Source organism: Plecotus auritus (genome assembly GCF_963455305.1).
Source record: "Plecotus auritus genome assembly, chromosome: 2".
Lineage (NCBI taxonomy): Eukaryota > Metazoa > Chordata > Mammalia > Chiroptera > Vespertilionidae > Plecotus > Plecotus auritus.
The window spans coordinates 158,101,978-158,174,066 of record NC_137771.1 but is presented as its reverse complement, the minus strand read 5'-3'; positions in this window follow the sequence as shown (position 1 = coordinate 158,174,066).

The following is a 72,089-nucleotide window of genomic DNA, read 5'->3' as shown; positions in this document are numbered from 1 at the left end:
TTTCTTCTGTATTTCCAACCCATTCCTCCACTGTCTTTCTCTTTTTTCTGGCTTGAAATTTCCAATTAAAGTTACCTCGTTGGACAACTAGAAGAAATATGCAAGAAACCTTTAAAATGTATATCATCAGTAACTTTACTCCTTTACTCTCCTTCCATTGGAACAGAGGTGTGGATGAGTTGATCAGATTAGCTCATTGATGCTCTAGAATAGTAGTCACCAACTGGTGGTCCGTGGACCACTGGTGGTCCTTGAGGTTCGAAAGGTTGGCAACTGCTGCTCTAGAAAGTTCACAAACAGCAGATGAGATCCAGGAAGAAGCATGTACAAATAGACAAATAAATGGAAATAAGGGTGTTGGGGAAAAAAGCGCAAATCCACTGTAAGTTTTCTTTCACTGAGAAACCACATGAAGTCTTAAGCCTGCAAAAGAGAAGATAAATTATAACTGAAGCCTGAGTTTAGTCTCCCAGAAGGGTAAGCCCAAAGAGAGGCAAAAGAGCCAAACTTTTTCCCTGATTATTTAGAACTAGAGGCCTGGTGCATGAAATTCGTGCACTTGGGAGGGCATCCCTCAGCCCGGCCTGTGCCCTCTTGAAGTCCGGGAGCCCTCAGGGGATGTTCGACTGCCATGGAGGCAGGAGGGGCTCCCGCCACCACCGCTACGCTTGCCAGCCATAAGCCCGGCTTCTGGCTGAGTGGTGCTCCCCCTTTGGGAGTGCACTGACCACCAGGGGACAGCTCCTACATTGAGCTATCTGCCCCCTGGTGGTCAGTGCCCATCATAGCAACCGGTCATTCTGCTGTTTGGTCAATTTGCATATTAGCCTTTTATTATATAGGATAGAATGTATTCTTCATACACATTGTTCAGATTCCTCCCATGGTATTGTCAACCAGGAGTTAGTCCTATAATTACGCTTTTGAAGCCTATATTTTCCTGAAAGTACTATTACACACTGGGGCCAAATTGGGCATCACTTCCTGATTAGTACCATTCTGTGATGCTGCTTGTGGGAGAACCTTCACAGTGCATGGCTTTGGGTGCCCAGGAATAGTCAGTACTTCACTGCATTGTCATGAGAAGTCCTAAAGACTAAGGGCCACCACCTGGAAAGTGTGGCCCCTGTCTGTGGACAGTAAGGTTTTTGTGTTGATACTTCAACAGACAGATGGAAATGCCAAATGTACAAAAAAACTATTCAGAATTTCCTACTATTTTAACTTGAAAACAAGTAACAATACATTGTATTTTCAACTCAAAAATCAGGCAAATCAAGTGGACATGGTCTGATTTTGCAAGTCTTTCTCCAAGATATGGCATATTTTTGGAGCACTGCAGGGTAGAGTAAACAAAGAAAACATATTTAAAGTTGCAGATGTTATTTCTAAATTGTTTGTAAGTAACAGGAAACCACAGGATGATATTTAACTACTCTGTAGGTAGCAGGCAATTTGCATTTTTAATATCAGCATAATGAGTTTAAGATGCACATTGATCCCATTTTATTTTATATGGAATGCAACAAAGCATGTTAATGGGTAACCTAAAAGTATATAAATCAGGGAAAATGTAAAATGTAATAAAATACAGAGCTGTCATAATAATTGTGCTTGTTTGAAACATCCCACCCAAGTTATCCACAAAGACTATGCAATTAATTCCAAATGTAATTACAGTGAGTGAAGAAATGAAGATTTTTCTATTTTCAATTTTCCATGAGATACAGTGGAGGATTTGTTCTGGAATGATGCCCCACAGTAAAATCTTATATGATTGATAGTACTTTAATTAAAAATAAGAAGCTATTTTATAGTCTTGTTAGTCTTCCTGTCTCAGAAATAGCTAATGGACTTTGGCCACGCTGGCCTTTCTTTGTCTTTCAATTGTTGTGCATTAATTTAATTTTTTCAGTCGTAACTCACTTAAATATTCAAAGAATCATTTTATCCCAGCTAGGCATGTGTAATTTACTCATTCGTCTCAATTTTGAGAGAAATACATCACATTATTTCAAATTATGTTTACTTTATGATTTTGTTTTTCCCTGTGGTTGCCAATTATTTTAAGAAGGGCAGAATAAGTATATGAGAATTGTGAGGATAAATGCTGTAATACAAACACAGCAGAGTCAATGTGAATGATTACAATTTATCTTTCGGTTTATAAATGCTGTTGTCCAGGTCAATTCAATTACTTTGAGTCTCCAGGCTATACCTAGTCAGGGACCACTTATTTTAGGATCTTACTGTGTCTTTACTCACACCCACACCACCAACACAACAACAAAAAGATGTAAAATGTAAAAATTAAGGGAACTTTTAAAACACGCTTGCTCCCTCTAATAACCAGAGCAATGCAAATTAAAAGTAATTGTGTATCATTTCATACACCTTCAATTGGTAAAACTTAAGATTCTGATAATATGGTAAGGGTAGGGGAAAGTAGCCTTCCTTGTAGGAGAGAAAATTGCTACCGAAATTTTAGAAAGCAAAACATCAGAACATAGTAGAGCCTATGACTCCCTCTGAATGTGCTCAGCACCCAGAGTGGAAGATATCTAGATATATTCTCTAGAAACATTCTTCCAAATGTGCAGAATGATCGTTTTAGTATTTTTAAAATAGACCAAAAAAAATGGAAAAAAAGCTACCTAATCATCCCTGAGTAGAGGAATGAATAAGAATATGGTTTTAACTGATAAAGTGGAATGCTGCATAGTAATTAAAATGAATCAACCAGAGATAAATGTAGCAAAAATATGTATATCTAAAAAATTAGGTTGAGTGATAAAAGGATATTTTACAGTGTGATGATGTGTATATAAATTAAAATATGTAAACGATGGTAAACTTATTTAAAAGATCTAAACTTGAGACTCATACACCCTATCAGAATAGTGGTTACCTTTGGGAAAGGAGGGAGAGAGAATAGGGAGTAGGTCATAGCTATATCTGTAATTTTTATTTTTTAATATATTTTATTGATTTTTTACAGAGAGGAAGGAAGAGTGATAGATAGTCAGAAACATCGATGAGAGAGAAACATCGATCAGCTGCCTCTTGCACACCTTCTACTGGGGATGTGCCCGCAACCAAGGTACATGCCCTTGACCGGAATCGAACCTGGGACCCTTCAGTCCACAGGCTGACGCTCTATCCACTGAGCCAAACCGGTTTTGGCTATATCTGTAATTTTTTTTGTCATTTATACAAAGAGTGATCTAGAAGAAATTTAGCAAAATGTTAATATTTAATATATCTGAATTTTTGATATATGATATTTATTATGTTCTGTTCTGTGCTTTTGTATATGTTTGAAATATTTCATATTCAAAATTTTAAAGTTAAATGTAAATTAACATATTGTCTCTTATTTTGTAACTATACAATATCATTTATAAGCAATTGGAGTTTATAAGCAAAATGCCATTGCACATGCTATCTGGCTTATGTGTTTTACATGTATTGACTCTTTCTGTCTTAATTTTTAAAGTTCATTTTTAGAGAGAGAGAGAGAGCGAGAGAGAGAGAGCAAAACATTGATTTCATGTCCCACTTATTTATGCATTTGTTAGTTGATTCTTGTATGTGCCCTGACCAGGAATTGAACCCACACCTTGGCATATTGGGATGACACTCTGGCCAACTGAGTTACCTGGCCAGGGCCTTTTACTGTCACTTAATCCACAGGTAACAGTTAGGTAAATACTATTATTATTTTCATTTTACATATGAGGAAATGGAAGCACAGCACAGGACTACAGATTTGGGCTACCATTTGTGTTCTTAACCACAACTCTTATTGTCTCTCAAATTTAATATAATTGTCATATGAAATATGGGATCTATGATATATGTGACTATACATATGTAGTCCCAGGACAAAGAATTTAGGCATACATCTTAAACATTGCTATAAATTAACTAGGAATAATAAAGCAGATAATGACATAATACAAAGTCTTTCAATGATGAGATCTAGTTTCTAATTCCATCTCCACTAATGTCCTGCTGAACAATTTGTGACAAGTCCTTTTATTATTTTAAACATTGGCTTTTCCACTTAAAAACACAATGGATCAAATCAGTCTGCCTCAAATGACTGCCATAAAGATAAAACAAGGGTATGTATTTGGAAACACATGGAATAATATATAATTATTTAGGATGCTATAGCATAAAGGTAGTTTATTTTGATATTTTAATATTAAATATTATTTATTTTTCACACAAAATCTGTGAAATTGTACAGTACACACTGCTCTGAATCTCTGTAAAAAATGTATGCTCTTATGCACAAATCAGTATCATTTAATATACAACAGTGTATGAAATTCCAATATGGATTTTTCTTTCAGTCAGAGACACTGCTCCTGTGGCCTTTGCCTCAAACTCTACAGAACCAAGTTTACTTATAGCTTCTATTTTGTGACTTTTGCTTCACTGTGTTCAACAGATTCCATGATTTCTGACTTGAAGATGCAAGGTCTAGCTCCCTCTGAGCACAGTCAGGGTGGTCTCAGAAAACACAACACATAATATCCACCTCTTTCCATGTGAATGAAGCTCAGAATTAACCCAGAGTCCATTATTGCTAGCATTACGTTGAAGTTGAAATCACTGGAAATTGCCAGGGAATTTAAAGAAAATGTGTCAGTGAATCAGGAAATAGTAGATTTGGGTCTCACAACAGAAATGAGGTAGCAACATGTGGAACTCCATGTGAATCCAGAATGGACAAAATCTTATAAGAAATAATGCTAGGAAAACTAAACTAAACTAAATTAATTGAGGTATAAAGTCACTGCCTGGATCTTGAGCATTCTGTCATGATTTGTTCTTTTTATTTTTAACTTCTTTTTTATAAGTGACCTTAAATTTTTCTCTCTTAATGTTATTTTTTTACTTCCTCTGTCCCTTCGCCTTATTTCCTGTATTTTTAAGATGAACTTAAGATGGAAAATTCTAGAATCCTCAGTCTTTAGGCTTCATTTGGAGTTAGTGATGTTTGCTGTACAACCACTTTGAAACTATGAAGCCCAGCACTTTCTCTGCACTTAATAGACTTGCAGAAACGACATCTTCTTACAAACCAAGCAGGGGTGTCTCTGCTTAACAGGGTTCATGTAAAAATAAAAATGTAGGGGGTGATATAGCTAGAATGAGAATCTATTACAGTAGCAGCTACTAGATAAATAAGAGCTATAAAAGGATGTAAATAAAGTTAGCATTATTCTAGAAAAAGATAATTAAGAATAGGGTAAGCCAGATGTGCTCTTTGAGATTGAGATTAAAGCAGAGAAGATCTGATTGAATCACACTTTTCAACTGACTTTGAGGAGAGCAATTTGAACAGGAGATAAATCAGTTTCAAACAGAAGAGTGCCTTGCTCTCTCTCTGAAACCTCTGGCACAAAGAGGCAAGTTCATCTTGAGGCTGGGAAAGGAGTTTCAAGCATAGAGGCGAGTTTGTTAAACAGGAGAGAGATAAAAAGTGACTTTTAGCAGATGGAACTTGTGCCAAACGTGATGAATAGCACGTGACTGTGTTTACATCTTACCAAATCTGCATGCAGTTTTCATTCTAAGCTGCCCTAATAAAAATTATTATGCATCATAAAATGTATTAGAACTTATTCTGAACTCTGAATTATTTTTGAATATTTGCTTCTGGGTGATATTCCAAGTAAAAACTCTGAACTATGTACCTGCTATTTTGTATTCTGTAGAACAGTGATGCCCCAAACTGATTACCTGTGTTATGTAGGGACTTAACAAAAATAGGTGAATGCATAAATGTGTATGTATGTATGGATGGATGGATGGATGGATGGATGGATGGATGGATGGATGGATGGGTGGATGGATGGGTGGATGGATAGATTTTTAGATCCCTCTCCAGATTTATCAAATTGGAAGTCCTAGGAGGAGAGCCCTGGAATTAACGCATGTAAAAATTTGTAAGACCGTTCTGACACTTGACCAAGTTGGAGACTCATATGGCATTGTACTGGGGATTGTTAGGGAAGAATATTAAGCAAAAATGAAGAGAGGGGATTGAGATTTCTAGGGGCTTCGTCTCTAGAGAAATGGCCCTTTCTTTGTTGCCCTGTGGTAGCAGCAGTGAATTCCAAGGAGACACTCCCATGGGAATTACTCTGGTGGAAACTTCTGTTGGATGTTGCTATAGGGTCCTGGTTCCATCTTTTGGCAGTCAGATGAGATGAAGAGAAGCAAAAGTCTAGAAAGCTAAAATGTTTCATTTTCACTGATATGCTATTATCTTGACCCCTAAAACGTGTTAAGGACAATGTTTTGGAGTCCACTAAAGGGGTGGGGGTAGGAATTACAAGACTGGCACAATAAAGGCATGATAAGAGTGTGCCCAAGGATCACACTTTTGCTAAGGTGTGACCATTGTAAGGGTACATTTCAAAGGATAACCAGCAGGTGACCTTTCTAAAAATAGTGGGGAAAGATGCAGGCCCAAAGCAGTGCTCACATGCTTGAAGACAGGTAACGGCTGTGACTCTACCCTAATCTCCATGGCAGCCCCTTCACTCTTTCTAGCTTCTGATGTCACAAATAAAGCATCTTTCCTGATTGGCCTGAGATGTGCTTATCTGAGTCTTATTATATTTCTAGTTTGCTCTATTTACTTCAAAAGTATCCTCACAATGTAAATAATACCCCACATGCAACATAACATCTCACTTCATCATCTCTCTTCACCCCTTGTTAAAAACATGAAGAGTATAGTTATGCAAAGACAGCCATCGAAATTCTTAAGCCCAACCATCACAAAGGCAGTCAAAACAAAGGTGGTCATTTTCCTTTTCTGAACAGTGCATGTTAGGATGGTGTAGTAAAAAAGATATATCCTTTCCACAACAAGAGACACTTCACTTTAAATGCCTCCTGTTGCTTTGTAATGTTATGACAAATTACTAGCCCTCTCTAAACCTTAACTATAAATTGAAGATAATTTCTACTTTACAGAGCTATTGTTAGAATTAAATGGGATATGAATATAAAGTATTTTCCATGTAGGCATTACTCAGTAAGAATTAAATATCTTTCCTCCTTCTACCTACATTTATAGACATCAGAGAAACATTTATTTTTTTTTCTTTTTGATGAGCTCCACAAATATCCAACACACTCTAAGTCTTATAATTAGGGGTACATAATGAGGGAGCCATGGGCAACTAGGAGTTCCATATATGGACCTTTAATTTTTGATTATTGTAGGCATGTACATTTTGGGGACAAGAATTTCATGACTCTCTTGTTTCTGAAATGACCTTTGACCTACATACCCATCTAAAATGTTGGGAGTCACTGTTTTATCTAATAAATAATACTAATTCCCATCTTTAAGTTGGAAATCCTCTCTGTAAGCTTCCATGATTCTACCTTCAAATTTTTGTGAGCATATTTTATCAAGACATATTTCACAGAGTAAATTTGAGATCAAATGAGATAATATATATATATATATATATATATATATATATATAATATTTTCTTGAACTGTAAAACTCTATGTAAATATTGTTAATACTAGTCGCCTGGTGCATGAAATTTGTGCACTGCGAAGGTGGGGGGGTTCCCTCAGTCCGGCCTGTGCTCTCTTGCAATCCAGAACCCCTTGGGTGATGTCTGACCACTGGTTTAGGCCCAAATCTGCAGGGATCCCTCTCGCAATCTAGGACCACTGGCTCTTAATCACTCACCTGCCTGCTGCCTGATCACCCCCAACTACTCTCCCCTGCTGGGCTGATCTCACCCCCAACTGCCTTCCCCTGCTGGCCTGGTTGCCCCCAACTGCCCTCCCTTGCCAGCCTGATCTCGCCCCCAATGGCCCTCCCCTGCCAGCTTGATTGCCCCAATAGCCCTACCCTGCTGGCCTGATCTTGTCCCCAGCTGCTCTCCCCTGCTGGCCTGATTGTCCCTAACTGCCTCTGCCTGCCTGATCTTGTCCCCAACTGCCCTCCCCTGCCGGCCTGATCACCCCTAACAGCCTCTGCCTTGGTCCCCACCACCATGGCTTTGTCCGGAAGGAAGTCGGATGTCCGGAAGATGGCCAGTTGACCCGGTATAATTAGCATATTACCCTTTTAGTAGTATAGATAGATTATATAGGATAGGATTACTTAAATGGGGCGGGTGGAGCCTTTTTCATCAGGAGATGTTCTTGGCAAACAAAAATACCTAATCCCTATATCTGGACTGATAGTCAGCCATATGCACTATACTGCCAAACCAGTCATTAAAAAAATGGAATTGCTTTCTTACACCTTACACCAAAGAGCTGTTGCCCTTAAAACGCCTCCTCAGCCCCCACCTTAGGTTCTGCCTTTGCAGTTCACCCAGATTAGGTTCTGATTGGTTGGTTTCTATGCCAGTCAGCATCAAAAGCTCCACCTCCTAGGCAGCCATTGGCTCCTGGCACTTCACCCAGATTTGGTTCTGATTGGTTGGTTTCTATGCCAGTCAGCATCAACCCAGTACTGACTTCTGGTTGGTCAAGCCTTCGGTTATTTTGGATGTTATGGACCCTGGGTTTTTATATATTAGGATTAGCAGCAATGTGTACTGTATTCTTGCCTTTGTGGCTGTGGGATATCTCCTCCTGATTTGTTATGATAAAAATCATCATAACGATTACAACATTAATCACAATTAGATTGCAATCTTATCACAATGCTCACAGCTGAGCAAGTTAATTGAAAACTTGATAGAAACTAATTGTAGCTATTTATAATTTTTTCTTGGGCACCACTTCCTATGAATTTAGAACTACAATATTTTCATGTGTGAACAAATCTTTGATGGCATCAAATTTAACCTCTTTGTTTTTAGATGAGGAAATCAAGGCCTGGTTCCCTCTATGGCTACGGAAAACTGACTTGCCCATAACCATGTAGTTAGTTTGTTGAAAATTAGGATAAACGAATGTTTCCTTGAATTTTGTTTCTTTGTAATAGGCTGTTTCCTTGAATTTTTGATTGGTTTAAATAGTATTTGAATGATCTTTCCAATTTTTTAAAGGAAACAATGTTTTAAAAAAGTTTTATTTAAAGTATTTATTGTGGTAGATAAGGAAGAAAATTAATATTGTCAAGAAAAAAATGCATATATCTTCCATGGAGTATCTGCCCTTAAAGTGTATTTCAATTGGGATGACCCAGAAATCTGCCTCAATTGTACAATGTGTTTTCCCTGGTGAGTAGCAACATACAGCTCAAATTTTGGTATTTTAATATTGGAACCTCATAATAAGGATCCCATTTAGGTTAGCGTAAATAGAAGGCTATATTGAAAAATAAAGAAGCAAATATCAGACAGGCCCAGGGGAGTCGACTTTTGAGAACCAAGAGGCTTTCAGGACTAAAACTTGGCTTCCTATGTGTTCTGATCTTCAAGTCAAGAGAAAATATCAACATTTTCTGTTTCTCATCCTTGTACACGTGGTCAAAAATAAAGGAGTCAAATATGACCCTAAATTAACTTCCCATTCAAACACCCAGACTGTTGTATTGGGATCTCTGTGGCTCTTTATTCATGCTAGAGAGACACAGTCTAATCATTGAGCAGCTAGTGGAGCCCTAGGCTGCAGGACCCAACTCTGGTCTTTCCAATGGCAGAGGGAACTATTATTTTGTTCTATCAGTCAGCTAATCCCAATTTTAGTAGAGTGGATACAATGTTCAGTTACCAGAGAAGAAAGAGTTACCTCTAAAAGGAAATTTAAAACTAACTTAAAACACCAGAATAAACGAGTGGCTCTGAAAATTTTAAGGTTCATTTTTTTCCCCAGAATTATGTGTTGTGGGCATATATTTTGATACACAATCTAGCTATGGGAAAGACTTTTAAAACTAGATATGATAAATTCTGTATCATCTAGGATATCTGATTGCCATAATTCCAGCACCAGGAGATATAGAAGTTTCTGTTTCCCTGGATAAAAGCAATGACCTAAAAAATTTCTGATGATTCTTATTGGCTGTGAGGGAGTTCAGTACGTTTTTCTCTTTCCCCACCTTCCCCCAGTTTAATACAGAACTGATATAAACCACTCCCATCATTATTTCAGTGTATCTTCTAGTTTTTGTCACTAACTTCCACCTCCAATACTGCTCTTGAGTTAAGGTCATAGTATTTCAATAAGTACAAAAAAAAAACCCAACAAAAACCCAGGGAATTTGGGGTTATTCATATGAATTATTTTCTGAAAAGTTGTAGATCTTCTTGTGTTTTATCATATTTATATGGTGTCATTTTTATCAATTCAGATAATGTCTTCAGAAATGCCATCAATTAGTACATATCTTGAGCTATTACCATATATATATTTATATATGCAAATTCTAAAATATGATCATGACAACTCTGCAACTGTTTAGCATAAACTAAATATAGAAAAGCCATAATAATCCAATACCTACTGATGGCCTTTCTGTTATTATTTTTTGAACTAATGGTTACAGTATTCCATATCTCTATTATAATCTAAATGCTCCAGATTTTACTCTCCCCTTCTTCCTCTGCAGAATGAAATATAAAAGAGATAAAAATAATTCTAAAAACTAATTAGCAAAACAGATTTCTTACTGTGTGGTTTATATCTATCTTAATAGAAATAATTAACAGTATTTAATTCTGTAGCTGAAACTGATGACTAGGAAGCTCAGGTAAGGAATTTATTTTTTGTAATAAATATTTTTATTGATTTCAGAGAAGAAGGGAGAGGGAGAGAGAGATAGAAACATCAATGAGAAAGAAACATTAATTGACTGCGTCCTGCATGCCCCCTACTGGGGATGGAGCCCCAACCCAGGCATGTGCCCTGACCAGGAGGCAAACCATGACCTCCTGGTTCATAGGTCAATGCTCAGCCACTGAACCACACGGCCTGGGAGGAATTTATTTTTCTTACAGCAAGACTGAGGATTGTTTCAGTTTGGTGGCGGAGGGTTTTAAGAGAGCAAAGAGAAAATAGTCCAGAATCTAGTATGGACTTCCAGAAAATATTTTTAAAAGTGACCAAGACAGGACAAGGAGGGACTACAGATTTGATTTTATTGATGAAAGGAGGAAAGAGTCAAATTTTAAATATACTGTGAAAAAGAACTATAAAATTTATTTCAAATGATGTGGTAAATAATACAGAGTCAAAGAAGATTCTTAGATTCCAGGTGGTAAAACTGATGATAAAATATCAATGTCTACTGAAATGCAACATTTCTACACATAGTTCTTCAGTATCTATAAGGAGCAAGCATTATATCTGGTACTGTGAGGGATACAAGATGGAATCAAATGGGGAGATTTCCATTAACTTGTCAATAGTCTAAAAGAAGGTACAAGACATTTATAGATTTGGAATGAATGACTGAATGTGGAAGTACATTAAAAAATTATATGGAAGTTCAGAAACAATACTTCAAAATGGAAAATCAAATATATATTTTTTATGAATGAGGTAACATTAGCCTTGAGTCTTGAATTTGGAGAGGTTTGAATATGCAAAAAAGTAGAACTAGACTGGGAGAATATTACAGAAAACACACAGAGACATAAATGAATGTGTGTATGTGCGCACACACACACACATGCACACAGAGTCATATTTATCTGCATATTGAAAGGCCAGCCAGTGTATATTACAGTGAGAAATAAACAACTTGAGGTAAGAGGCTACCTTATTATCATTTTTTCTGGTACCTAAGGCTCAGAATATTGAATGTTGCCAAGATGGGTAGCATGGCCAAGGGAGATGAAGTAATTTGACCAATAAGTATTAAAGAATGAAAAATAACATAAATATATTTTATGTGCTAAAATGTATATGTATATATTGCAGGGAGATATGTTTTTATATATTTTTAAAAAGCTAACTGTTACAGTTTTTTTGCTTCTAAGGAATGACACAAACCATACAACTGGGGAAATATTTTCATCCTTTTTATTTCAGAATGTCACAGGGGTCCAAAAAAAACCCAAAAAGACAGAATGAAATGTCTATTTTCTGTCTATTTTTCTAGGCTACTTAAATTTAAGATCCAGAGTAGATATATTTATGTTTATAAGAGCATATAAATAAACCCTTGGAGATAAAACTAGGCTTACTAGGAAAAGAATTTGAAAAATAGGGAAAGAATCACATTTTGAGCTGGTATTTGATGAATAAAATGCTACTGAAGAGATCCATGAGTGGTGAACCCTGAAGAACTTAAAAATAGGGAGGTTTAATAATCAATTTTAATTATGTACATTATTGAACTTTGAACTTCCTTCCTGACCCCAACTTTTAACAGTCTTCTATACACATAATTACACTGGATGAGGAGAATTAGAGAAATCTAGGAAAAGATGTGTTCCACAACTGAGTCAGAAAGAAGATAGAAAAGAGATTAACTTTAGTTTAAAGAAGAGACTGAAATTAGAAAGTAAAAGGAAGCAGCAGCTCAGAGACAGATGAGAAACTAAATCCCTAGAAAGTCACAAAAATCACAAAATTGTGGATCAGGAAAATTGAGTAATTTTATTCAAATTTCAAAGAAGAATGTGAGCTCAGTTTCATATACTTATCTTATTTAACACTTGTGATTATGTGACAAAGGTGGAGTTATAAATCTCAATCTCTTGAGTCTCAGTTTAACATTCTTTCTATTATTCGAGTAGAGGAAGGTGGAACAAAAGAACCTGGAAATATTGGGGATTTGGGAGACTATAGTGGATATGTAATGTGTCCCATTTTTAAGCTACCTTGGTCCAACAAATGGAGACACCCAATGTTTTATTAAAAAAAGGGGGGATGGGAAGTAGAAGTACTCAATAGTAGTGCAAGCAATACGTAGTGTATTTCTTTTGGTAGAGAATTTAAAGCAACAATACTATTAACTGAAATTATTATGCACCAGTAAATAGAAACCATGTTCAAGATTAAGTCCTCCTCCCTGCTGAGGCTAATTCTGCCATGCCCAGCTTTGGTGTGCCACTGAAGATATCCATTCCAGAAAGGCATGCAATCCACTTGCCTGTCTGCAAGGTTAAACTAAACCCACATCATGGACTGAAATCTACATGAAGCTGGATGGCTCTGATCAGAGCCCAGTAAGCATCTCACTCACTAGAGCCAGGCAGCGTCACACAGTGACAACATCCATGTTACATATCTCCATTGTTCTTTGGAGGCTGGCTGTGTCTGTTCCCTGCACTGCACTCCATTCTGTTCTACTAACCTTCTGGGTTCTCATACTCCAATTTCATTCCTACACAACATTAGCCAATTAGAAAAAAAAAATCACCTCAGTCTAAAACGTAAGCTCCATATGAATAGGAATAGTGCATGTTTGATTTTTCTTCTCTTTTTAAAAGTTTTGTAAAAATTACATACAGTGAAATGCTCAGGTCTTTTATGTACAGTGTGATATTTTGAGTGTCTTTCCCCATTACTTTCGAGTGTTTTCCCCATTACTATCTTTTACTTTATTTTTATTGTTTACACTATTACAGATATCCCCATTTATCTCCCTCTTGCCCACCTGTTCCACCCCTTCGCCCCTCCCCATTGCTTTTTTTATTGAGCAATTCGGCTTTTTAATAATAAGTTTTAGGAATTATTTATATATTCTGGACACATAGACTTTGTAACCATAACCCCCTTCTAGGTTCATCTGTCCTCCCACAAGTTGAAACCACTTTAGTAGCCTTACTCTGCCCTTCAATCATCAACCACTGAGGCTTTGGCTTTCTTTTAAAATTCTAGCTATTCTAATATTCTCTGCTAATGAAGGAATTTCCTTGGGGTAAAGAGCATATAAACATGGATCTCTTACTTTCTTTCAAGGTTCAAATTCTCCAGTTTCTGTCCATTTTTGGTCACTCTCCTATGCTTTTAAATAAGTTATTATTATTATTTTTTTAGCCAGCCTTGGTAATAATTATCAGTAGGAAGCTTTGCTCAACACATACCCATCCTTCATTAACTGGAACTGGGACATATTCCTGCTTTTTTACTGTCCTATTCCCAGATGCTTCAATGACTTCTTTTTTTAAGTAGTTTCAGAATTAAGTGGAAATTAACAAAAAAAATTAAAAAGTATAATGCTTTGAAAAGCAGAGTGCTATGGACTAAATTTTGTCCTCCCAAAATTTATATTTTAAAGCCCTAACCCACAATATGAGTGCATTTGGAGACAGGGCCTATAAGGCAGCAACTAAAGTTAAATGAGGTCAGAAAGTTGGGGCCTTGATTCAATAGGATTTTTTTTTTCCAAAAAAGAGACATTAAAGAGTCCCCCATCCTCTTTCAAATATCATGGAGGGCACAGAAAAAGGCAGGCATCTACAAGTCAGGAAGAGAGCTCTCACCAGGAACTGAATTGCCCAGCACCTTGATTTGGACTTTTCATCTAAAAAAATGTGAAAAATGAATTTTTATTGTTTAAGCCATTCAGTTTATGGTATGGCAGCTTGAGAGTACTTTTCTTTTTTTCTCCATCAAGTACACAGAGAAAATAAAGCCTAAATTAAACTATTAAACAAGACAAAATTAACTCATGGCACAACATCAAGTAGCTTAGAGTTTATAATTTAGTGTATTAGTTAACTCTTGCTATGTAGCAGATTACCCCCACACGTAGTAGCTCAAAACAGCAAACATATACTTTCTTAGTTTCAGGAATGCATGCAGGCTTAGCTGAGAGCCTCTGACTCACAGACTCTCAGGAGGTTGCCATCAGTGTGTCAGCTGGGATTGCAGTCTCATCTGGAGCCTCAACTGGGGAGAATCTGCTTCCAAGCTTAGTCATATCATGATTATTGGCTGAATTTCTGTTCCTGTCAGAATACTGGACTAAGGACCTCATTTCTTCTCTGACTGTTGACCGGTTCCTTACCAAGAAGTCCTCTCCATATATGCCCTTCCTGGGAGAGGATGAGAAGAGAGAGCAAGAGAGATGACTAAGGTGGGTGGAGATCACAGTGTTTTGTAAGTTAACCTTACAAGTGACATCTCCATTGTATGTGCTACATTATCTTCACTAGAAATGACAATAAATTTAATCCAAATGGAGGATTATACAAAAGCAGAAATACAGGAGGTAAAATTTGTTCAAGTTATCTTAGAAGGTATCTATAACACTCCCCCTTCAGGCAAAATAAAGACTCACTAAAATTTTAAATTTTAAAAATAAATGGACCTCCTATCTTATTTCAGGCACTGCTACACTCTAAGGGATGGAATGATAGATATGACACAATTCTTGTGTTCCAGGGGCTGGTGGTCTAGTTCCAGAGGGAGGACTGTATGGATGTGATCAGTGCCGTAAAGCTGTAGGAGTTGTGGGAACCGGAAAGACTTTGTAAGAATTGAGCAACATCACCTTCACCAAGGAGGTAAAGCCTGTGCTGTGTATTGAGGGATAGAGACCTGCCTGATAGAGGGGAGAGACAGTGCCTTCCAGCATGTACCTATGAGGACCTTTCAGGAACTATAGGCATTCTGAATGGCAGAGCCTGGGGTCCACACTGGGAGGGCTGGTGAGGAATGAGACTGTATGGAGGAGCCATATTGTGGAGGGCATATTGGGCTACACTAAGGACTTTGGATTCTATCCAGAATTGAAGAAGAAACACTGAAGTATGTGACCAGATATGCACAGTGCATTGAACACTCTGTTCCTTGCCATTAAACAAACCAACAAAAAGAGGAACAGGTAACGGTATTGACTATATTCTTTATGCTTTACTTTACATCCCTGTGACATGTATGGTGCCAGTTGGGTACTGGAAATATTGAGGGAAACACCATGTAAAGTATATAATTGTGTAGCCACTAAGATGTACACCTGAAACCAGTACAAAATAAAACTGGAAAGAAAAAAGAAGAGGAATATGTCTCCTTTCCAATTACACAACCTCTAAGACTCCGCTGTCAGAATGACTAGGTCATAATCCAGGTGGAAAGCTCTCTGAGAGTTCCTTTACTTTAAATCAAATCACACATCTCGATGACAATGTACCACATCTCAATGACATGTAATTTCTCACAAGCACTGCCTTTTATAAAGCAACTGGAAGAATATAATTCAAGTTCATTTCCAGAGAAGAATGAAAGAAAATAGTGGCGTTCCTGCATAATGTTAACCATGCTGCAGCTCAAACCATAGTTCCTTTATTTAGCTTGCAAAATTCAATGAATCTCTGAACACTTTAATTACTTTCCTCATCCCTTTCTTTCTCCATGGTGCAAACTCTATGCCATTCACTTGTTAAAGCCTCCTTTGAAACTTATTTCTCATTTTTGCCCACAGATCCATAGGCTTTCTATTTAGAAGTAAAAAGGAGCAATGAGGCATATAGTCAGTGATGCTTAAAATGGATGAGTCACCTCCAAGGAATGCCTGGGAGGTGTTGGAGGGTTCAGTCATGTACCACAGTCCATAGTCTCATAAAAATCCAAACAGCTCAGATTCTACTGAAGTATATAACTTCTGCTTGTCTAACATTCTTTTATTAGTGTCACATGTCAGAATTCTCAGAATCCAAGGGATTTACCAATATTTATTAAGCTTACACCATCATCAAAGGGCGATGATGACACTCTCTTTAGAGTGTTGTGTGTCCTCTGGTCCTATAGTGCTCAACTGAGCAATGAAGATTTACACAATTTGCATGTGTGAGGTCCTCATGTGCATTAAACATTGCTCCAATATTCTTCTGAAATACCCAGAACCACTGGGTAAAAACTACATAAAGTGAGATCTAGGTCACCCATTTGCATGGAGATTACAGTCTTTTATCAAAATAATAACATTTTCTTCATGAAATTTTAACTTCAGAACCAAGTAGGAAAGATGTGATTATTAGAAAATAGTTCTTTTGTTCTATATTACTATCATTTATAATTTTATCTACAAAAGATACTTTTTCCTTTTTAAGTTAGATTAATTTATAAGCAGTCCAGTAGAAAGTTCAGATATCAGAAGCCAAAAACAATCATTTTACTACCCAAATCTTCTTAGCTGGGATCACGTAGGGCTTTTAAATTATCATTTAATTATGACTGAGGAAAGGCATGCTTCTCAGATTAAAGGATCTGGCATAGCCTTTCAAAGAAGGTGATTGCCAAGGAAAAATAGTTAGCATATATTAGGCAAATTTGAGTGATGACAGACATAGAAACTGAGTGACACAGAAGGAAATGACAGGACCCCCAAATAGAGAAGATACTCTTTGGTCCACTGTGGATTATATTGTCAGGCTGGTTGATCATTGTATGTGCCCTGACCAGGATGGAACCCTAAACAGTGGGATTTTGGGAAGATGTTCTAACCAACTGAGCTACCCAGCCAGGGCCCTATTTCAGATAATCTAAGAGGATCTCTATTAATCCCTTACTACTCCTCCAGGGAATCTCCTTTATAGCTAGTCTACCCCACATTTGTGGATGATTCACTTTACCAGCAGATTCTGTATCCCCTTCCCATTTCATCATACCTATTCCATGAAACCTGGCTCACCTCAGCCTCAGCTAACTCTACAAAACTTCTCCTTTCTTCTTTGTCACTGTCTCTCCCACTCTTCAGCACCTATTTTCATGTTTCTTCTAAACTTGTTTCTCTAAGGAAGCAGTCAGCAGCATATTTATTCCTTTATATTCCCTGTCCTTCCCATTTGGATCTTCTAATCTCTGGGCTGACTCACTCTTTTCCTTCTCCTCAGTTTCTAAAATGCCAAGTACCTGTTCCCTGACCTCTAAATCCTCTAATTTCTTTCTCTATAAAACATGAGCATATTTACATTTTTATTAGTTTTGAACTGACTCTGGGTTTCTCTCAAATTATTTGTTTTCTTTTTATATCCCTTCCTCCCTCATACCCTCTTTTCTTTGCTTCCTTCTGGCTTTTGTGTCTCTATAGATGAAATAAAGTCTTGTTCATTTGATTCTGACAACCAAGATATCAGGTATGTTTTTTTTCTATTCTTTCCCAACTTCCTCCATCTCATGATCCCATGTAAAATCTTTTTACAGGTTTTACATGAAACTCAGTCGCATTCAGAATAAACTTTCCTGAGGATGAGAGGAGTTTAGGAGGGAAGAGGCATATTGTACAACCCAGTAGTCTTCATTTCCTAAATGTTCTCACCTCTCGTTAAATTTCTGTTCTCCTTAACCCTCCATCCAGAGATCTCTTGTTCAGCCCTGATCCCAACTTGTCAGAGTGATGTCTTTCTTCATCTTAAGCGAGGAACGGGGGCCCAGTGATTTAGCCATTAACCAAAGGGACTTCCTATTATTCACTAGATTTGGTGGGGAAATTACACACTCAGGAAAAACACTCCAAACAGTGGAGATACAAAAATGAAAATTCGGTGTTCTTGGGCCCCAGGGCCCTGGACTCCCTCCCATTAGGTAAATATTAAACTGGCTATCTTTTGGGGAATATTTCATGGGTATATAAATGTGGATGTTTACATGTCTTTTTTCGTAAAACACAAATTACAGCATATTATATTGCCTGTTCAGCTCAGCAGCATAAAGTTTTATTTATTGTTATTATAAATGCCATAAACTCACTACAATATTTCTTTTGTATTTTTCTTATAGAGGAAAAAAGGTTCCTATGGAAGGTAACCTCACAGGGGTGATAATAAATTTCTAGCTAGGCAGGTCATGGTGTGCAGCTATGACTCAGGCAGAGAACTTCTTTAGTAAAAGGTTTATCTTTGCCTTAAACAAGCCTTGTTTATTGTTCTCTTGCATCTAAGTTAACATACCTTTAAATGCCTCTTTTCAGAAACATAAGCAACCTCAAGAGAGCTTATAATCTTGTTAATTATCCTGTAAACCAATCTCTGGCCTTACTTTATTTAATGTTTATGTACTCTTCCTTATGTTCCCTCCTTAAATCTGAATGCATGGAGAAAACTGAAAACTGTCACTCTGGGGAGCATTTTTCTGAGTCCGTTGAGATCTTGCTTCTAGGCACACTCTCTGTTTGGCTCAAGGAAGTTGTTATAAAAATTCTCTACAGGTCTGGATATTCTTATATTGACATTCACTTTAGTTGATCTGAGTAATCTGCAATAGCAACCGTTTTGAAGTAGTTCATCAAATTACAGTATTGAATTTGTTTGGCACCAGGGAAAAACATACCATAGAATATGCCATGGTACTATTTTTTTAATCCTCTTAGATTATTTTCTTAATCCTCTTTAAGCATGAGGACATGCTTTAAGAGAAGAAGGGAGAGAGAAACATTGCTATGAGAAACATAAATTGGCTTCCACACTCGCCCCAACCAGGGATTGACCCTGCAACCCAGATATGTGCCCTGACCAGGAATCAAACATGCAACCTTTCAGTGCACAGAAAAATGCTCGACCAAAGGAGCCATTCTGGTCAGGCTTCCATTGAACCTTCCTCCGCACCCCCCCCCCCCCAATAAATCTTTACTGTTGAAAGTATTACATATGTCCCCTTTTTCCCCCATTGCCCTCTCCAACTCCCCTCCCCTGCAATCCTTCACCACCCTATTGTCTGTGTCCATGGGTTATGCATATACACATATGAGTTCATTGGTTGCTCTCTCTTCCCCACCCTGCACCCTCTCCTGCATTCCCTCTGTGGTTTGACAGTCTGTCAATGTTTCTATGTCTCTGGTCTATTTTTGTTCATCAGTTTATGTTGTTCATTAGATTCCACATATAAATGAGGTCATGTGATACCTATTTTTCTCTGACTGGCTTATTTTGCTTAGCATAATGCTCTCCAGTTCCATCCATGCTGTTGCAAATGGTTAACAGTTATTTCTTTTTTACAGCTACGTAGTATTCCATTGTGTACATGCACCACAGCTTTTTTATCCATTCATCGGCTGATGGGCACTTCAGCTGTTTCTAAATCTTAGCTATTGTAAATTGTGCTGCTATGAACATAGGGGTGCATATATTCTTTCTGATGGGTGTATCTGAATTCTTGGGATATGTTTCTAGAAGTGGAATCACCAGGTCAAATGGAAGTTCCATTTTCAACTTTTTGAGGAAACTCCAAACTGTTTTGCACAGAGGCTGCACCAGTCTGCATTCCCACCAGCAGTGTATGACGGTTCCCTTTTCTCCACATCTTTGCCAAACAGTTGTCATTTGTTGATTTGTTGATGATGGCCAATCTGACAAGTGTGAGGTGGTACCTCATTGTCATTTTGATTTGCATCTCTCAGATGATTAATGACTTTGAACATTTTTTCATATGATTTTGGCCTTCTGTATGTCCATTTTGGAGAAGTGTCTATTTAGGTCCTTTGCCCATTTTTTAATTGGACTGTTTATCTTCCTTTTGTTAAATGGGATGAGTTCTCTGTAAATTTTGGAGGTTAACCCCTTATCAAATGTATCATTAGCAAATATGTTCTCCATGAGGTGGGCTCTCTTGTTATTTTGTTGAAAGTTTATTTTGCTGTGCAGAAGCTTTTTATTTTTATGTAGTCCCATTTGTTTATTTTCTCCTTGGTTTCCATTGTCCTAGGAGATGTATCTGTAAAGATATTGCTACAAAAGATGTCTGAGATTTTGCTGCCAATGGTTTCTTCAAAGATTTTTATGGTTTCCCGTCTTATGTTTAAGTCCTTTATCCATTTTGAGTTTATTTTTGTGTATGGTGTAAGTTGGTGGTCTAATTTCATTTTTTTTTGCATGTATCTGTCCAATTTTCCCAACACCATTTATTGAAGATACTGCCTTGACTCCACTGCTCTTGCCTCCTTTGTCAAATATTTATTGGGCATAATGGCTTGGGTCAACTTCTGGGTTCTCTCTTCTGTCCCATTGGTCTATATGCCTGTTTTTGTGCCAGTATAATGCTGTTTGAGTACAGTGGCTTTGTAGTATAACTTGATATCTGGTATTGTGATCCCTCCAACTTTGTTCTTCTTTCTCAAGAATGCTGTGTCTATTTGGGGTCTTTTTTAATACCATATATATTTTTAGAATATTTGTTCTAGGTCTGTGAAATAAGCCATTGGCATTTTGATAGGGATTGCATTGAATCTGTAGATTGCTTTGGGTAGTATGGCCATTTTAATTCTGTCAATTCTACCAATCCATGAACATAGTAAATTCTTCTACTTGCAAATATCTTCCTCTATCTCTTTTTTCAGTGTCCTGTAGTTTTCTGAGTACAGGTCTTTTACCTCCTTGGTTAAATTTATTCCTAAGTATCTAAATTTTTTTGTTGCATTGGTAAATGGGGTTGTTTGTTTTGTTTCCCTTTCTGAGCGTTCATTATTGGTGTACAAAAATGCCACAGATTTCTGGGTATTAATTTTATATCCTGCTAAGTTGCTGAATTTGTTTATTAAATCTAGTAGTTTTTTTATGTAGTCTTTGGGGTTTTCTGTGTACAGTATCATGTCATCTGCAAATAGTGACAGTTTTATTTCCCCCGTTTCAATTTGGATGCCTTTTAATTCTTCTTCTTGTATGATCACTACAGCTGGCATTTCTAGTACTATATTGAACAGGAGTGGTCAAAGTGGGCATCCCTGTCTTGTTCTTGTTCTTGTTCTTACAAGAAATTATTTTAGCTTTTGTCCATTGAGTATGATGTTGACTGTAGGTTTGTCATATAAGGCTTGTATTATGTTGAAGTATGACCCCTCTATTCCCACTTTGTTGAGAGTTTTTATCAAAAAAGGGTGTTGGATTTTGTCGAATGCTTTTTCTGCATCTATTGATATGATCATGTGGTTTTTATCTTTCAGTTTGTTTATGTGATGTATCACATTTATTGGTTGTACCATCCTTGCATCTCTGGAATAAATCCCACTTGGTCATGGTGTATGATATTTCTAATGTATTGTTGGATCTGAATTGCTGGAATTTTGTTGAGGATTTTAGCATCTATGTTCAACAAGGATATTGGCCTGTAATTCTCTTTCTTTGTAGTGTCTTTATCAAGTTTGGTATTAGTGTAATACTGGCCTCATAGAAAGAGCTTGGAAGTGTTCCTTCTTGCTGCATTTTTTTGGAATACTTTGAGAAGGATAGGTTTTGGTTCTTCTTTGAATGTTTGGTAAAACTCCCCTGTGAAGCCATCTGGACCAGGGCTTTTGTTTGCTGGGAGTTTGTTTGTTTGTTTTATTACTGCTTTGATTTCATCAGTAGTTATGGGTCTATTCAGGTTTTCTGATTCTTGCTGATAAGTCTTGAAAGATTGTATTTTTCTAGGAATATGTCCATTTGATCAAGGTTGTCCAGTTTATTGGGGTAGAGTTGTTGATAGTATTTTTTTATGATCCTTTGTACCTACGTGGGGTCAGTTGTTATTTCACCTGTTTTGTTTCTGATTTTGTTTATTTGGGTCCTCTCTTTGTTTTTTGGTGAGTCTGGCAAGAGGTTCACCAATCTTGTTTATCCTTTCATAGAGGATAAACAAGATTGATGAATCTCTTGGTTTTATTGATCTTTTGTATTGTTTTTCTTTTCTTTTTGTCTCTTTGTCATTTATTTCTGCTCTGAGCTTTATTATTTCCTCTCTTTTACTTACTCTGGGCTTTTCTTGTAGCTCTCTTGCTAGTTCTTTAAGTTGTAGGGTTAGAATATTTATTACCAGTTTTTCTTGTTTTTTGAGGTAGGCCTATAGTGCAATGAACTTCCCTTTCAGGATTGTTTTCACTATGTCCCATAAATTTTGGACTGTTGTGCTTTCATTGTCATGTGTTTCCAGGATGCTTTTTATTTCTTCTTTGATCACTTTGGTAACCCACTCGTTGTTTAATAGCATGTTAGTTAGCCTCCATATGTTTGATTGTTTATGATTGTTTTTATTGTAGTTGATTTCTAATTTCATGGCATTGTGATCTGAGGAGTTGCTTGCTATAATTTCAATCTTCTTGACTTTGTTGAGACTAAGCCTATGTCCTAACATGTGGTCTCTTTGAAAATGTCCCATGTGCACTTGAGAAGAATGTATATTCTGTTACTTTGGGGTGAAATGTTCTGAAGATGTGAATTAGTTCCATCTAATCTAGTGAGTCATTTAGGATTGCTGTTTCTTTGCTGATTTTTTGACTTGAGGATTTATCCAGTGATTTCAATGGGGGTATTAAAGTCCCCTACTATCATTGTGTTGCTCTCTCCCTTGATATTGTCCAGAATTTTTTTAAATGTATTTGGATGTTCCTGCATTGGGTGCATATATGTTTAACAGAGTTATATCTTCTTGTTGTACTGATCCATTTAGAATTATGAAGTGGCCTTCCTTGTCTCTTGTTATGGCCTTTACTTTGAGGTTTATTTTGTTAGATATAAGTATTGCTACCCCAGCTTTTTCTTTTTTATTCCATCATTCTAATGCAGCCTTTCTTAACATTATACCCTAAATGAACACTCAGAATGATATTCAGGTCTTCGGGAAGTCCTATATCTCACAGTATATTTACATGATCAGTAAGTCGTAGATTTAAAAATTCAATAATAAATGCCAGTGTTCTATTGAATCAAAATGGCATTTGTAATTTGTTATACCTATTATAACCAACTTGTTAGCCTTTTCTTTTTGTATGGTTTTACCTCTCCACAAAGATGAGAAATGCTAATGCAAGTCAATATTGCAGGTGAAAGAAACTTCAAATTTTCTTCTCTTTAATAGAAGTTACACTAGAGACTACAAAAGAAAATTAACTTAATCTTGCAATTCTAGGGATTCTTAAGTTTTCATAGATTGAGAGATAAAAATAGAGGAAATAATTTAGGGGCCATGTTTCTCAAATTCAGCTACTTTCACAAACATATTCTTGTAGAGGGGGTTGCAAGTTTTTTATGATAATATTTTGAATTTATGTTTGAGTTTTGTTCATAATATAAACAATTTATTACACACACATACCCTTTCATGAGTAACTGAACAGTCTTTTCACATAACAGTATTGTCACATGATCACAGCATCTTCATGTGTATTTCCAATCCGTATAGCACCAAGTAAAGACCCACTGTATGTAAATTTTTATGTGGTGTTTCTCAAATTGGGCTCCCAGACTTTTCACAGAATTGTTGAACATTTCTTATGAGCTCTGTGAGTTGTCAAGGTTAAGAACACTGGTCAAAGCAGTGATTTTCAAGATAGGATGGGAATGTGTGACTGGGGAGACACACGTATTTTGAAAAAGCACATTCAGAATACCTATTGATTTTATAATACAAACTCTATAAAGTCAAACTCAACAAAATAATTTTCTCTCAGTAGCATAAATGTAACTATAGAGTCATGCTAGGGGGCCTTGAGAAACACTGGCTTAGAGGTAGAGGAATTCTAGGGGGAGTGGGGGGGCTCAGTGATGGAATTCGAAACTATAACTTATCACAGTCTTTTGGAACCCAAGGTGCCCAATCATTTAGACCTGTCATTTGTGGCAAGTAGGTCCTCTTTTAATAGTGAACCAAAAGAAGTAAAGCCTGTTTTTGCCAAGAAACCCATCCCCCATTTTTTGGTTTAGATATTTCAGAATTTTAAGTGAACACCAGTTTTAGCTGCCTAAAAGCAACCCCAGATCCACCCACCAGGAAGTGCTGCCATCATTTGCAATGCCATCCAGCTCTCAAGGGAGATGTGAGTTTAGGGTCTGTAATTCCTGTAGGCTCCAATTTACTTTAGCATATATATTAGATCTGTGCATCCACCTATATACTCTTTACTGATAAAGACTCGAGGTACCCTTCTGGCTCCTGTGATCTATTAAAAATAATCTTGAATCTTGTCTATGTCACTGGTGGCTATGATATCGACAAATTTGAAGGAAATTGGCTATGAAAATACATTTTCTGATAAGTGACATGATAAGATGCAAGTATAGGCTTAGAAATATCAAATTATACATATGAATTGATTACCTGATATTATTTACACATCTACATATCATAAAAGTATAATATTTGAAAATAAATTTTAAAAAGGAAATTTTACTTCTTTAATGTAAACCCCATGTTTTCTAAAATATTCTTCACATAGTTTTCTAAAATATTCTTAAGTAACGTAGCTTTTGTTTACCAAAACTAACCTTTTTTGAAGCATCATCCAGACTTTTGTCATTCCATCTCCAAGGATATTTGATACTAGCACTTTTCTGGTGTGAAAAATAGTGGTATGTTGTGATCACATTCAGAATTTTCTTTTTCCCTAAAAGAGACAAAAACCTGTAATGCAGTACTATCAGACCAAACACCAAGAGAGTTCTTCTAAGACACATATTATGTTTCAAAAAATGAAGACAAATATTTTGGCTTTTGCTTTTGGGTGATAGTATTTTATAATAGAAAATAATTATTTCGCTATTATTTTCAAATTTTACAAATTCTAACACATCAACTGACAAAATCTATTGACAACCTATTTAGAGAAGCTACTGGTTTTCAACTTATTACTCAAAACCTTTCCAACATCATGTGGCATGTCATCAATAAATTGATTCATTATACAAATTTTGATTAGAATCTTTTCAATTGCTTCATTGTGAGCTTTATCAGAATTATAATAGGGAAGGTCTAAAATTCTCCTTTTTTTCTTTATACCTCCTCATCAAAAATCACCACTTGGATCTTAAGACTATCACAAAATATTAATAAAGTATGACGTAGAAAGGCATAAAAATAACTGAGAAAACTGCAAAAAAATTAAAAGTCACCCCATTACAAATAATTTCTAATCTACACAATTCATATCATTAAGTGTTCAACAACAGAAGAGAGTCAAGTACTGCTGAGTGTATCATATGTCCTTTTTTACAATAATTTTATTTTCAAGTTTTATTATGCTAATATAGTTTGTTCATGCCCATAAGTCAGTTGGTGATGTGTAACATGAAATTGGGGAAGATCTCTTGGAACAGAGAGGCTACGGTCATCAACATAACATCATCCCCTTCATATATTGCAGAAAACAGTAATTGTCAACAGCCTTTTATGCTAAAAATGGAGAATGGAATCAATCAAATAAGCACAGGTCTACTGTTTGCTACCATATGGGATCAATAATGAAATGCATAACGGAATTTCTTGGTCACTGTCCACCACTGTGAGCACTAGCATTGCACAGTTTTCAAAGCTCAAAACACAGGCCTTTAAAAATAAAACATTATCTGTTGTACAACCCTACCAACATCTCATAGTACCCTACAGTTCTACAGAACCTATTTGAGAAACCTGCTGTAGGAAACCAGAGTTCTACAAAGCCTTTTCACTTTCCAGATTACCTGTTGCTACTCCAAAAGTTAGTGGTTTAAAACAGCAATTTATTATTATTTCTCACATTTCTCAAATGACTATATCAGCTGGGCAATTCTTACTTGGAATCTGTCATGTGATTGCAGTCAACATGTAGCTGGGCTGGAGTCATCTAAAGTTTTCTTCATTAACATATCTGGCATATGGCCTGCAATGGCTAAAACGTGTGGGTGTTGGCTGGCAAACTCTCTCTCTCCATGTGACCTCATGGCTAGGTTAAGCTTCCTCACTAAGCAAGTCCCTAAGGCCATCTAACATTCAACAGGAAAGGAATTGGCTCTAAGTATCATTGGGAGAAATAATCAATTCTGTGATCATCTTTATCCTACGATAATCTATTTTTTTTTAAACTCAGGTCACAGATGTGTAGAATTTATTTATGTTTTAAATTGAGTAGGAAACTTAGGCTTGGAGCAGTTAAATGACTTGCTACCAAGGTCCTTCAGTAAATTAATGACAGAGAAGTGAAAAGAATTATATATAAACTAGAGGCCCAGTGCACGAAATTCGTGCTCAGGGGATGTCTGACTGCCGGTTTAGGCCCAATCCTGAGGACATCCCTCTCACAATCCGGAACCACTGGCTCCTAACCGCTCACCTGCCTGCATGCCTGATCACCCTAACTGCCCTGCCAGCCAGCCTGATCACCCTAACTGCCCTGCCAGCCAGCCTGATCACCCCTAACCGCCTCTGCCTGCCAGCCTGATTGCCCCTAACTGCCCCCCCTGCTGGTCTGGTTGCCCCTCACTGCCCCCCTCTGCTGGCCTGGTCACCCCTCACTGCCCCCCTGCCAACTTGGTTGTCTCCAACTGCCCCCCTCTGCTGGCCTGGCCCCCCCTTGCTGCCCCCCACCAGCCTGGTTGTTGCCAACTGCCCCCCCTGCCAGCTTGGTAGCCCCTCACTACCCCCTTCTGCCAGCCTGGTCACCCCTCACGAGCCCCCCTGCTGGCTTGGTCACCCCATGCAGCCTGCTGTTTGGTAGTTTGGTCATCCCTCAGTTACCTCCCTGATGGCCTGGTTGCCCCATGTAGCCTGCTGTTCAGTTGTTTGGTCATTCCTCACTAACCCCCCTGCCGGCCTAGTCACCCCACGCAGCCTGCTGTTCAGTCATTTGGTTGTGCCTCACTAACCCTCCCTGTCGGCCTGGTCACCCCACACAGCCTGCTTGTTCAGTCGTTTGGTCGTCCCTCACTAACCCCCCTGCCGGCCTTGTTGCCCCATGAAGCCTGCTGTTCGGTCATTACTGTGAGGGTGTCCTGACCAATTTGCATATTACCCTTTTATTAATATAGATCACTCAATTCTTTAAGCAGCAGATCTTCACTTGCTGAGTATTTTTAAAGTGAAAAATATATCCTGGATGTTAAAATCTACCAGGATGACATTTTAAAGTTTCTTGTTTATATGCATTAGGAGCTTTGGTGCAAATGAAATCTTTTTTCAACTTACTGTTTTCTTTTTTCCATCTCTGAATCTCTAAATATTTCTGTCTCGGATGTTACAGAGACATGTTACAAAAAGCTACTGCACATATAATATTATTCAGTAGTTATTTTACCCTCAAAATTCTATAGCATAAAATAGGTATTTGTCATTATGTTCTGAAAATTGAACTGTAATGTCAAGTAGATATCACAAAGGTTTGCCTATTTAACATATTTTACTCATGAAAACCCACTTAAATCTCACTATGCAGAAGTTGAAATGTTAGCACTTTTGGCTCCATGCATTTATTTTAAACTGCTTTTTGGAGGAAAAAGAGAACAATTTTCTAGAAGCTCATTTATGTGACTCTTCAGGGGAATAAAGCTTCCTTCTTTGGATCTTCCCTTAGTTTTTTACTCAATTTTCCTTCCTACTCAAGTCTTTTAAATTTTTTTTTCTTGATATATTCAGCCACTTTAGGGGGTAGATCTCCTAGAAGTTTCTTATTTTGTTCATAGACAGCAATTTGATGCTTTTTGACCAATTGCCAGTGTATATTAGAGTTGCCCAGTTAGCCCTTGATAATGAAGGTGCTAGGACAGATAATATCTTCTCTATATTTCTGAATTAGCCCCTGCAATGTATAAAGATATTCTGTTTCACCCTTCTAAACTTTGGTATGGATTTTTTAATATGTATGTGCATAAGCCCATAACATGCCTTCATCTGCCAAGTGAAAATGCAAAGGACCCTTCCCAGACAGAAAGAAACCACCAAATTATGCAGCAAAATTTGAACTTTTTGCTGAAAAGAACTTATACTTTATATTTCTCTGCTTATAGGAATTTTATAAAAACAATTAAAGCTATTCTGTATGATATCACTTTCTTATTTAGAAAGCAACTTCAAATAGGCCATTTATTAGAACATCACCCACATAATTAGCCTGGCTCACAAAACAATTTTCTGGTTACAATTTTATAACATCTCATGTTAATTTCCCTATAGGAGAAAATTAACTTGACTAGCTGATTAGTCTTTCTACAGTTCTATTTTTAATTTAAGTTAATATATCATCATTATGGTCAAGTTTATTGTGAATTAGATGCTCTAGTCCTGATCTCCTTTAGGTTTACTGGCAAAATCAAGTTTCTAGACCTGCAAAGCTATGACTAGACTCGAGACTTCTCTTTCTTCAAATAGCCTAATGGCCATCATTATTAGAATCACCTGTGATTGCTATTGAATAGGCAGATTACTTAGCCCCTTTCCTGTTCAATTAAATCCAATTCTCTTCTGGAGGAGGCCAGGAATTTACTTTTTAAACAAATTCCCCTAGAGATTTTTCTACACAGAAAAGGGCAAGAATTACCACACCCTATTATATTGACTCCACAGAGGAAAATAAAAAAAAGATATATATATATAAAATAAGTTTTTGTTATATTTCAGGCATTAGAGTTGATTCAGGGGACAGATGATTGAACAAGGCAGATATCTGTTTCTGGGAATGCATAAAAATGACAGACCTCTTCTAAAAGCACTGCTTGGATCTTCAGACTGTAACAAGTTGCTAATGAGATAGTCAACTATCTATATATGTCAATGCCTTTTCAAATAAAGTTATATCAAAGGATAGAAAGAAGAACAAGTAATTGCTTTATTTGTCAGGAAATGACTTGCTAGAGATAATAAAATCAAAACTTCAGAGTCAAGGTCTTGAAAAATAGCCAGATTTGAGACATAATAGATAATAAGAAGATCCTATTGCCTCCAATGTAGAAAGAAAAATCTAAATATATATATCAAACTATACAGAGGTAATATAGCTTTAAAGAGTTTGAATAACTTTTCTGGGAATAGAATTAGGGATCAAATGTTAAAAAGGGTCTGGGCCAGGGTATTTCAGCAGAGGAGGGAAGAGTGGGTGCTGGTAATGAGGGACTGTTAGAATTATTTGTGGGATTTTTTTAATCGCCCATATCCAGCATTCTTTCCTCTGCCAATGTGAGAGTGGTTATCATATAAAATGGGGAGAGACTGGGAAGAGATGTTATCCTATCTAATAAAAGAGTAATATGCAAATTAACCATCACTCCGTTACATCCTCAAGCCACGCCCACCAGCCATTTAGGAGCGAGTATGCAAATTAACCCAACCAAGATGGCTGCAGCCACAGAGCAAGCAGGAGGCTTGGGTTTCCCCAGCAATGGAGGAAGCCAAGCTTTCTGCACACCCTTGCCAGCCCAGGCCTCTGCTCAAGGCTACAAAGTTTCAATTATAGAAGTTAAATAAATCCCAGATACCAGGGTCTCTGCTTGGGTCACCGGGAGCATGGCCAGCCTGCAAACCACCACAGGCCCCTCGCCCAGGCCGCCCCATGCCCCATGGGAACTCCCACCCTGATCTGGGACACCCTTCAGGGCAAACCAGCTGGCCCCCACCCATGCACCAGGCCTTTATCCTATCTAATAAAATAATAATATGCAAATTGACCGTCACACCAACACACAAGATTGCTACCCCCATGTGGACATAAGATGGCCGCCACATGATGGCCAGCAGGGGAGGGCAGTTGGGAGGGACCAGGCCTGCAGGGGAGGGTAGTTGTGGGCGATCAGGCCAGCAGGGGAGGGAAGTTGGGAGGGACCAGGCCTGCAAGGGAGGGCAGTTGTGGGTGATCAGGCTGGCAGAGGAGGGAAGTTGGGGGAGACCGGGCCTGCAGGGGAGGGCAGTTAGGGGCAAGCAGGCTGGCAGGGGAGCAGTTAGGCATCAATCAGGCTGGCAGGGGAGTGGTTAGGGGGTGACCAGGCTGGCAGGCAGAAGCGGTTAGGGGCAATCAGGCAGGCAGCCAGGCGAGCAGTTGGTAGCCAGCAGTCCTGGATTGTGAGAGGGATGTCCAACTGCCCTTTGGGATCAGGCCTAAACGGGCAGTCGGACATCCCTCATGGGGTCCCAGATTGGAGAGGGTGCAGGCTGGGCTGAGGGACACACCCCACCCCCCATGCACGAATTTCAGCCCAGGCCTCTAGTAACTTAATAAAATTCCCTCAGGATTCTTATACACACCTGGTCTCCCACTTGAAATCTACTGTTCTTGGAAATAGTGTCTGCTTAATATTTAGACTATCAATATGATAATCAGATGCAGTTTTCAGATAAATATGGTATATGAAGTATTGCATCAGCATAAGGTAGAAAATCTTCACCATAATCAGCAAAGTCAAGGCATACTGTGTATTTGGGGGGTTCTTAATGAGAAAATCTTGGAAATAATATTTCTGGCCCTTGTATTCAATATTAACAAAACTTAGAAAGGTTTAGCTAACCAGATGACAACCATGGCTAGTAACCACTATTAATGTGGTAGTACTTAACTGAATTGTAAAGCAGTGCCCTGAAACAAATTAATAGTCTGTGAAATTAGTATTTCAGTTTCACAGATGCATAAGGTGAAAATAAAATGCTGCAGCCACCAAATACAAATAATAATAATAATAGATTTTAAAAATGTGACAATTTGCTAATGAAAAAAAAGTACAATATTCTTTTTAAAATTTTGAGCTGTGAAATTCATTTATAATTCATAAAAACTATAATAATATCCAATATTATATAGTATATGTTACCAGGTACATATATAATTTGTTCATATAGTATATATGTATATATAAGAAGTTGCTCTAAATTCTTTACATGTATTAATTTAATTCTCATAATAACTTTTACTATTACCACTATGACTATCTCCATTTTACAGATCAGAAAGTCAAGTCATAGAAGTTAAGTAACTTAGGCAAGATCACTTGATACCAAATATATTATTCATGGTCCCACGTGTATAACAGCATCCCCAAGTTCTCCTTATGATTAAGATCAGTTAAATCTGTGAAAATGTTGATTCCTCTTTCTTGCCTGTTGGGCTCTTAGCCTCAGGCCTAACAGAACTATGAGACCATCCATAGAACACCACAATCAGTGACACCATGTTAATTGACATGGATGAGCTAGAAATAGCAAGTATGCTGAAGACACAAAAAGCTCTCTAGCTGGAAGAGATGAGTCTCTTTATATGCTGCCATTAGGGCATACATCTCACATATTTTACCGTACTTGTTGATTAATCATCTTTGCCACTAATTTTCTTTATTTAAATCATCAATTGCTTCAACAGCAGTCATCAAATTCCATAGTTCTAAAGAAATATTTTTTATATGTACCAGTTCTGCCAGATATGATTCTGATTTTTCTATAAATGAAATAATTCACCCAGCTGATATGGCTCAGTGTTTGAGTGTTGACCTATGAACCAGGAGGTCATGGTTGGATTCCTGGTCAGGGCACATTCCCCAGCTCCTTCCCCTTTAGAGGATGTGCAAGAGGTAGCCAATCAATTATTCTCTCTCATCATTGATGTTTCTCTCTCTCTCTCTCTCTCTCCCTCTCCCTTCTTCTCTGAAATCAATCAATCAATCAATAATAATATATATATTATTTAACAAAAAAGGAAACAATTCAACAATATCATTCTATATGAGAAAAAGTTCAAATAAGGTAATCCTATATAATAAAAGAGTAATATGCAAATTAACCATCACTCTGCTACACCCACAAGCCACGGCACCAGCCAATCAGGAGCGAATATGCAAATAAACCCAACCAAGATGGCTATGGCCACAGAGAGCAGGAGGGAGGCTTGTGTTTCCCTGGCAATGGAGGAAGCCAAGCTTTCCGCCTGCCCTTGCCAGCCCAGGCCTCCACTCAATGCTACAAAGTTTCAATGATAGAAGATACAAAAACCCAAACAGAAATGGCGGCAGCCATGGAGCTGGAAAGAGCAGGAGGCTAGGGTTGCCCCCGGTGATGGAGGAAGCCAAGCTTTCCGCACACCCTGGCCAGCCCAGGCCTCCCTTAAGGCTACAAAGTTTCAATTATAGAAGATACATAAATCCCCCCAAAAATGGCTGCCACCACGAAGCAAGCAGAAGGCTTGGCTCCACTCCAGGCTACAAAGTTTCAATTGTAGAAGATAAATAAAACCCAGATCCCAGGGCCTCCGCTTGGGTCACCAGGGGGCGTGGCCGGCCTGCAAACCACCACAGGCCCCTCACCCATGCCCCAAGGGAACCCCCACCATGATCCGGGAAACCCTTCAGGGCAAACCAGCCGGCCCCCACCCATGCACCAGGCCTCTATCCTATCTAATAAAAGAGTAATATGCACATTGACCATCACTCCAACACACAAGATGGCTGCCCCCATGTGGTCAAAGATCCTGCCCCCATGTGGACACAAGATGGCCACCACAAGATGGCCAGCAAGGGAGTGCAGTTGGGAGGGACCAGGCCTGCAAGGGAGGGCAGTTGTGGGCGATCAGGTCAGCAGGGGAGGGCAGTTGGGAGGGACCAGGCCTGCAAGGGAGGGCAGTTGGGGGCGATCAAGCCTGCAGGGGAAGGCAGTTAGGGGTGACCAAGCCGGCAGAGGAGGGAAGTTGGGGGCAACCAGGCCTGCAGGGGAGGGCAGTTAGGGGTGACCTGGCTGGCAGAAGAGGGAAGTTGGGGGTGACTGGGTCTGCAGGGAAGGGCAGTTGGGAGGGACTCAGGCCTGCAGGGGAGAGAAGTTGGGGGGTACCAGGCCTGTAGGAGAGGGCAATTAGGGGTGACCAGGCCTGCAGGGGAGGGCTGTTAGGGGTGACCAAGCCGGCAGAGGAGGGAAGTTGGGGGCAACCAGGCCTGCAGGGAAAGGCTGTTGGGAGGGACCCAGGCCTGCAGGGGAGAGCAGTTGTGGGGGAACCAGGCCTGCAGGGGAGAGCAGTTGGGGGGGCCAGACCTGCAGGGGAGAGCAGTTTGGGGGGACCAGGCCTGCAGGGGAGGGCAGTTAGGGGCAATCAGGCTGGCAGGGGAGCAGTTATGCATCAATCAGGCTGGCAGGGGAGTGGTTCGGGGGTGATCAGGCTGGCAGGCAGAAGCAGTTAGGGGCAATCAGGAAGGCAGGCAGGCGAGCAGTTGGGAGCCAGCAGTCCTGGATTGTGAGAGGGATGTTTGACTGCCCGTTTAGGCCCGATCCCAGTGGGATCGGGCCTAAACGGGCAGTCAGACATCCCTCGAGGGGTCCTAGATTTGAGAGGGTACAGGCTGGGCTGAGGGACACCCCCCTACCCGTGCACGAATTTCGTGCACTGGGCCTCTAGTGTATAATAAAAAATTATAAATTGATGTATAAATGTGTAATAACATCACCATCTTATGATGCAGTTCTAATCCTGAGTTTAGGACAGCTAGAAAAGGAACTATATGAGAAACCAATCAATAAATCAATCACTACAAAAAAATTAGAGAATCCTTGATTTTCTGCTAGGCTAACATCGCTGTCAACCTGGTGATTTTATGATGTGTATTTGACAGGCAGATGCTGGTACTATTAGGCCCACATTAACTCTATTTCTTTATGGTTAAATCCAACTACTCAAGTAGTACAATCAACGGCCCTAATAAATCCTTGTAAAGGTAAGAGAATGACCATGATCTCAAATAAGCAAATGCTAATATATGTTGGTCTCCAGGACTGTGCCTTTCTCAGCTGTCCTAGCCCTGGATACAACTCCCTCTTGCAGCCTGAGACAGAGAGGATAGTTCAGAAACTAAGACCTTAAGGATGAGAGATTCAAACAGATGCTCGAGTTTCCATACATTTGGAGGAGGAAATACAGAGAGAGTGGACAGAATGACTATATGGTGACGGTGGGTGATAGGTAGCTGGAAAAAGGAGGTGGATTCTATATTTATAAAGCATGAAGCCCTAATGAGAATTTGTAAATGTGTATCTTCTAACATATTTTGGACTTTTCTGAAGACTAGGTCAATCTGTCCACAAAAAAGACATTGCTTTTGTTGCAATCAGGAAATTAACACTAAGTGCATATATCGTAGCAGAAGGAGTTGAGAAATGTTTAGTTTTCATTTGGTTATTGAGTACATATTACATGCCAGACTGTGTGCTGAGGATGAGAGAGAGAGAGGCTTAAGATTAGATTCTCACTTTCCAGAAATTCTAGTTAGCTATTTTAGGTCTTATAAAAAATTATAGCAAAGAATATATATTTATTTACAGGGGGTCACATGGGTGAAAACTAAAGTCAATATTGGCATTGCTTCAATTTAGAACCTTTGCTACCAGTTTGTATGGCATGAGATTTTTGCTTATAGCTCAATTCAGCAAGGATCCTCATGCCTTACATTGCTATCCTGAGTAACACAGTCTTGTTTGTGTCTGCTCACACTTCTCTCTCCTGCCAACTGTAGGACAACCTCATTTTATATTATGCTTCATATACATATTTTCTGCTGCTTCTGAGTAGTAACAGACTGTTTTGTGACAGCAGAAACACAAAATCTCTCCTTCATCAACTCCCAGATGCTGTAAGAATCTTAAAAGAGAAGAGAAAACTAGGGAATGGCAGCTGGCTGTCTCCATTAAAAGAAAGAGAGAAATTACCATGAAACTAGTCAGGAAAACACTGCAACAGCTTGCTGAATATTTTTGTGATTTTAAAAAAAGAAGCTCCCCTTGTACTATTAGAGAGACGTACCCAAACACACTGAGTGTGTCATCACTATTTATATGTGACCTTGGGTGCTTGCTTTGGCAGCACATAGGCTATATATGACCTTGAGCCTCAAGGGGTCTGTCCTGCAGTATAAATTTGCAATTTTAAAATCTGCAGCATATGCAGACCTGCTTTATTTGACTCAGCTTGAGAAAACAGACTGTTACTGGGTGATATCACTAGATACCAAAGAGAGGTGACAGAATTCAAAACTCCTTTTCTTATTTAGGTAGTAACACACTGTTAATTGTTCTACAGCTTGTAACTTGCATTGTATGCTACCTGTCAAAAGTAGTTATTTTTTTTTAGCTACTTAGTTACTGAAATCGCTATTCTACTTCAACAACATCATGAACTGTAACACCAACAAGAACAAAATGACCAAAGCTTTAAACAAGGATGCAAAATAATCTTGTAAATGGATTTCCCTAATAGCAAGACAAATTTACTAGGTGTACCAGTTAATAATGCGGATTTTTTTCAATAGATGGAGTTACACATACTAGAATGTTGATATATATGCGATTCAATATGTATGCTATTCTGTTGTATTGACAGCAAGTTTCAAAACTTCATATGTCAAATTTGCTGAAGGTGTTAACATCATAGATATTTTTAAGCTTAAAAATGTCGAATTTTATGCCAAAAATAAGAGCATTTGCGGGAAGTTTTAATTCATTATTTTGAAGAAAAGTGCTGCTGAAAGTTATATACTTTGGGAAGCTTATGGTGAACATGCTCCATCTCAAGATACTTGTGAATGCTGGTTTAAATGCTTTAAAAGTGATTTTGATATGAAAGACAAAGAACATCCAGGTCAACCGAAAAAGTTTGAAGACCAACAATTACAAGCATTATTGGATGAAGATGCGTGTCAAACTCAAAAACAATTTGCAGAAAGATTAAACATTGCTCAGCAAACAATTTCCGATGGTTTACAAGCAATGGGGAAGATTTAAAGGAAGGAAAATAGGTGCCACATCAACTGAACGAAAGACAAATGGAAAATCGAGAAGTCATCAGTAAAAGGTTGCTTCAATAGCATGAAAGAAAGTCTTTTTTGTATCGAATTGTGACTGGCCATGAAAAGTGGATTTATTTTGAGAATCCCAAAAGCACAAAATCATGGGTTGATCCAGGTCAACCATCAACATCCACTGCAAGGCCAAATCGCTTTGGAAAGAAGACAATGCTCTGCGTTTGGTGGGATCAGGAAGTTGTGGTGTATATGAGCTTCTAAAACCAGGTAAGACCATTAATACTGTTCACTACCGACAACAAATAATCAATTTGAACCAGGCTTTGATCGTAAAATGACCAGAATGTGCCAGAAGACACGGCAAAGTAATTTTGCTTCATGATAACCATCACACACTTCAAAACCAGTTAAAGACATGTTAAAAGATCTTGCCTGGGAAGTATTATCCCACTGTATTCACCAGACCTTGCTCCTTCAGATTACCACTTGTTCCATTGGTTAATAGGATCATATAGATTTGAAGTGCACATTTCTGATACATGATCTGTATATTGCACATACTTTCTGAGCAGCACTTCAAAACATATGAAGAAATGGAAAATTGGGTCTCTGAATGGTTTGCCTCAAAACAAGGAAAGTTCTATTGGGACGGTATCCACAAATTACCTAAAGATGGGGGAAATGTGTAGCTAGCGACGGACATTACTTTGAATAAAGCACTTTCGATGTTTCTCTTGAAATTATCGTGTTTTCTTTGATTACAAAATCCGCCATTATTAACCTGTACACCTGGTAGGTAAAAGCAGAAAGTTATTGATACTTCCTACAACTCTTTGTGGCATATGCTGCAATCAGCCATTTTTGCAGCTCTCTTCTGTATATTGTATGGTCTTGAAGGGGAAATAAGACATGTGGGGGCTAGCTATCTGAATCTGTGCCAGTAACCTGATACCTGTCCTATCTTGCAGAACCTGTTTACAATCCCAGGAGTGGCTAGTGCCAAACAGGCCAAGCCTCTGAGTATAATCTCACTTCCCCCATCCCAACCCAGGGGGTGGGGCCAGGCTGCAAGTCTGAAAAAGGTCCGGAAACCTGATATAAAGGGAAGGCTTCCTCCATATTGACGGACTCAGGATTTGGAGAAGCCCCCCTGAGTCACTGTACTAGTACATCTGAAAATAAAGGTGTTTTCCTTGAATCTCTGAGTACTCCTGTGTGTATTTTCTGGTCACCTAGTAAATTCTGTAACTGTCTATAAGTCAACATAGGAATATACATGACAGGGAGATGACATTTAAATGCCTCCTATCTATATATTACTGAGATATAGTTCTCAAATTAGGCAAAAATAATTGTCTCCAGTTTAGACTTCTTTAACAGAGAAAAGACAAAAAGTCCAGAATGTTTCAGAAGATGCTCATGTCTTCTCTTCCCTATTAAACGTGCCTAAATATTTATCCACGCTCACTGCCGCATTTTTCTCAGCTACACTTATTCTGTTCACCCTAGTCTGGCTTCCACTTGGAACACTTGATGACATTGTTTTCTCAAAGGTCACAAAAGTACACCTCTTGCCATGTACTGTTCGACCTCTCTAAAGTCTGTTATGATTGTCAATGTGATTGCCTTGCAACACTCTCTCTCCCTCCATTGCATTCTTCTGATTGGTCCCCTTCTTCTCTAATTGAAGCAACAACACATTCGTTTTTTGTTATTCCTCATCTCTGAATGTCATGAGCTTTAACAAGGTGATTTAATTACAGAACAGTTATTGGAAAAGTGAGCAGCACAGGGTTCCCAGATAGTGGGGGTTCTCTCCAATTCGCATGAATATTCCTCATGAAGCAGAGCTGCATTCAACTGGTAGAATGTGCAGGTACGGGGATAATCATGACTAATTATCTCTTCCCAATGAGCACCTGCAAATCTCTTCTCTGTGTGAGCACAGGCTTTCAGCCTCGCCTCCCTTGTTGCTCTGGGTGCCACTTCAGACCCCATGGAAGAACCTAACACCAGTTCCCACATAATATTTTTTATCTTTTCTCTCTCTCTTTTTTTTAAAAAATTGAATTTATTGGGGTGACATTGGTTAATAGGATCATATAGATTTGAAGTGCACATTTCTGATACATGATCTGTATATTGCATTGTGTGTTCACCACCCAAAGTCAAATCATTTTTTGTTACCAAATATTTAGCTCCTTTTATCCCCCTACCCCCCGCCCCCTCCGCTACTGTTGAGCCTCCGGTCATGAGGGACCCAGGGTTTTTATATATTAGGATACCATATATTTTTTTTAAAAAATAAATCTTTATTGTTCAGATTATTACAATTGTTCCTCTTTTCCCCCCTCCCATAGGTCCCCTCCACCCAGTTCCCACCCCACCCTCTGCCCTTACCCCCCCTATTGTCATCATCCATAGGTGTATGATTTTTGTCCAGTCTCTTCCCGCACCCCCCACAACCCTTCCCCCCCCCCAAGAATTGTCAGTCCACTCCCTTTCTATGCCCCTGATTCTATTATATTCACCAGTTTATTCTGTTCATAAGATTTTTTATTCATTTGATTTTAGATTCACTTGTTGATAGATATGTATTTGTTGTTCATAGTTTTTATCTTTACCTTTTTCTTATTCTTCCTCTTCTTAAAGAATACCTTTCAGCATTTCATATAATACTGGTTTGGTGGTGATGAACTCCTTTAGTTTTTCATTATCTGTGAAGCTCTTTATCTGCCCTTCAATTCTGAATGATAGCTTTGCTGGGTAGAGTAATCTTGGTTGTAGGTTCTTGCTATTCATCACTTTGAATATTTCTTGCCACTCTCGTCTGGCCTGCATAGTTTCTGTTGAGAAATCAGCTGACAGTTGTATTGGTGCTCCCCTGTAGGTAACTAACTGTTTTTCTCTTGCTGCTTTTAATATTCTCTCTTTGTCTTTTGCTCTTGGCATTTTAATTAAGATGTGTCTTGGTGTGGTCCTCTTTGGATTCCTTTTGTCTGGGGTTCTGTGTGCTTCCTGGACTTGAAAGTCTATTTCTTTCACCAGGTGGGGGAAGTTTTCGGTCATTATTTCTTCCAATAGGTTTTCAGCATCTTGCTCTCTCTTTTCTTCTGGCACCCCCATAATTCGGATGTTGGTACACTTGAAGTTGTCCCAGAGGCTCCTTACACTATCTTCAAATTTTTGGATTCTTTTTTCTTTTTGCTTTTCTGGTTGGGTGTTTTTTGCCTCTTTGTATTTCAAATCTTTTATTTGATTCTTGGGATTCTCTAGTCTGATGTTGGATCTCTGTATATTATTTTTTATTTCAGTCAGTGTATGCTTAATTTCTAGTTGGTCCTTTTTCATATCCTCGAGGGTCTCACTAAATTTATCGGCCTTTTCTAGAAAATTCTTGAAAAACCTTATAATTGTGGTTTTGAACTCTATATCCAGTAGTTTGCTTTCCTCCATTTCTTTGATTTGTGACCTGTTTCTTTGTCTCCACATTTTGGCTGCTTCCCTGAGTTGGTAGAGTGGATTTGTGTGCTAGGTGTCCTATAGGGCCCAGTGGCTCAGCCTCCCCAGTTACCTGAGGTGGACACTTTTGGTGCACCCTTTGTGGGCTGTGTGCACAGTCTTGTTGTAGTTAAGCCTTGATTGTTGTTGGTATCACTGGGAGGAATTGACCTCCAGGCCAACTGGCTGTGAGGATCAGCTGTGTCTACAATGGGAGATACCCTTATGAGGCAAGACTTGCTTCAGTGGGGCTTTGGTGCTCACTGAGTCTGCCCCCTGAGTGTGTCCCTTATGGATCTGAGGAGTTGTAATCTGGATGGTCCCACTCTGACCCCTGGGTACACTGGCTCTTGGATCTCAAAGGAGGTGCTAATTTAGCCTCTGCCTAAGGCCACCCAGCAGGAGCTATGGAGAGATCTGCAGATTACTCTTCTTTGTTTGGGTTTTGGAGGTGCCCAGATGAGGCCCAGCTGTGAAGCAATGCAAGCTGCTGTGGGGCCTTGGGCCCTCTTTTGGATGTTCTGGGTCTCTCTGACTCAGCTGCAGTTTGTTAGGTAAGTTTAGATTTCAAAGGAGCAGGCCATTCATATGCAAAAGCCTCTGTGCACAGCTTGGATGGGGCGGAGTCTCAGGGCAGAGTAAACAGCAATGGCTTCCCATCAGCCCTGCCCTAAAAGGCCCCCAGGTCTCAGTGTCCCTTGGTAATTGCTGCAAGCAACTCTGAGAGAAAGCCGCCCTCGAGTTCCGCCCACTGCCAGACAGTTTCTCCCCATATGAGTCTGGGTCCCCAGAGTCTCGCCTGGAACTGGAGTTCAGAGCAGTGGGGAGCTTGTGTCTCCCTGTGGATTGGAAAAGCCAGTCGCGAACTCAGTTGCTAGCCCTCTCCACGAGCGCACACCTCCGTACTTCTGCACTTTACTTCCGTAGCTCCCCTGAGTCTCAGTGTGCTTTTTCTCTTCCCTTCTAGGTGTAGAATTTCCACTCAGCCAGCCTTCCTGTGGTTCTGGATGATGTCTGTTTTGTCTTTTAGTTGTAGTTTTGAAGTTGTTATGCGAAGCCACAAGTTCAGGTGTTTACCTATGCCGCCATCTTGGTTTCTCTCCCAACAACTTCTTTATCCAATCCTCTATTAAGGACACTTTGTCTCCATGTCTTGGCCACTGTGAATAATGCTGCAATGAACATCCATCGGGTGCATATATTTGCAAATAAATGTGTTTGAGTTACTTAGGTGGATGCCTAGGAGAGGGATTGCTAGGTCATATGGTAACTCTAATCTTAATTTTTTGAGGAACCACCAAACTCAAAATAGTGGCTGTATCAGGCTATATTCCCACCAGCAGTGAATAAGGGATTCCTTTTTTCCACAACCTCTCCAACACTGATTACTTGTCTTATTGATAACAGCCATTCTAACAGATGCAAGGTGGTATCTCATTATAGTTTTTATTTGCATTTCCCTATTAGCTAGTCAAGTTGAATGTCTTTTCATATATCTTCTGGTCATTTGTATGTATTCTTGGGAGAGGTTTCTGTTAGGTCCTCTGCCCATTTTTTTTTTTTTTTGGACTGTTTGGTGTTGAGTTGTATGAGCTCTTCAAATATTATGGATATTAACCCCTTGTCAGAGCTGCTGTTTGCAAATATCACCTCCCATTTTCTAGATTTCCTTTCTGTTTTGTTGTCAGTTTCTTTTGCTGTGCAGAAACTTTTTAGTTTGATATAGACCCATTCATTTATTTTTGCCTTTACTTCCCTTGCGTTTGGGGTCAAATTCATAAAATGTTCTCTATGACCAAGGTTCATAAATTTAGTATCTATATTTTCCCCTATGTAATTTACTGTTTCAGATCTTATATTAAGAACTTTGATCCATTTTGAGTTAATTTTTGTACATGAGGACAAACTAATCTAGTTTAATTATTTTGCATGTGGCTTTCCAATTTCCCCAGCATCATTTATTGAATAGGATGTATTTACTCCATTGTGTGTTTTTGACTCTGAGCTTTTTATTTTATTTTAAATGACAGTTTACTTTCAATATTATTTTGTATTAGTTTCAGGTGTATAGCATAGTGTTATACTGTATAATCATACTAGAGGCTCAGTGCGCGAATTTGTGCACAGTTGGGGTCCGGCCAGCCCGGCCCATCAGGCCAGGCCAGCTGCGGGGAGGGGCCACAGGCAGTTGGCTGGCTGGCCCCGCCCCCTGATCAAACTCTTGGTCGAACTCCTGGTCGAGCAGATAATTTGCATGTTAGCCTTTTATTATATAGGATACTCCACTGTGTTCCCTCTGATATTTCCATTACCTACTTGGCATCATACAAAGTTATTACAATATTATTGACCATATTTCCTATGCTATACTTTATTTTCTTATGACTATTTTATAACTATCAATTTGTACTTCTTAATCCCCTTCACCATTTCACCCAGACCCCCAACCCCCATCCCCTCAGTCTGTGTTCTGTATCTATGAGTCTGTTTCAATTTTGTTTGTTCTTTAGGTTCCACATGAGTGAAATCATTTGGTATTTGTGTTTCTCTGACTGACTCACAGAATATTTTCATTGTTCCTGGTATGGGTTCTGGGTTTTTACCTTAATGTGTACTGTCTCCTAGGGATAACTATGCACTGATGGCTTGAGATCTTGAAATCATCCACTCTGGTCTTCTTTTCATACCTCTTTTACTTTCACTGCATAATTTCTCACACAATGTAGTTTGGGTTATAAATATCTTCCATTATCTTAATAGGAAACTTTTATTTCTGTTTCTTGTTCTCTTTCTTTTTGAGATGCTTTTTAGGAGAAAAGGGAAGCATGGTTTCCCCCTACCCGCCCCCCCCCCCCATTTAACAATTGTAAGTAAACATGTATATTTAGATCTAATCTATGCTAAGAAATACTACCTCAGAAGTACAGAAGGGTGGTTTTACCTCCCTTATTAATATTAACTTTCTAGTCCAATTCAAATGTGGTGCATTTTTTATTCAATTAGAAATGCACAAAGAAAAAAATTTTCATTGACACAGATAAATGCCAATAATTTGGACAACAAAAATGCTGGCATTGAGCATTTTTGAGCATATAATGATTTTAACATTTAACTGGATTTTAGGCTATAGATACTTTAAGAAATTAGAGGATCATTGCTTTTTTTTAAGTGGCTATTTGAACAGATTCAATTGCAAGTAAAGAAGTCAATTGGTATTCAAAGGTTTATTTATTACTATATACGAAGGGTTGTGCTGAAATGGCAGCAAAGAAGGTGCATAATTTCCTGCAGCAGTAAAATAATTTACTTTTTGTTAGACCAATATAGGCATTTATAATGTAAAGACCAATAGTTCAATGTTATTCTGAGACCAGTAGAAATTCACTCTGGAATTTCAATCTCAGCAATTCTCCTTTTTTCCTGGCTTCATTTTGGTAACTATTTCATCTACCTGTGATGGACAAATGAAGGAAATGATAAATTTAATGCAAATACTATGTGTTTTTTATTTTCTATATTTAAATATGAACTTGAAAGTGAATGACTCTTTGACTCTGTGATGATGAGACCAGGTCTTCTATGTGAAAGTGAAGCAAACAAAACAAAAAAGGAAGAAAATAGTCACCTGATCATTTATGAAAACAGAGAATGCCGCTTGGGAAAAAATGGGTTTCTGTTTTGGAGAGACTTTGTTTTGTGAAGGACTTAAGTGTTTGGAACCCACATTGTTATCTCGAAAAACTGTTCTTATTTGCACCGTTTTTCTTTATCAACAACAGAAGAACATTTTTGGATAGAACAGTTCATACCAACCGTGAAATTTCTATAAGAAGATTAAAGTTCAAAAGTGTACTTGGAGAAGCATGGTATGGATTTTTAAGGATCAACTTTCACCATTCTCAGACCTATAGATTTTTAGTGAGTTATTGTGAGAAGGGACTTACGCAAAAAACATGTCCAAAAGAAATACTGTCTGGGGACAAGCTGTCTCAGGAGATCAGTAACAGGCAACATGAAAACTTTAACCTCAAGGTCAAGAGCTCCAATCCACCTTTATTCAATAGTGGCTAGAAGTCAACATTTTTCTAGGGGAAAGATGAAGTAGTTCCAACCTTGCTGTTGGAATGTGATTGTATGACAAGTTTTAGTTTGAAAAAAAGAGAGGACTTACACACATTTAAAAGCACACATAAACACACAAACAGACACACATTCACTCAGATATAGGAATAGAACTAAAAGAATGCTCATAGATAAATTAAAAATGTTTCTGATCAGTAGGACTGTGAATGATTTAAAATCCACCCCTTCCCCCGAATTCCTATTTTCTACATATTACACAATGAAATATATTTATTTTTGTTATGACGAATTAAATAATCAAAGCAATTTTCTTTCTCAGAGTTTTATAAAATTAAAGATAACACCATAATTTTCTCTACCTGATTATTTCTTGGCAAGTAACTCTTCTATGAAGCATTTAATCTTATCTTCAATAGCTGGTCCAAATCTCATATTTCCAACTTCCTCATAAGTTAGTAATTATGTATACACATTAGGTATAAAAATAGGATAAATTGTCATATCTCCAAAAACCTCTAAGGGATTATTGGAGTATTTTTTAGACTTACAAATTTTAGAAATTTTGCTTAATTTGATCTAGTTCATCTTTTTATAAAAAAAAATATACTTTTCAATGAGAGTTAGTATATACTGTTTGTTTTTTTTTTTAAAAAAAATCATAGTACCAGGCTTATAATGGAAAAAAAAAATAGCAGAATTCTATGCTACATCTTCATAGCTCTCATCTTGCTCCTCAGAGGTAATAACATTCAACATAAATGTATTTATTTACTCACCAAATGGCTAATGAAGGCCTACTATGTGCCAACCACTGTTCTACTGATGTGAGTTAGCAGTGAACAAGCACATATGGAGTATACATTCTTGTGGAGGAGCAGACAACAAACACATGAATACATGAATAATAAGAGTTTAACATATTATCCATTGAATAGTCTAAGTGCTCAGAAAAAAGTAATGGATCAGGGAATAAAATATAAAATATTTGAAGTGGTGAAATATTAGATTATCCAGGAAAGGCTTCAATGAAGGGTGACCTTAGAAAAGTCAATGAATTAGTCAAGATGTATAAAAGTAGATGTTAGAGGGCAACAAATGGAAAGGTTCTGAGGCACATGTGTGCCTGGTGATTCCAAAAATCCTCAATTATTTATGATCTTCTTAGTATTTATTTACATAGCTAATAAATAGGATTTATAAATATTAGACATGTTCTATTGAATCCCACCAATACATGAGTCACTGTCTCTCTGCTACAGTGCTGCCCCATCCCATCTGTCCTCCCTTGTTCTCTAGACGAATAATATTAGAATATTTGGTTAAGTCGTTTGCCAGATTTTATGTTATTTTGATAGAGCAAATAATATCTATAATAATAAAAGTGTAATATGCTAATTAGACCGGACAACCTTCTGGACGAAGCTGCAGCAGCAGGGGCCGAGGCAGAGGCAGCCACCATGGCTGCGGGGGAGGGAGGGGTGCGTGCAAGCCCCTTGCAAGAATTTCAAGAATTTTGTGCATCAGGTCTTTAGTTTATAATAATTATGACTTTTTTGCATGACCTAATTTTTCTAAAATAATGAGTTCCTTACTTTCCTTGTGCCTGGTTTACAGTGCAACCATGATTAATATTTTCCTAAACATTTCAAGATCCCTATTTAATGCTCATACACATTGTTTATAATTTATTTCCCTATCTTTTCTGTCTTTCTTATTCAGTGAGAAATTTGCTCCTTAGTCCTGCTCTCATTCAGCAGACACCTATTTGTGCTGTTCTGGGATTTCTTTGCTAATTGCCTGCCTTGAATCTCTTGTTACCTAAATCTCATCTCTTCCTTATTAATATGTCATGTTTCTTATTGTACTATCCAAATCAATTTTCTCTTCTTCATTTGTGGCTGATTGCATTTGTTTGTGCAATTACCCTTTACTGAATGCTTTTTTTTTACTTTTGAGTTAAATTTTTTGTTACTTGCAACCCAAGATACCAAAGGAGATACAAAATTTAAAAGACTAGAGACAAAATGGCGGCGGAATAGACGGACATGTCTTGAGCTTTGTCCTGGAGCAAATAGAGTGAGCGGCTGAAACAAGTGGAATTCAGCCCGAATTGGCGAAGGAGACACAGCTGGAGCAGCAGCCCCACAAGCAACCCGCCACAAGCCTAAGAGCAGCAGCTTCACGTGGCCTGCCCCTGTCCAAGGAGCAGCAGCTGTGTGAGCAGCCAGTTCCCCTTCTGAGGAGCAGCAACCACGCAAGAAGCTCATCCCATCCGAGGAGCAGCAGCCGCTTGAGCAGCCCACCCACTACTGAAGAGCGGCAGCCCCACATAGCCAGCCCCCCTCTGAGGAGTAGTAGCTGCACGCAGCCCACACCCTGCACCTGTCTGAAGAGCAACAGCTGTGCCGCATGAGCAGCCAGCCACCTTCCAAGGAGCAGCAGCTGTGCAAGCAGCCTGCCCCCTTCCGAGGAGCATCAGCTGTGTGCATAGACCATCCCTTTCCGAGGAGCAGCAGCCACACGAACTTCTTGCCCCCATCCGAGGAGCAGCAGCTGCTTGAGCAGCCCACCCACTACTGAGGAACAGCAGCTGCACGCAGCCCACATCCTGCACCTGTCCAAAGAGCAACAGCTGTGCCGCATGAGCAGCCAGCCGCCTTCCAAGGAGCAGCAGCTGTGCAAGCAGCCTGCCCCCTTCCGAGGAGCATCAGCTGTGTGAGTAGACCATCCCTTTCCGAGGAGCAGCAGCCACACGAACCACTTGCCCCCATTCGAGGAACAGCAGCTGTGTGAGCAGCCTGCCCACATCTGAGGAGCATCAGCCACATAAGCAGACCGCCCACGTCCAAGGAGCAGCAGCCCTGTGCAGTCCACACTGGTCTGAGGAGCAGCACCCACACGCAGCCTGCACCTGTCCAACAAGAAGGAGCCAGGTGAGCAGCCTGTCCCTGTCCAAGGAGCATCAACAGCATGAGCAGCTCACTCCCACATGAAGAGCAGCAGCCGCATGAGCAGACCACCCCCCATCTGAGGAGAAGCAGCTGCACGAGCAACCTGCACCCGTACAAGGAACAGCAGCCCTGCAAGCAACCTGCCCCTGTCCAAGGAGCAGCGGCATCACGAGTAGCCCGTCCCATCTGAGGAACAGCAGCAACACGCAGCCAGCCCCCATCTAAAGAACAGCAGCCACGCGAGCAGTCCACCTTTGCCCGAGGAGCAGCAGCCACGTGAGCAGCTGGCCCCCATCCAAGGAACAGCAGACACGAGCAACCCATCCCCATCCGAGGAGCAGCAACCTCATAATCAGCCCACCCCCGTCCAAGGAACAGTAGCTATACGAGCAGCCTCCCCCACCAGCCAGAGGAGGCACCACTGCTGCAAACAGCACCCACCTGAGGAGCCACTGCCAACTGAGAAGCAGCTACTACTGTAACTGCCTGAGGAGCAACCGCAGCCAGAGAAGCCACTGCCACCCAAGGAGCAGCCCCTGCACAGCTCGACATGTAGATCAGTCGGTGAGACCAAAAATGGGTAGACAAAGATACCCGCAAAGGAAAGAAAAGGAATCGCCAGAAAAGCAGCTAGGTGAAACAGAGGCCTCCAATATGTCAGAAAAAGAATTCAGAATAAGGGTCATAGAGTTCATAAATCGGATGGAAGAAAAAATCAACACCTTATGTAAGAATCAAGAAGAAATGGATGAAAAAATCAACAAATTATGTAAGAATCAAGAAGAAATGAAGAGTGATATATCTGCAATAAAAAAAAACATCATGGAAAGTTTCAACAGTAGACTAGGAGAAGCGGAGGACCGAATTAGTGAACTAGAAGACAGGGAAGCAAAACATAGCCAAATTGAATTGCACCTGGAGAAAAAAATTAAAAGACAGGAGGAGAGCCTAAGGGAGTTATGGGACAACATGAAACGAAGCAACATACAAATAATAGGGGTGCCAGAACAACAGGAAGAGGAACAAGGGTTAGAAAAACTATTTGAAGAAATAATGTCAGAAAACTTCCCTGATGTGGCAAAGAAAAAAGTCACACAAGCACAGAGAGTCCCAAACAGGATGAACCAGAAAAGATCCACACCAAGACACATCATAATTACGATGGCAAATATTCAGGACAAAGAGAGAATCTTAAAGGCTGCAAGAAAGAGAAAGTTACATACAAGGTAGCTCCCATTAGATTATCAAATGATTTCTCAACAGAAACACATCAGGCCAGAAAAGAATGGAAGGAAATTTACAAAGTGATGCAAGCCAAGGGACTGAATCCAAGAATACTCTATCCAGCAAGGTTAACATTCAAAACTGAAGGGGAAATAAGGAGGAAATGGCTACAAATAAGTACCTTTCAATAATAACTTTAAACGTAAACGAATTAAATGTTCCAATCAAAAGACATCGAGTGGCTGAATGGATAAAAAAACACGACCCATATATATGCTGTCTACAAGAGACCCACCTCAGAAAAAAGGACTCATACAGACTGAAAGTGAAGGGGTGGAAAAACATCTTTCAGGCAAATGGAAATGAAAAAAAAGCTGGGGTAGCAGTACTTATTTCTGATAAAATAGACCTCAAAATAAAGGCCATAACAAGAGATAAGGAAGGCCACTTCATAATAATAGAGGGATCGATACAACAAGAGGATATAACCCTGATAAACATATATGCACCCAATGCAGGAACACCCAAATAAATAAAAAAACTACTGGAAGATATCAAGGGAGAGATCGACAACAATACAATCATAGTAGGGGACTTTAATACACCACTGACATCACTGGATAAATCCTCTGGACAAAAAATCAGCAAAGAAACAGCAATTCTAAATGACTCACTAGATCAGATGGATCTAATTGACATCTTCAGAGCATTTCACCCCAAAGCCATGGAATATATGTGCTTCTCAAGTGCACATGGGACATTTTCAAAAATAGACCACATAGTGGGTCACAAACAAAGTCTCCCCAAATTCAAAAAGATTGAAATCATATCAAGCATTTTCTCAGACCACAATGGTATAATATAAGAAATAAACTATAATAAAAACATTCCAAAGAATTCAAACACTTGGAAGCTGAATAGCATGCTACTAAACAATGATTGGGTTATCAATGAGATCAAAGAAGAAATTAAAAACATCCTGGAGACTAACGATAATAAAAACACAACATTGCAAATCCTATGGGACACAGTGAAAGCAGTCCTGAGAGGGAAGTTTATAGCTCTATAGGCCTACCTCAAAAAACAAGAAAAAATGGTAATAAATCATCTAACTCAACAACTCAAAGAATTAGAAAGAGAGCAACAAGAAAAGCCCACAGTGAGCAGAAGGAAGGAAATTATATAATAAAGATCAGAACAGAAATGAATGACATAGAGACCAAAAAAAAAAAAAAAAAAAAAAAACAATACAATCAATTTCATTGATTTCAAGATCAATGAAATCAAGACCTGGTTCTTTGAAAGGATAAACAAGATTGATGAACCTCTAGCCAGGCTCACCAAGAAGCAAAGAGAGAGGACCCAAATGAACAAAATCAGAAATTAAAGAGGAGAAATAACAATAGATCCCACAGAAATACAAAAGATTATTAAAAAATACTATGAACAATTCCATTCTAACAAACTAGACAACCTGGAGGAAATGGACACATTCCTAGAAAAATACAACCTTCCAAAACTTACTCAAGAAGATACTAAAAATCTCAATAGGCTGATAACTATGGAAGAAATTGAAGCAGTCATCAAAAAGCTTCCAGCAAACAAAAGCCTGGGGCCAGATGGCTTCACAGGGGAGTTTTACCAAACATTCAAGGAAACACTAAAACCTATCCTCCTCAGACTATTTCAGAAAATTCAAGAGGAAGGAACACTTCCAAGCTCCTTCTATGAAGCTAGCATCACCCTAATACCAAAACCAGAAAAAGACAACACAATGAAACAGAATTACAGGCCAATATCCCTCATGAACATAGATGCTAAAATCCTCAACAAAATTCTAGCAAATCAGATCCAGCAGTACATCAGAAAGATCATACACCATGACCAAGTAGGATTTATCCTGGGGATGCAAGGATGGTACAATATCCACAAGTCAATAAATGTGATACATCACATAAACAAATTGAGAGATAAAAATCACATAGTCATATCAATTGATGCAGAAAAGGCATTTGACAAAATCCAACACCCTTTCTTGATAAAAACTCTCAACAAGGTGGGAATAGAAGGATTATACCTCAACATAATAAAAGCCATATATGACAAACCCACAGCCAACATAATACTCAATGGGCAAAAACTAAAACCATTTCTCCTAAGAACAGGAACAAGACAGGGATGCCCACTCTCACCACTCCTGTTCAACATAGTACTGGAAGTATTAGCCATTGCAATTAGACAAGAAGAAGAAATAAAAGGCATCCAAATTGGAAAAGAAGAAGTAAAGCTGTCCTTATTTGCAGATGACATGATATTGTACATAAAAAACCCAAAAGACTCCATCAAAAAACTAACAGACTTAATAAATGAATTCGGCAATGTAGCAGGATACAAAATTAACGCTAAAAAATCTGTGGCATTTCTATACACCAATAATGAACTTACAGAAAGAGAGACTAAAAAAGCAATCCCATTTACCATCACACCAAAAAATTAAGATACCTAGGAATAAACTTAACCAAGGAGGTAAAAGACCTATATGCGGAAAACTACAGGACACTGAAAAAAGAGATAGAGGAAGACATGAACAGATGGAAGAACATACCATGTTCATGGATTGGTAGAATCAACATCATCAAAATGTCCATACTACCCAAAGCAATCTATAAATTCAATGCACTTCCCATTAAAATACCAATGGCATATTTCACAGACCTAGGATGAACTTTCCAAAAATTCATCTGGAATAAAAAAAGACCCCGAATACCTACAGCAATCCTGAGAAAGAAGAACAAAGTAGGAGGGATCTCAATACCAGATATCAAGCTGTATTACAAAGCCACTGTTCTCAAAACTGCCTGGTATTGGCACAAGAACAGATATAGATCAATGGAATAGAATAGAGAACCCAGAAATCGACCCAATTCACTATACTCAATTAATATTTGACAAAGGAGGCATGAACATACAATGGAGTCAAGACAGTCTCTTCAATAAATGGTGTTGGGAAAATTGGACAGATACATGCAAAAAAATGAAACTAGACAACCAACTTACACCATACACAAAAATAAACTCAAAATGGATAAAGGACTTAAACAGAAGATGGGAAACCATAAAAATACTAGAGGAATCCATAGGCAGAAAAATCTCTGACATATGCCCAAGCAATTTCTTCAGGGATACTGCTCCTAGAGCAATGGAAACTAAAGAGAAAGTAAACAAATGGGACTACATCAAAATAAAAAGCTTTTGCACAGCAAAGGAGACCATCAATAAAACAACAAGAAAGCCCACTGCATGGGAGAACATATTTGCCAATGATATCAACGATAAGGGTTTAATCTCCAACATTTACAGGGAACTCATGCAGCTTAACAAAAAGAAGATAAACAACCCAATCAAAAAATGGGCAAGTTTAAAAAAAAATGGGGAAAAAATAAAATAAAAATAAAAGTGTGCTAATCTAGATGTACAAAAACAATGAACAGGGGTGTGACTACCCATTTAGGAATTTATGATCATATCACCCTGTGAGGTCACTTTCAATTAGATTTATTACAGCACCCCTTTTTTATTCACAGAACACTTTCTAATATATGTATCCTAAATTTCCTCAAAGTCCACTGTAGAGACAGTAAATTATAAAGTCTCTGGCTTCTTGCCCTATTTTGTCACTCCCCAATAATGTCACTTTTCACTTTGCCCTTAAAGGGTCCTCAAGTTATACTGGCAGTTCCTGGAAGTGTTACAGAATTTACCAGGTGACTGAAAAATACACAGGAGTACCTGGAGATACAGGAAAAACCCATTTATTTCCAGATGTACTAGTACCATGACTCAGGGGACCCTGTTTCCAAATCCTGAGCAAACCAATATGGAGGAAGCTTTCTCTTTATACCCTTTGGTTTCTTTGTCCCCCAAATAAGGATCAGACTTCCAGACCTTTCCCGGGCTTTGCAAAAAGCCCCATGTGTTAGGATGGGGGCCGTGAGACTACACCTAAAGACCTGGCCTGGCGCCAGTGCTGATAACCCCTCCGGGGGTTGTGTATGGTTCATGGTTTATGGCCTCTGTAAAATGTATTTAGGTAAACAGGTCTTACAAGACCAGATAATTAAGGAAGGGGCAGTGACTTGGTTATAGGCTAACAAGAATGTACATTAGGGATACTGATTAACTAGGTACAGAGTCAGATTGCTAGCCCCCTCCCAAAAATGTATTTTTATGTTCCCCATCAGAAGTGGACCACATGTGTCCAGAAACAAAATTATCCTACTCTCAGCTTCCTCACCAAATCCACTGCCCATGAAGCCAGTTCATGTGATGCCTCTTCAGTCCCTCTGATGCCACATTGAGGGCCGTTGGTATAATGAGCCACCGTCTCTCATGGAGCAACTAGTACTACCCTCACAAAAAAAAATAAAAAAATGGGCAACTGATCTAAATAGCCACTTTTCGAAAGAAGACAGAAGGAAGGCCAAGAGACATATGAAAACCTGCTCAGTCACTAATCATCAGAGAGATGCAAATCAAAACAACAATGTGGTACCATCTCACATCTGTCAGAATGGCTATTATCAACAAGTCAACAAATGACAAGTGTCGGCGAGGATGCAGAGAAAAAGGAACCCTCGTGCACTGCTGGTGGGAATGCAGACTGGTGCAGACACTGTGGACAACAGTATGGAGTTTCCTCAAAAAATTAAAAATGGAACTCCCATTTGACCCAGTGATCCCACTTCTAGGAATATATCCCAAGAAACTTGAAACATGAATCAGAAAGGATATATGTACCCTTATGTTCATAGCAGCACAATTCACCATAGCTAATATTTGGAAACAGCCTAAGTGCCCATCAGCAGATGAGTGGATTAAAAAACTGTGGTACATCTACACAATGGAATACTATGCTGCGGTAAAAAAGAAGGAGTTCTTACCATTTGCAACAACATGGATGGAGATGGAGAGCATTATGCTAAGTGAAATAAATCAGGCAGAGAAAGATAAATATCACAGGATCTCACTCATTTGTGGAATATAATGAACAACATAAACTGATGAACAAAAATAAATCCAGAGACAGAGAAACATCAATCAAAATGTCAAACCTCAGGGAAGGTAGGGGACAGTGGGGGTAAGGGTGAGAGATCAACCAAAGTACTTATATGCATGCATGTAAGCCTAATCAATGGACACAGACAACAGGGGGGTGGGGGCATGAATGGGAGGTAGGGGGTAATGGGAGAATAAGGACACATATGTAATACCTTAATCAATAAAGAAAAGACTATATAAAATATCATGCAAAAACAATTCTGAAGTTAGACTCCATATCTGATTAAGCCAGTGACTCAACAACATCATCATGGACCCATATTTTTGGCCCTGTCTGTCCACTTCCAATTTTTCTATCAACTATCATGGTCACATTTTGACTCTAATAGCATTAGGCATTCCCATCATCCAGAGGAAAAAAAGACATTATTTTCTTGTGTCAGATCTAAGTGTGTGTGTGGGGGGGGGGGGGCGGGGGGTGGTAACATAAACAACTTTCTCCTTAGAATTAATATTTGTCCAGAGAAGAATCTTTTAATCTTCACCTGTGATGAGGAGTGATTTCCTTTTTTTACCATTCTATTTCTGTTTGAAGAACTTCCTTTAAACATTATTTTAGGATACGTCTGCTGATGTTAAATTCTCTTAGATTTTGTTCATCTGAAAATGTCTTGATCCCACCTTCACTTCTGAAGAAAATATTTGGTGGTTATAGACTTCTGGGTTGATAGCTGTTTCCTTTAAGCAATGAAAATGTACTGTGTGTTTTTTTCTGGCTCCCAGAGTTTCTGGTGAGAAATTTGCTGTGATTCAAAAAATTGTTTCTCCTTAGATAAGGTATCATTTCTTTCTAGTGCTTTCAAGATATATCTACACTAATGAAATGGCAATATGCAATTTAACCATCACTCTGCAACAAAGATGGTGGCGCCCATAGCCACAAAGATGGTGGAGCCGGGCAGAGCCACAGTGACCGCAGAGTGGACGGGAGGCTTGGCGCAGGCCGCTGAGGGAGACATGCAGGGAGTGCAGTGGGGAGACATGTGGGGAGTGAGCAAGATTCCCTGTCTGGAGATTCCCAATACGCCATTGGTTCCTTTCACCACTGGTTTCCCTCCTCGCTGGTATCCTCCATGCAAAAGCTGTTCCATGCAAATATGTCATGTCCTAATGGGTGAATCCTAAACCGAATGAGTGTCACACCTGGGCAACCTAACTCCCATTAGAAAAAGGACCGGAGAGGAGGGATTTAGGAATCACCAAGCCATCCTGACCTGCTCAGTCTCCGGAACTGCTGTCAAACACAGGCAGTCTGAGACTCTCCCAAAGGCAGTCTGAGACTCTCCCAAACACCACCTGAGCTAAACCTGAGAACCAAGATGTTTTCAAGGCCCAAAGTTGACGGGGTAAGTGGGCAGGGGAGTAAAGCAAGCAGAACTCAACCAAAGACACAGGAGCCTAAGATAAGGCAGAGAAATGTCCTGGCCACCGATGCTCTCCCACAGACATGGTGCTCACACCCAGCTGGGGGGAGGGGGTGTGTATGTGCAGAATTTAAGGCCGCTAGCAGGAGGGAAATTCGAGGCATGCCTACGGATATTTTGTACATGTCCCACAGTTGAGAAGCAGAGTCAGAATCAAGAAGCGAAGTCTTACCTCAGGGCTGGGGTGTTTAAAAGTATCTAAAAATAGCAGTTCCACCGCGAGTCCACCGCCATATTTGCCACAGATGGGAGGTGCATGGAGGACTTTTGGGGCAGCCCTATAACCTGGACAGGGAGAGACTGTAGCACTTCCAGTGTCCGAAATGCTAGCATCGCAAACCTTGGCCTACCTGGAAACTCAGTGCTACCAGAAGTTGCTGGCCCCGCCTTCTCCAGCACGGTGGAGAAAGGCTGAGAGAGGAGAGGTGGGTACGGTGCCTCCAGTAGTCCAAATCCTGTCATTGTCTCACGTTGCCTAGCCTCGGCACCCTCCAGGGCAGCCTCAGTGCCAGTGCAGAGGAGGCTTTGGAGAGGGTGGTGGTGAGGAGAATGCTTCTGACTCTGGATATCCAGTGAAACCACTGGCAACAGCTTTTCTAGGGCTGGCAGGAAAATGCAGCAATGAGTGAAGAATAATGTCTCAAAACGAAGAGGTTGTTTTGTTGTTTTTTCTCATTAGCAAAATGTGAATATTACCTAACCCACAGACTTTGTGAGAATTAATTGAAATAAAATTCCAGAAATTTTTATAACGGCCGGGCTGAAGTGGATAGGTTGGTTGAGCATGAGTGTGGTCCTGTGCACGGAAAGGTTGCAGGTTTGATTCCAGGTCAGGGAACATACCTGGCACATACCTGGGTTTCAAGTTGGATACCTGGTCAGGGCTCCTAAGGAAGGCAATTGAAGGGATGTTTCTTACATTGATGTTTCTCTCTATCCCACTCCCTTCCACTCTCTAAAAATCAATGGAAAAATGAACTAATGCCATATCTACAAACGTGGATAATCTAAAAACAAACAAAAAAAAAGTGGGGGCCCTAACCGATTTGGCTCAGTGGATAGAGAATCGGCCTGTGGACTGAAGGGTCCCAGGTTCGATTCCAGTCAAGGGCATGTACCTTGGTTGGGGGCACATCCCGAGTTGGGGGTGTGCAAGAGGCAGCTGATTGATGTTTCTCTCTCATCGCTATTTCTAACTCTATATCCTTCTCCCTCTCCATGAAAAAAATCAGTAAGATATATTTAGAAAAAAAAACCAAACAGGGTAAAAGATGTTGAATATGTACTGTATAATTTAAAGCGTGTAAAATAATATAACTTTTTAGGGGCATATATGTTATCTATACTAATAAAAGGGTAATATGCTAATTAGACTGGACATCTTTCAGACATCCATCTGGACATCCTTCTGGACCAGGGTGGGCAAACTTTTTGACTCGAGGGCCACAATGGGTTCTTAAACTGGACCGGAGGGCCGGAACAAAAGCATGGATGGAGTGTTTGTGTGAACTAATATAAATTCAAAGTAAAGGAGCAGAGGGGAGAGCAAGAGAACCATCCGCTCTTTCGGCTCTGCAGGCCAGATAGAATAGCCGAACGGGCCAGATCCAGCCCACTGGCCGTAGTTTGCCCATGGCTGTTCTGGACAAAGCCACGGTGGTGGGGGCTGAGGCAGAGGCCATTAGGGGCCATCAGGCTGCAGGGGAGGTCACTTAGTGATGACCAGGCCTACAGGGGAGGACAGTTAGGGGTGACCAGGCTGGCAGGGGAGGGCAGTTAGGGGTGACCACGCTGGCAGGGGAGGGCAGTTAGGGGTGATCAGGCAGGCAGGAGAGCAGTTAGGGGCACCAGGCAGGCAGGCAGGTGGTTAGGAGCCAGCGGTCCCGGATTGGAGAGGGTGCAGGCCAGGCTGAGGGATCCCTCCCATGCACGCACTGGGCCTCTAGTCTCTAGTATATATATGTTGCCTTTAATTTTCAGAAGTTTGGCTGTTGTTTAATTTGGGTCGGTCCTGTTTGGAGTTTGCTCAGCTTCTTGAATTTTTAGAATTATGCATTTTTGCCAAAGTTTGAATTTATCAGCCATTATGTCTTTAAATCCTTTTTTAAAATTAATACTTAATTTTTTAGAGTTTTAGACTCATAGCAAAAATGAAGAAATCTAAATACTTTCTAAGCCCTACATTCTTTCTCCTTTTTTCTCAAGACTCTCCTTAATTTTTTTTTCACTTTATTGTCCCTACATTGTTCAGATTATATAATTTCTGTTGTTCTGTCTTTGAGTTTATGAACTGTTGTTGTTTTTTTCTGTCCCTTCCATTCTGCTGTTGAACTTGAGGCAGGAAAGTTAGAATGGAGATAAAGTCCTCAATCTCTAACCCTCTCCTTTTCTTCTTGTCTGAAACATCGTAGATGTGACCTTCACTGACCACCTGTTCATCCACCTCTCCCTCCACAATTTCCTATATGTAAGAGGATGAAAGGAAGAAAGAAAGGAAGGAAAGAAGGAAGGAAGGAAGGAAGGAAGGAAAGAAGGAAGGAAGGAAGGAAGGAAGGAAGGGAGAAAAACAAATCACTATCTGGACACAAGAGACTAGGATGAACTGCATCTGGCAGTCACCCCACCAGCATCAGAAGCCAGGGACCATCCTATCACTCCCCTTGCTCATGTTTAATAATAACCTTTCACTTAGATCCCTTGGGACATCTCTTTCTCCGAGGTTGTCTGCTCTCACTTCTCAATTGCATACTATCACTTTAATAAATTTGATGTGCTTTTTGTCATGCTCTCAACTTCTTTCTTGGGCTGTGACAAGAACTTGAACCTTGGTTTTGGGTTGAGGATCCCTTTGCCTCTCTGGATGCTGCCCACTATCAAACTCATCATTGAGTTTTTTATGTTGATTACTTTATTTTTCATATCTAAAATTTTCATTTGATTCTTCTTTATATCTTCTATTATTTTGATAACACTTTCTATTTTTTCATTTGTTTCAAGCACTTTGGAAATGGCTTTATAAACCATCTCTGTGATGACTTCTTTTAGTCTTTGTCAGATATTTACATCAGTGTTGTGTTGGTGTTGGTATCTGTTGATTGACTTTTCTCATTTAAGTTGAGAATTTCTTGGTGTGATGAGAAGTTTTTGATTCTGATTCTGGGCATTTGGAGTTTTGTTTTATGAGACCTTGAATCTCATTTAATTTGTTATTTCTTCTCCTTTTTCTTCTTCTTCTTTGCTGGTAGTCACTCTACTCATATGTATAGTGAAAGTCTAATGAGGGCAAAAGTTCATACTACGCTCCTATTTTAGTACCATGGTGAAGGAAACAGAATGCCAACTAGTATCACCCTGCACCCTCTCATTTTACCACTTTGCTGCTATTACGGACTAGAAATTATGTTTTGCATTTGATCTCACTGACACCAATCAGGTGTGCGGAAGTGGGAGGCAAATTGCTCTGTCTTGCTGTTGTTGGATGGGACCAGAACTTCAGCTTCACAATAGCCCCACTAATTCTGCAGGGTGGAGGGCAGTTTTTCCTTTGGTGTTTGGCTGGATTAGGATGTGCATTGTTAAAAAGATGTTCTGTACTTCTAGGTCACATCTTTCTGGTCCTTTGGTTAGAAGGTATAGGCTTTTCTTGGTGCTTTTTTATTATCTGTGCCAGTTAATAAAACTGGCTGGGTTTTAAGTATTGGGTTTTAAGTCTCTCCAGTGCCCCATCCCAAATATATAAAAGGCAAAAATAATACTCAAGGAACTCATCACCCTTATCATCATGCTAGAGGCCCAGTGCATGAAATTTGTGCACTGGGTGGGGGGGGGGGCCCTCAGCCTGGCCTGCACCCTCTTGCAGTCCGGGACCTCTCAGGGGATGTCCAACTGCCAGCTTAGGTCTGCTCCCCAAGGTCTAAACTGGCAGTCTGACATCCCTCTTGCTGTATAGGACCCCTCACTCCTTACCACCCGCCTGCTCACTGCTCCTTATCTCTCAGCTCACTGCTCCTTAGCACTGCCATAGAGGTGGGAGAGGCTTCTGCCACTGCCGCTGGCTGCACTCTCCAGCCGTGAGCCCTGGCTGAGTAGCACTCCCCCTGTGGAGTGGACTGACCACCAGGGGACAGCTCCTGCATTGAGCATCTGCCCCCTGGTGGTCAGTGCGCATTATAGCCACTAGTCGTTCTGCCTGTTGATCCACAGTTTGGCCAATTTGCATATTAGGCTTTTATTATATAGGATTTGTGTGAGCACTTTATATGTTAAAGATACTAACCATTTATTGAATATTTGCTGCAGATACATTTTTCCCAGTTTGACTTTTAAAATCGAGACTCATTAGTGATTTCCCCTGTAGCCACATGGATTCCTTTAGATGCCCATTTTCTTCCTCATTGGAATTCTATGTTATTTTTATTGCTATAATTTCTTTTTTTAAGAGTCTCTTATTCTTGTTGAGTTATGTTTTCTTCTAGAATTTGCAGCCCGGGGCCATAATGGCTTCACTTCTAACTTTATTTTTTTAAATATGTTTTCATTTATTTGAGAGAGAGAGGAAGAAAGAGAGAAGCATTGAGCACATAATCTGGGCATTTGCCCTGATAGGGAACCTAACCAGCAACCTATTGATATACAGAACAGACATCCAGGTCAGTGCTTCAGGCTTTTTACTCTTTGTTGTTAATGCTTATGGGAGTCAAAAGGTCCTTCACAGGTGGTTTATTATGCTAATGAGCTCATACTTTCTGAAAGAGGCTGAAGATTCTCATTCAGGGTTTTCACAGGACAGTGGCACCTCGCAGAACCCCTACTCCTAGGAGACTCTCCTTTCAACAGTAATAACAGAACAGCTGACACTGCATGGCCACTTAAAACAGCCCCAGCACTCTTCTAAGTGCTCCTCCTGGTGACCTGGTTTGATCAACAACCCCAGGAAGCCGGCACTATTATTCCCAGCTTTCAGATGAGAAAACAAAGGCGCGGAGTGGTTACATGATTTGCCCAAGTGCAGGGCAGAGCTGGGAGGCACACGGAGTGGGGGCTGCTGGGGGACAGATGTGCACACAGATGACGCAGGGATTCCCAGCGTGAGTGACAACTGAGGCAGGACAGGACAGTATCAGGAAGAGGGGGAAGGCAGCAGTATTGCCCCGGAGACCCAGAGAGCACATGCTGGGACCCGGCTGTGCTCGTGACCCTCAGGGGTTTCATATTGCAGAGGCGTCTTGCCCGGGAATCCGGATCCAGAATCCGAGTTCTCCCAGGGGCCCCAGGACACGGAGCAGGCAATTTCCACACCTGCCCACATTGCGGTTAAGCACTGGGTTGTAAACCCAGTGAGGGCAGGGGGCAGATAATCACAGTGGCAACAGTGAGGCTTAGTACCTGTCAAGCACGGGCTGAGAGTCTTACGTGCATAATCTTAGGCACACCCTGTAACATTCCAATGAGGCTGGTACTATGAAGAAACCGAGGCTCAGAGAGGTTACACAGCTCTAACTGGCAGAGTCTGTGTGACTCCAAAGTCTGTATATCATCACCACGTCCCTCTGCTACCCCTGACCCTCAGGTGGGTGGCATTGCTAAGTCCAGCTTTTCTCTCCCTACTGCTCTGGTACGTCTGATGATCAGCAGGGTTGAGCAGAAGAGGAGAAATCAGGCTCGGAGGGAGCCAGCCGGGAATCTGGCCATTACTTCTCTAGAGCCCGGCAATAAAGAATCAATACAGAAAAAGATTTGCCATTTCCAGGTTTTTCTGTTGTATCTTCTTCCCAGTAATGGAAACTGGTACAGTATGGACTATGGGAGCCTTCAGGCTGGAGGGAGGGACCAAGAGGTGGTCAGTGCGCCTCATAGTGACTGGTTGAGTGGTCCTTCTGGTTGCTCTGCCATTAGGGTCAATTTGCATATTACCCTTTGATTATATAGGATTATTATATAGAATTGTTCTTCAAGTCCTACAGTCTGTACCCACTCTAACTTCTTCATTTACCTTTCTGAGGATTTTTTTTTCTTATTGTAATATGCCCAGAATAATTTTGTTGTTGTTGTTGTTGTATGAGGGAAGACTAACAAGTAATGTGTATTCCATCTTGACTAACACCCACATTCCTGGCACTCATCTTTATATTTATTTCATAATATTATTCCATTTAGTTGACATGTTACTTTGAATAGTGACTTTCATCCACCCATCCATCCATCCATCCATCCATTTACTCTTCCCTCATACCATCCTTTTTCCCATAATACATTTGGTGTGTGTTGAGTAGATGTGAGGTACTATTCCAGAGCATGGGATGGGAAACACGACTACCAAGACTAATCAACTCTTGGAAAAGTCTACACTTTATTGTAGGAGACAACATTGAAAAAATAAGTTATGTTCCACAAACGTGAGCATAAAACCCAAAATCATTATTGGGTTTGTTTATATGTATGATATCCAATCTAATAAAAGAGTAATATGCAAATTGACCATACCTCTGCTACACCCACAAGCCACGCCCACCAGCCAATCAGGAGTGAGTATGCAAATTAACCCAACCAAGATGGCTGCGGCCACGGAGAGAGCAGGAGGCTTGAGTTGCCTCTGGCAGTGGAGGAAGCCAAGCTTTCTGCCTGCTCTGGCCTGCCTTGGCCTCCGCTTAAGGCTACAAAGTTTCAATTATAGAAGATAAATAAATCCCAGATACCAGGACCTCTGCTTGGGTCGCCAGAGGGTGTGGCCGGCCTGCAAACCACCACAGGCCCTCATCCAGGCTGCCCCATGCCCCAAGGGAACCCCCACCCTGATCTGGGACACCCTTCAGGGCAAACCAGCTGGCCCTCACCCTTGCACCAGGCCTCTATCCTATCTAATCCTATCTAATAAAAGAGTAATATGCAAATTGACCATCACTCCAACACACAAGATGGCTGCCCCCATGTGGTCAAAGATGACTGCCCCCATGTGGACGCAAGATGGCCAGCAGGGGAGAGCAGTTGGTAGGGACCAGGTCTGCAAGGGAGGGCAGTTGTGGGCAATCAGGCCAGCAGGGGAGGGCAGTTGGGAGAGACCAGGCCTGCAAGGGAGGGCAGTTAGGGGTGACCAGGCTGGAAGAGGAGGGAAGTTGGGGGCAACCAGGCCTGCAGGGAAGGGCAGTTGTGGGGGACCCAGACCTGCAGGGGAGAGCAATTGGGGGGAACCAGGCCTGCAGGGGAGGGCAGTTAGGGGCAAACAGGCTGGCAGGGGAGCAGTTAGGCATCAATCAGGCTGGCAGGGGAGTGGTTAGGGGGTGATCAGGCTGGCAGGCAGAAGCAGTTAGGGGCAATCAGGAAGGCAGGCAGGTGAGCAGTTGGGAGCCAGCAGTCCTGGATTGTGAGAGGGATATTCGACTGCCCGTTTCGGCCCAATCCTGCCTGGATCAAGCCTAAACGGGCAGTCAGACATCCCTTGAGGGGTCCCAGATTGGAGAGGGTGCAGGCTGGGCTGAGGGACATCCCCCCATGCACGAATTTCGTGCACCAGGCCTCTAGTGTGTTTATAATGAGCAATAACGATTTTGTATGTGGCACAAGGATGGATGTGAAAGATCAAAGCCCTCCCCACCTACTGGTTTTGGTGATGGTGGTTAGGTAGATGCACTTAAGTTATCTCCTGGTGTGAGACTGCCACTTGAATTATTCCCAGGCCACTCCTTGCCTCCAGCCTTGAGAGTGTATTTTGCAGTGCTCTAAATGCTCTGAAATACCTGAGCACTCTTACGATGAGGATTACATTACATAAAGAGTATTCACAAAATAACCTGATTACAGTTGATCTTGGCTAATAACGTTTTATTTTCTTCACTAACAGATTTTCTATTGGAGCTTTTGTGTCTCCCAAAGCATGGAGCACAGAGGGGTCACCTTGCTTACTATACTCCAATGACAGCTGCCACCAGTCAGACAATTACAAACTCTCAGGTCAGATATGCTAAGCCAACCAGTGTATCATAAATTGCATGTGTGCATTGCCTAGGGGCCCCTGGCTAAGTCTGCTACAGAGCTGAAAATAAAACTCCTGACTCTTCCCATACCACTGCCTTGACTCTCTGAATGTCTCAATAACCATGGTTTTCTCCTGTCTTGGGTATATCCCTTTGCTATTCTATTCAGCTGTCTCCTTTAATCTCTGCAGGCTCAGTAACATTTTCCATTTTTCCCCTGATCTTATTAACAGGTGGTACCAAAAATATATGTGTCATTATGTCATGGAAACCAATGTCTTCTTCACTTGGGCTCTCTCCTATTATTATGCCCTAACACACATAAAATTTCTCTTTATGTTTTCTATATATTATGATAAAATATTACTCTTGTGTTCTGTTATAAGAAAGCTTAGTCTTTAAAGATGGTCCTTAAAATGTTCTAGGGCAAAAAGTTTACTTACTACAGCTCTTGGAGATTAACAGTGCACATTAGTACTATTAAAGAACTTTTACTTTGTTTCACCCTATATTTTTCAAACTTAATTGGTGAAAACCAATTTATATATTGTTTGATAATTTTTTATGAAAGTATTATTTTATACAGTGTAGTACACCAATTTCAAGTTTACAGTTTGTCTAGCTTTGACACATGCAAACATCTATGTATCCACACCTGCCTATCAAGACATAAAATATTTCATCACTGCAACAAGTTCCCTCTCCTTGCCAGTCAATTTTTGCAAGTCCTAGTGAATCCACAAATCTGTGTTCTACCATTTTATGTTATTCTTGCTTTTTAAAAAATATATAAATGGAATCATACATATATACTGTTCTGTATCTAGCTTCTTTAAGTCAGCATACTGCTTTTGAGATTCAATCATTTTGTGTATTTCACTAGTTCAAGTATTCCTATTTCTTAATAGTATTTCATTGTATATTTTAGTTTGTTTATTAATTCTCCTATTGATTAACACAAAGATTGCTTCCACTCTTTGGCTATTATGACCAAATCTGTTATGAGAGTTCATGTACAAGCTTTCTGTGGACATATGATTTCTATTATTTTAGATAAATCTATTAGAATAGATTTGATGGGCCATAGGGTAAATGTATGTTTAACTTTTTACAAAACTGCAAATTTGTTACCCAAATTGGTAGTACCATTTTACACTCCACAAAAGTATATGAGAATTTCTGACTATAAAGACTTTTTGTAATTTGTTTGTCAGACACCTAGTAATAGACCAGTATATAGTGTGAAATGATAATATAAATCTATAATAACAAAAGCATAATATGGTAATTAGACTGGTCGTCCTTCCCAATGACCTTCTGGACGAAGCTGGGGCTGCGAGGGAAGCCCGGGTCCCGGGTGCCTGCGGGTGCCCGGGTGCCTGCAGGAGGCTGGAGGGAAGCCCAGGTCCCAGGAGCTGAAGGGAAGCCTGGGTCCTGGGTGCCTGCGGGCGTCCGGGTGCCTGCAGGAGGCTGGAGGGAAGCCCGGGTCCTGGGTGCCTGCGGGCGTCCGGGTGCCTGCAGGAGGCTGGAGGGAAGCCCGGGTCCCAGGAGCTGAAGGGAAGCCTGGGTCCAGGGTGCCAGAGGGAAGCCGGGTAGGCAGCCTGGGGGAAGGAAGGCCTACTCTTGCACGAATTTCATGCATTGGGCCTGTAGTATTATATAAGTGGGTATGGTCAGAAGAGATAAAGATAGGAGCGTACTTTTTTAAGGTCTGTTTCAGAGAAATTCAGTTATAGCTATATGTCTTGAGGTTGTTTAATTCATGATTCAAAGAGTTCTTAAGATGTAATTGATCTCTGGTGGCTGAGAGATTTGAGGTATATCTTCATGCTTTTTTTTTTTTTATTAGTCCTCCCTTGAGGATATTTTCCCATTGAGTTTTAGAGAGAGTGGAAGGGAGAGAGAGAGAGACAGAGAGAAACATTGATGTGAGAGAGACACTTTGATTGGTTGCCTCCTGCATGCACCCTGACCAGGGCCCTAGGGAACTTGCATCCGAGGTATGTGCCCTTGACTGGAATCAAACCAGGGTCACTTCAATCTATGGGCTGACACTCTATCCACTGAACCAAACTGGCTAGGGAAACTGGCTAGGGCTTCATATTTTTATAGTGTCCAGATAATTTCACTGCAAATTTTTTAAATTAAATTACGAAAGCTGGTACAACGTTTCTAGGCAGTTTATTCCTGTATAGTAGAATTGGTAGTTATTCTGAAAATTCATATTTTACTTTTATATTAAAATAGCAGGTGTTGGATGACAATAAATGTGTATTGAATGTAGCAAAAAAAATTTTTTTTAGTCTATAAACTGACACCTCACGATATTCTTACAATAAAGCTTTAGTTTAGTAAACCTTATTTAAATCTGGACTATTTGCAGTGCTGCTTGGCTAATAACATTTCAGGCACTTCTACTGAAGCATTTTAAAAGAATGCAGAAGGTAATTTGTTCATAGTAAATAATCACATATTTAAGTTTTATATGTGAAAATATCTCTTTACCCAGGGAATAAGACTTGTGTAGTTTGGGGAAGGGTTCACTGATTTTTTTTTAGCCGAAAAAATGAGAATAAGATGATTCACAACTACTGAGTCACTCATTTCCACTTTACTTAACCCCCAAAATTTTCTAAACATTTTATGAGATATTTTCTATTTATAGGTGCATATAATGGTAGAGTAGGAAAGGGCCTTAACAACTTCCATTAGATGCTTAAATTTCCTCTAAACTATCTTCTCCAGTAGTTGTTTACCTTCAATAGTGGATGTATTTGCTCCATTAGGCATAAAGGTCTATGAAGCATATATTTATGAGACAGAAACAAATTTTGTCACTCTTTTTGTCATTCATATCTGTCATGCTTCTTTTTTCTTTCAAGACCAAAAGGGACATGGAGAGAGTGCATGATGGTGAAAGGTACATTTCTTACCTCGTACTAACTATCATAAAGAAGGGGGGAGGCAGCTTGATGCCTTTCCAAGTGGAAAGCAGAGATTAATAGAGCTGAGAAGCACCACGGTGTCTGCCCTTAAAGACCACAATTCCACAGCCACCAAAAACAAACAAACAAAAAACCCACCTTCTTTTCTGAGATTCCTTCATGTGTGGTTATCAGCAGTGTCCTTGACTTCACACTATATTTGTTGCTCATTGGTCACAGCCCCTTCTCCAGTTCTCAGATACTGCATCAGAATAGTATTGCTATTGTTCTAATTTGTTATTATTTTATTTTTTTTATTGTGACGTATTTTCTCTTTGGAGAGAACAAATGATTATTTCAGGAATCACTATTTTAATCCATACTCATCAACCCAAACTAATTACACTCCAAAAAAATACATTTTCTTTTTTAACTGAATCTTATTTTAAAGAAAAGTGATATGAATGTCAGAGAGTAAGAAGTTGTCTGACTCAGAATACATCCCAAAGTGTTTTTGTTAATAAAATCAGAATATCTATTTCTCTAGACACAGCAACCACTCATTACTAATATTATCATGAGTATCTTAGTATCCTGTAAACCTTTAGATTGCTCTGGAAGGGACAGAAGGCTGAAGAAGGGATGAAAGCAAAAGCTAGAGGCTACAGGTAGCTATTTGATTCCAAGTGAGCTTTGCTTATGTGATGTGGACTACGGTGCACTGGAGTCCCTTGTGAGCATTCATTAGCCTTTCATGTAATTGTGAAAGACAGAAGTCTAAGATGCCCCATGGTTAACATGCCCTGTGTAATTCCAGGGACTGTGACTAGAATCCATTTCACTTGTAATTAGATTCTACAATAGGAAGAGTTTACTTTAAGAAAGAGAGACAATACAAGTACCTAAGAGCTAACCTAATCACATGAGCCCTTTAAAAACAGAAGAGTATTTTCAGCTGGTTACAGAAGAGACAGTTGGAGAAACACTCTGGTTGACCAGGAAATAAAAAAAAACCCTCATGTTATGAATGGCCTATGGGGGCCACATCTAAGGAACTGAAATAGGAATTTTTAGGGGTGAAATAGTCAGGTTTAGGGAATTTTTAAAATTAAGGAGGTCCATGGGAAAAAAACACAGGGCTACAGTGTTGCAAAGATTACATTTCCATAAGACAGGGAAGTTGGGAGAGGCAGAAGTTACATTTCCATAAGACAAGGGAGTTGGGAGAGGCAGCAGTTACATTTCCAAGATAAGGGAACTGGGAGTAGCAAAAGGTCTATATTTACAAAATAAAGAAGGAAGAAGAAAGCCCAGAGGGAATAGGAGAGCAATGTAGAAGGAGGGGCTCACATGGCCAGTGTGAGGTTTGACCTTTGAGCTTAGGAGTTGCTATAGTGACCAAATCAAAGTGAATATTGACCAATCAGAGGGGATATCAGGTCACAGGGACTTGCAGACTTTATAAACCATAGAAGGAGGGACTCAGTAGGACTCTTTCCCCCTCCCCATGTGGGAGTCTGTGCTTGTTCTCCCATAAAGTTCTACCTTTGCTATACCATCTTCTGTCAGTGGTTTCATTCTTTGACTCCTATGGACAAGTAGCCAGAGGAAGCATCCTGCCCAGGGGAACACTGCGTGTTCCAGTCCCAAATTCCTGTATCAGAAAGGTAGACCACCTCTAGGAGCTGAGAATGGTCCCCAGCAGGAAATACTCAACAGGAAAATAGGGATCGTTGTCTTAGAACTGCAAGGAAATATATTCAACCAACATCCACTGATCTTGGAAGGGACTTTGAGACCCATATGTCTGATACCTTGATTTCAGCTCCATGAGACCCTGAGCAGAGAATCAGCCACACCATGGCCTGATTTACAGAAACTGGAATAATAGATTTATGTTGTTTAAAGCTGCTAGTAGAAAACTAATACAATAAGGTAATCAAAATTAATTCATTTATTAATCAAGTCTTTATTTAAAGCAGAAAATCATGTGTTTATTAATTTCCTGATTTTTGTGGTAAGACAAATGCATTCCACAATTAAAATTTCAATTGTCTTTTTGCATAAATCATACTTGCAATGGTTTGTCTATGTTTTCTAGTTTTGTGTTCCTTAAAAATTTCAAAGGCAGTTTTGTAATATCTGATTACTGAATCATTCTAAATACTGTGATTCTTCCCACCTCTGCTCCCAATCTTTTCAATTGTCTGGATCACACCCATTTCCACAGCAATCATTTAAAGAGTTATTTTTATTAAATCTTTTGAAAGCATTTAACTTAATTTTCATCTATTCAACAACATTTTTCTCTACTTAATTTCAGCATTTTATATCATATATAACCAAATTATTTGACATAAAGTTGGCATAAACAGATTTAGGAACAACACAGATATCTAGTGTGCATTTATCCTGATAGAAGTATGTATGTGCAAAAAGCGTGGTCTGTTGGCCATAGAGTTCAATGTGTTTGGGTCTCAGTAAGAAGACATTATAGAGGGAATGGAAAATGTCACATAGTAAGCAAACATATACTTATATTTAGCAAGTAAATAATGTGGAGGTGGGTTAGTTTCAGGAATCACTAGGCAAGCTAATGCCTCTTTCCTCACCAAATGGCAGAAGGAGAAACAATAGTGGGCATATTATAGCTGTAGGAAAATTGGCACTTTTCAGGAAGATAGAAAAGATGATGTGTGTAAAGTATAAAAGAACTGGGAAGTCGAGAAACAAAAGGGGAAATGGATTAAAATATATAACTGAAAGGTAGCAGAATCTCAAAACCAGTTTGGAATCCTTACTTTTAATTGATGTGATAATTTAGTTGTCTACTGAAGCTACACATGGAGGCTAGGATACCAGGTCACACCTGTTGCATTGAGTGAGGTCCATGATTTATGTCTGTGACCTCTTGGGACAAGTTGCAGAGACACCAGTTCTACAGAAATAAAACATAAATATACTCTCCTTCATTGACACACACCCCACCCCAAAATCTTTTATCTGTAAGCTTCAAACATTTGTGTTTCCACCTGTTAGGCCAGCTGCAGTGTCTTTACACTAATGTCCTTGCTAATAAAAGATGAACAAAATCGAGCCCAAACTCAGCTGTTTCACATGTAAGTTCCACTATATTATTGTCTATTCCTATTTCTTCATTTATTAAAAGAGCATCTTTTAAGCATCAACCACATGCTGTCCTCTATTCTTGGAAAAACAGTAAGGAACAAAGAAGATAAAACCTTATGGAGTTCAACTTCTACTTGGGAGAAATAGGTGATAAAAATTTTAAATGTGAATATCTAATATGTCTTGGGACAAGGGAGGTACGGAGGTGGAAAGAAATTGCTATTTTATAAAGCATAGTTAGAAAGGGTCCTGGCTGATGAAAGTGACATGTAAATAGGTAACTGAAAGAAGTGAGGGAACAAGCCATGGGAATAGGAAGTGTACAATTAACTCTAAAATAAACTGGCATATTGTTTTCCAAAGTGGTTTCAGTGCTTTGAATTTGCACCAGCAATGTACAAGATGTCAGGTGGTTCTATATCTTTGACAGCACTTAGAATTGTCATGTTTTCCCCCACACTATTCTAATAGGTATGTGTGGTATATAAGTTCTATGGATTTTCTTTGTTCTCTGGAGAACTCTAATACAGAAGTATGTGTAATAAAATTATAAAGAGATTCATATGAATAATAAGAAACAAGATCATAATGTCCTCTGGTGGGAAGGGAGGAACATATATTCAGGAAGAAATTCACTACGGGTTTCAAATCTATTGATAATTTGTTATTCAGCTATGTGGTAGGTACATAGATATTTATTATATTATTCTATTTCCCTATTTTTGTGTCTAAATTTAACATAATTTAAAATATAAAGCCAAACAAAAGACAGAGGAAAACTGTGGAAAAAAAATTTGGAAATCTAAAGGGAAAACTTCCCAAGTGGAATTTTAAGATGAATTTAGATTCACAATATAGATTTAACAAAAACATTTAGTACCAATAATACTGACCTAGAATATAAAATATTTTATCTTACCACAATGAGGCAAGGTGACTCAGTAAGAGAATATTCTTTGATGCTCGCCCTGCTACTATATTCGCTCAGGTAATGACACCATTATCAATACACATCACATCTGCCTAAACTGCTTATGGCCAACAGCTGTAATTCTGCTGACCATCTAGTTATCAGCTATCTATTACTCTGTCCAGTGGTGCTTAGAGTTGCAGAATTGTGCTTTGCTCATGTTCATAAAACCGAGACTACCTCTAGCCAAAAAGTGAGCCAGAACTACTGCTTTAAATTCCAAATCAATTACACTTTCTAACTATTGATTCTGTGATTGATGTGAATGTCTTCCTCTATACTGGCCTGAAAGGTATGGAGTTTTCAAATCCATATCAGTTTGTTTGGAATATATTCTCACTACATGAAAAGAATTTATAATGAAAAATGAAGTTGCTAGTTCACAAGTTTTTTAAAAAATATTTTTCATGTCCTTCCACTATCTTCTTTACTCTCTAAGGAAAGTTCGACTAGAACCTAATACAGGTGGGTTGGGAGACTGGAGTCCACTTATATTTGGGGCATCCACATCAACATTTGCTTGAAAGATATTTCCATTATACCTTTAGATTCCCAGTTACCAGGTGTACCGGTTAATAATGTGGATTTTGTAATCAAGGAAAACACGATAATTTCAAGAGAAGCATCAAAAGTGCTTTATTCAAAGTAATGTCCATCACTAGCTACCTATCTCCCCATCTTCAAGGTAATTTGTGGATACTGTCCCAATAGAACTTTTCTTGTTTTGAGGCAAACCATTCAGAGACCCAATTTCCCACTTCTTCGTACGTTTTGAAGTGCTGCTCAGAAAGTGTGTAATCAGAACAAGTGGTAATCTGAAGGAGCAAGGTCTGGTGAATATGGAGGGTGGATTAATACTTCCCAGGCAAGATCTTTTAACATGTCTTTAACTGGTTTTGAATTGTGTGATGGTGTGTTATCATGAAGCAAAATTACTTTGCCATGTCTTCTGGCACATTCTGGTCATTTTACGATCAAAACCTGGTTCAAATTGATTATTTGTTATCAGTAGTGATCTGTATTAACTGTTTCATCTGGTTTTAGAAGCTCATAATACACCATACCTTCCTGATCTCACCAAACACAGAGCATTGTCTTCTTTCCAAAGCAATTTGGCCTTGCAGTCGATGTTGAAGGTTGACTTGGATCAACCCATGATTTTGTGCATTTGGGATTCTCAAAATAAATCCACTTTTCATGGCCAGTCACAATTCGATACAAAAAAGACTTTCTTTCATGCCATTGAAGCAACCTTTTACTGATGACTTTTCGGTTTTTCATTTGTCTTTCAGTTAGTTGATGTGGCACCCATTTTCCTTCCTTTAAATCTTCCCCATTGCTTGTAAACCATCGGAAATTGTTTGCTGAGCAATGTTTAATCTTTCTGCAATTTGTTTTTGAGTTTGACACGCATCTTCATCCAATAATGCTTGTAATTGTTGGTCTTCAAACTTTTTCGTTTGACCCGGACGTTCTTTGTCTTTCACATCAAAATCATCACTTTTAAAGCATTTAAACCAGTGTTCATAAGTATCTTGAGATGGAGCATGTTCACCATAAGCTTCCCAAAGTATATGATAACTTTCAGCAGCACTTTTCTTCAAAATTATGAATTAAAACTTTCCACAAATGCTCTTTTTTTGGGCACGAAATTTGACATTTTTAAGTGTAAAAATATCTATGATGTTAACACCTTCAGCAAATTTGACATATGAAGTTTTGAAGCTTGCTGTCAATACAACAAAATAGTATACATATCAAATCGCATATATATCAATATATGTGTAACTCCATCTATTGAAAAAATCCGCATTATTAACTGGAACAACTGGTACTTGTTCTGAAATGGAAGTATATGCTTTTCTGTTGAACATCTCAAACGTTGAGGAGTTGAGTAATAAATTTAATATTTGAGTTCTTGCTTTGATGTTTAAAATAAAATATTAATATCAGCATGTATTTATTGAGCACTGTATATCTAAGTACTGCCACATGATTTCCATGCCTATATTTTGGCTTGCTTGTTTTATTTTTTGTTTTGTTTTAATTATCTTATTTGCACCATGTAAGGGTACATGAGCTCACAGCACACTGTAAAAATGAAATATTTCAAGGTAGTTTTAAGAGGAAAAGTATACTAAAAAGGTTTGTTATCATATAGCAAGGACGGTATCAAGATGGCAAACTAGAAAGTTAAACCTATAGTAGAGGAAAACATACTCTGTGTTTATTTGCAGTTAATGCAATTGTTAATATGGAACAAATAATTTTTATGTTCCAAATTGTATCAGTAATTGACAGAAATGTATTTTTGCTGTACATTTTAATAATGCAGCAATGCAAACCTTACCTTTATATGAACAAGTCAAAAAAGTATCAATTGACAGGTTAAAAAAGTATCAATTGACACCACATACACATTGGCATTGGTAGATTTCTGACTAAAGGTGCATTCTGATTGAAGTCATTCACACCCTAGTGTAAGA